This window comes from Saccoglossus kowalevskii, chromosome 11, assembly GCF_978046115.1.
Source record: "Saccoglossus kowalevskii chromosome 11, keSacKowa6.1, whole genome shotgun sequence".
Taxonomy (NCBI): domain Eukaryota; kingdom Metazoa; phylum Hemichordata; class Enteropneusta; family Harrimaniidae; genus Saccoglossus; species Saccoglossus kowalevskii.
Genome location: NC_140651.1, coordinates 5,010,296 through 5,071,243, shown reverse-complemented (window position 1 = coordinate 5,071,243; position 60,948 = coordinate 5,010,296). Strand labels below are relative to the sequence as shown.

Below are 60,948 nucleotides of genomic sequence, written 5' to 3'. Positions count from 1 at the left end.
ATAAATATTTTTTTAAATATAAAATTATAAAAGAAGATTGAAGAACTTTTATACTTTCACACCTGATGATTTCTATCCAGTGGCGGATCTAGGGGGTTCTTGGGGTCCGGACCCCCCCCCCATTGAAAAATGTATTCAATTTTGTTTTGTATAAACAAAAAATCATTAACTTAGTCTGGCGATTTTAAAGTTTGCCCCCCCCCCATAAAAAAAAATCCTGTATCCGCCCCTGCTATCCAATCTCTCATCTCATTGATACTGGAGCCTGCAGAGTTTGAAACAGTCACAGTGACAGTAACGGTCTGGGTGAAGGTATTCTTTATCATGTCATAGTATTGCTTAGTTTACATGCAAAACGTATCATTTGATTCCGCAAAGATAGCGTCCTTGTTCGTTTTCATTGGGCGTGTTAGTCAGTAACGGTCTGGCTAAAGGTATTCTTTATAATTTCTTAGCAATCAATGATTTTTTTTCTTTTAAAATTTGTTTGGTATTTTATCATTTAATTTCGTAAAGATAGCGTTCTTGTTCGTTTTCATTGGGCGTGTTAGTCAGTAACGGTCTGGGTGAAGGTATTCTTTATCATTTCATAGTATTGCTTAGTTTACATGCAAAACGTATCATTCGATTTCGCAAAGATAGCGTTCTTGTTCGTTTTCATTGGGCGTGGTAGTCAGTAACGGTCTGGGTGAAGGTATTCTTTATCATTTCATAGTATTGCTTAGTTTACATGCAAAACGTATCACTTGATTCCGCAAAGATAGCGTCCTTGTTCGTTTTCATTGGGCGTGTTAGTCAGTAACGGTCTGGCTAAAGGTATTCTTTATAATTTCTTAGCAATCAATGATTTTTTTTCTTTTAAAATTTGTTTGGTATTTTGAATTTTGCAGGTTCACTCGATTGATCAACATTAATCAAATATGCTGACCCAAATAGTGTTCTGCTGTTACAGTAATAGAACGTGACTTGAAGTAAAGAATATGTTAGTTTAAATGTATGACAGTTCATGTCAAAAGACGAAAACGGAAATTAAAATAGTAACCGATTTTATATGTCCCCACTGCGCATATGTCAAAAACACACAAGTGCCATTTCGCCTATTCATAATATTTGACAATGTTCATTGGTTTATTATGTAAAATTCAAGACAAATGAAAGTACCCTATCATTTAAAAATATAATGTTTTCACTTTTCAGCATATGTCACCTGCCTACAATTTGAGATATGACCTACATGTAATATCTGCAATAAGAGCCTTTGGTAAAAACGACATAATACTGACAAGAAAATGACTGCAGTTATCCAATACAATAAAGCCATTATTTTTTCTAAAATTATGATGGTAATTTCCAACTTTTTTCAGTCAAATTTCCCAGGAGTACAATTTATTGCAAAATGAGGAAATTCTGGGTGTTTGTATTTATGAGTAAGCTTCAAGTGTTTCGCTTGGACCTGAAAACCTTATGCTCAGCGGAATGTGACTGCTGTTATGTGTTATTTGTATTTATTCTATGCTGACCGTTGAACTTTGAACTTTGACAACAGAAGTCGACAGCATAAATAGCTTTGACAACATTGATAACGCATAATTCCATTTTTAACAATATAAAAAATGTTAAAAGTAATTTAAGACGACCATGATACGATATATACATGTTTCACTTTATTTCACCTTGCGAACTCATCATGTATGAGTAGATAATGGTTATCCATATGAACCAGTGATAAACATATTACAAAACTACAAAATTACCGCCATTGCTGCAATTATAGTAAATATTTAGTTAACAAATTGTTTGATGATTGCGAACTTGTAATGTCAAATTTGGCGCGCATCCTATCAGAGTACAACATGACTGTGAACATAATCACGAATTTTAGTAAAGATAAATGCGTGTAAGTATTCCAGGACCATGTCCCAGCACCGACTTTGCATTCAGCAGCGCCTTGTGCTTTGCGCCCTCTATCAGTGTCATTTGATGTGTAATGTCAAATTTGGCGCGGTTTTAGTGCGCATGTCACTTTGTTCTCTGAAAGATCTCATTTTGTCTGGCGTGTGTTGTTGCGTTTTTGGTTAGGAAAACGTCATTTCGAACAGAAAATGGCTGACAAAGATGGAGGTAATGAATTATCTTACTATTTCAAACTTTCCCCAACTAATGATCTTAGTTTCATCGCTGTATGCTACTTTGATGTTTATATTTTTCAGTTAAACTTTGTCACTCTTCGTTTGTGAGTTTTATTTACGCCATTTTGATTTTGCCGGGGTTCCCTTTGTGGCTAATATCGCAATATCTGAGTTTTTTGTTGAGTGTGTGTTTTGATATTTGTCGGATAATTTATATTTCAGTTCTAGATTATATCAAAGTTATTGGTTCTCTTCTGTACGCTAACTTGAATTGTCTAAATTTTTGTTTTACCTCGCTTATGGACATGTGTGAGGCCACATAGATTAATATTTTAGTTTCGTCTCGATTGTTATCACACGTTTTAAACCATAATCGTCCTGGATAGAGTTAGAGAATGTTTGAAACCCGATATTTTGCTATGAGATTTTTACCAGATCTCTCCTTCATTGCTGCTCTATTTTCTTTGTGTGTCGCTGGGGCGGGTAGTTTGTAGCGTTATAGGTATCACACCACCATGAATAGCCCTGTGAGCAGTAATGTGAAATATTGATAACATTGAATTGAATGTTTTTGGAGCTATATTGCTAACATAGCTAGACTAATCATGTTCAAATTTTACACATGTGTCATATAAATCATTCCTTTCAGAATGTGATTCAAGATTGCTGGTGGTCAATTACTTGCTAATGCCATGGGCAGAATATAGGAAGGAATCGCATAACTGTCACACAAGCGTTATTCAGCCATTCTGCTGACAGTCGCTAAAACTGGACAGGGACTTAACAATGGCTTCTTTATCTGGTGTTGCATCCTTCCATGCCATGTCAAAAAAAAAAAAAATCCAATAATTTCAGAAACAGATTTATTTATTTTTCAGATGAAAACAGTATTTGTTGATACTTAGACATTTTAGTATTTGGCCAAAATGTTAAATAAATAAGAACAGAATGTTGCATGTCATTTGGAAATTTAATAAATGTACAAACAAACATGAATTTTTATTTGAATTGAGATTATGTTAAAATAAAACAACAAAACAAATACAAAACTTGGTTATTGCAAGAAGAAATGGTTCTGTAGTATCCTGTACACAATATATTACATCGAAAGAAGCATAATGGGGTAAAAAACATGATTTCAGTTTTATTGATCGTTTCAGAATGGTTTGTTTAAATTTTAAAAAAATGTCTTCCTGGTAGAGTATGTTTGTGACCCAAAGCACAATTCATTTGCTCTAATGTTGTGCATGTTTTGTACACTTGACGATGCACCTTGAATACAACTACAGTATTATTAATCTACTTGTGTTTCATCCATCAGAAACGTTTGATGATGCTGTGGAAGAGAGAGTTATAAATGAAGAGTACAAAATTTGGAAGAAAAACACTCCATTTCTTTATGATTTGGTGATGACACATGCATTAGAATGGCCAAGTCTCACAGCACAATGGTTACCAGATGTATCAAGGTAAATTTAGTTTTTCAAGAACATGAAAAATGTTTTTTTGTTAATGTAACAATACAATATTGATATTGCAAGAATGATTTGTTGGTAACTTTGTTAGTCAAGTCAGTCAATAGTATTATATGCTAAATGAAATTCAGTAAGTGCATTTTACCGAGGCCATAGAGGTCTATGCCACACCTGACTGCCATAATGCTCTTCTATGCTTTCTTCACAATAGTATGAGCCATGCATCAACAGATTTGATTGAAACTGTGCAAGATGCACCGTTATCCTTCACTTCTGCTTTACATCGTTCTCTCTGTCATGGATTTTAAATTCACTGTTTTATTCTTTAATTATTAGGCCTGAAGGAAAAGACTACTCCGTACACAGGCTTGTTTTGGGTACTCACACGTAAGTATTTCTAAGATACTGCTTGCTGCTCAAAATGCTGAATTTCATAGAACTTTGCCCCATTGTCATCCATCGTCATCGTAATAGTCAAAATCTATTCAACTCCAACTGACTGTCATTATCTGGGAAAGTTGTATAAAGAAGTCTGTTGAGAGCATCTATGATTTGGCCAGTATAGCTATAGAAATGTCACACATGTGTGTTGCTTAAACAATTTGAGCATTCTCGCAAGCGTGTACAACTGTTAAATGTTTCTATATACCAATGTCTATTGTAATTTTTAGGTCAGATGAACAGAATCATTTGCTGATTGCCAGCGTTCAGTTGCCCAATGCAGATACACAATTTAATGCATCACAATATGATAGTGAAAAAGGAGGTAAGAAATGATTTACTGATTTTCTTCACTTATTTTCATCTTGTCGTGGAGCTTTGAAGGAAACAATTTTTTTAACTAAAACACTTGGATGGCCTAAGTAAGCAATGAATGTCAATCCAGGCATTATAGTATTTGTTCTTTTGTATCATCTTCAAATAATGATCAATAGTTTTGATCTGTATTATTTACCATGTTTGGACATCTGCTGATGGTAAAAATAGTTGTAACCATGATGGGTAATACCACACAACTTTCCTTCTTTAATTAATTGCCAACGTGTTGTATCCACCTGGCAAACAAAGAGAATTAAATGTTGATAGGTTAATATTTCCCGATACTTGTTGCAAAATTAAAAACCAATTTATCATTGATGATAGGATTAGTGGGAACCTAGAATCTCTTGGGCAAATAGCAGGGTTCTCCCCAGGGCTTTTTAGCGCCGAGGTCCGCGGCGCTATACCTGTGAATCTCGGCGCTTCACTTGGGACCTCGGCGCTATGTGTTCCCACCTCGGCGCTTGATTTCATATTTGACATGCCAATATCAGATGTGAAAAAGCTTTGTTCGCCACGCCGGTCGGCCCCGACCGTCACTCAAAATTAGTGACCACCACGGAAATGCTTCCGACGAGGACTATTGTCTGATTGTTGGTATAATTAAGTACCGACCGACACGCATCCTGCCAGTCGTGGATTATAATTTATAAACAATAGACCTAGTCGCACGATACGTAGCGGCTAGTCAAATTTGTGGAATTAGCACCTCTTTGTTTGTAAGTAAATACTTTCTGCGATAGACACAGTCTTTAGATTTAAAGCTAAAATTATTTCAAAATCAATTCCACCTCGATATAACATGGTCAAATCGGAGTTCACGATCAGTTCACGCTACTCGAGAAAAAAACAACGTGTTTATTGCGTGATTTGGTAAAATACATTTGAACTGTTATCATTGGGAATCATGTAAAAACTATTCTTTCAAGACCTAATTTACCTTTTAAAAATTGCAAATCACCTCTTTTGAAAGCCGTCATGCAGTTTTCAATTGAAATCGATGCCAACAACATCGTGCTACGACATCGCTTTACTTCCGCAATGTAATTTTTATGCTCACTACCATTCGGAAAACTTCGGGTTCTACCGGCATTACCATGCGGCATTTTGATTGGTTAATGGAATTCTTGACCCATCGGGTCAAAGGACACATGCTAATGTTTCATAAACATCATGGCGGGTCTGTTTTTTTTTACCGAAGCGATCAAGTGATCAAAAATAATCGCTCCCGATAAAAATAAGTCTGATTTTACTTACATTTCATATAAAAAAAAAAAGAAGTAAAATTTGTTGAGGAATTATTGCTATAACTGGTGTATAACATGGCCAAGTAAGTTATGTCACGTCGTAACTTTGATGATCGTTTTGAAGCTTTATTTGTTCGCTCATTACTGTAATTGTAAACGTTTTAGAAGTTGATGGTACGAATAATAAATTACAACAATACGTCAATTAATTACGTGATCGATTTTTTGAAGGAGAATGTTTTTGGAGTGAATAAAATTATGAGATTCGTGAACATAAATCTGGCTTAACGTTTTGAATGCGTTTCCTTCAACGTTTTACAAAACAATTAAATTGCAACAATAATGTATTTGTGTTTGTTTTTAGTCTGCAGCATTTGTATTTCGAGAATGTTTCAAACTCATCTAAATTGTGAAACATAATGTGTTGATTCCATTAAAAAAAATATTTGCCTTGTGACTGAGCTCACTAATATTCATAATTGTAAATAAGTTCTGTTAATCAATGAAGGAAATATATGTAAATGATATGCAAATTATTATGCAAATTAGCCCCGGCGCTATGCATTTTTTCTGGGGAGAACCCTGAATAGTATATATTCTCTTCATTATTAACTTGTCTCCAAGTATTTGGTATTTAAAGCTCTTACAATTTTGCCTTGCAGAGTTTGGTGGTTTTGGGTCAGTGAGTGGCAAAATAGAGATAGAAATAAAAATTAACCATGAAGGTGAAGTTAATAGAGCTCGATATATGCCACAGAATCCTTGCGTTATAGCTACTAAAACGCCTACATGTGATGTTTTAGTTTTTGATTACACAAAGCATCCATCCAAACCGGGTAAGTTAAATTATATAATTTTTATATCAGCTGACTATCATACTGCCTTTGTGTATATAGTGCTTTACTCTTTAAAATTTCATATTACAAGATGTCTGCAAATATTCGTATAAAAATCATGATTTAGGGATCTTTAACTGACAAAAAAAAAAACATCGTCTGGCACTGTTTTAACACAATTTTGCACTGAACCTTAAAAGATGTTGTACGTACAAATGTCATCTGCATTTACTCTTCTGCCGTCAAGTCTCTCTCGGCCAATACTTTTGAACAATGTTCCAACAAGCATGGATTTTCTCTCAATATTTCAGAATATTAACTTAAAATTTGAATTATTCAGATCCGAGTGGTGAATGCCATCCAGATCTGCGACTTCGTGGACATCAAAAAGAAGGCTATGGGTTGTCTTGGAACCCTAATTTAAACGGACACCTACTGAGTGCTTCTGATGACCATGTAAGTACGCCTCTGAATGCCGCTACAGATTCATATGGTAATTCAGGACCCGCGGTAATTAAAATTCTTTTGTGATTTTGTCAGGGTCATTTGACAGTTTAATATTTATCGAGATTCATTACTTGCCAAGTTTTTTTTACCTGTGATTTTATCGTTAATATGTATGATTTCATAGTATCATGCTCACTCCAGTCGTGTGTATTCAAAATTATGAAATGTTGTCGACCAGAGTGAGAAGCACAATATCGAACCAAGATGGCGTAATTCATAACTCAATTGACACTCCAATCAATTTGTGAATAATAACTTGATATATTATATGTAAATATTAACGTATTAACATTGCAGCAAAACCATCAGGTTTTGAGTAGACAGTCATTTGTTGTCATTCCTTTCTAGACGATTTGTTTGTGGGATATAAATACTGTTCCAAAGGAGAACCGAGTTATTGATGCTAAGACTATATTTACTGGGCATACTGCTGTTGTGGAAGATGTTTCATGGCATCTCCTTCATGAAAGTCTTTTTGGATCAGTTGCTGATGATCAAAAATTAATGATGTGAGTAGTAAGAAAAAACCAAAGATACATTTGAATGAAGTTTAATATATCGCTACTTTAGGGGGATTCACAGACCAAATTGTTGGTTCAAATTTGTACATAATAAAATAACTGAATATACCTCGCTCATCCAACTTGGCGTCCATGCTTGAATAAGTGCCCACCCCCCACTTTTCGAACCTTTTTAGTTTTGGAACCACGTTCGGCTAAGTACCTATCCTCTACAAAATATCTTTGATTATTTGACATATCAGCTGGCGTGAATGTGTTGTTAATGCATAGACCATGGTCATAGTGCGTAAACTACAATGACCTGTCAACTGTGACACAGGCTTGTTTTGGATACTCGTACGCAAGTATTCCTAGGATACTGCTTGCTGCTCAAATGAAAACAGTAAATCATTTAACCTTTTAAAAATTGCTACCATGATGCTTTCAGGAATTCCCTGAAAATAACACAGAATTCTGTGGTCTAATTGTGCAAAGAAACATCATGGCAGAAATTGCTTTGCATCGTGAGTTTGTGTATGATCAAGCATGCAAGATGAAGATTTTGACTGTTCCCCCGGACCACGGATCATAATTAATATGGCACTTGGTCAACTAAAATTCTCATTTGCATACTTTTTCAAGAGATTCTTGGCTAATCGCTTTTCTCCCTAAAATACATAATATTTTTGAGCCGAGTCCCATGGACACTAAGTCAGACGACTACAGTATATGAACATATAATGCTATACTTTGATATAAGATTGATACACCATTGAGTTGAAACTTATTCTCGGTTGTATGATGATTGCGTTGAGTTTATAACTACTTTCTCAATTTTACCAAATGTTTTAATTCCTGGCCTCTAATAACAATATTTCAAAGTGTTACTTTGATTTAAATAATCCAGAAAATACTTCAGTAGTCCTGGATTTTTCTGAGGATCACTATGTATAACTAGATCTGATCTGAGCTGCAATCAATGCACAAAAGGTATATTGACAAGACTTGCAGGATTATTTCATTGTAAAGTAACTACACTTGTATCAATATAGCAGGTGATTTAGTCAAAGTGTATGAAAACATGGGTGATTAGCCATATACTTGTACCAAAATAGCGTACACACTGAACCCAGCATATAAGAGTTCATTTGATGACGTCTATACTACTACACAAAAAGATATCTCAGTACATGGTCCTTGTCTGTACATATTTTGATGTGTGTCATAGCGTTAGCCCAGGGGGGAGATTATCAGGTTAATGTATTTAGTAGGCTGCCTGCTTAGCACATTTTCATGGTATAATGTTGTAGTTCACTGCTTCCACAAATTACTTTGAACTTGCAAGAAATAATTATGGTAGATGTCATATTTTCATGTTAAAACTCTTCTTCCACACCTGAAAATGGTGAAAGCATAGGCTGCCAACGCCTATTGATAAATTGTTTGTAAACATCGCATACTACTTTCAAGGATAGTTGAAATTTCAATAACTTTTGTCAATAACTTTGCTATTTTGCGTAATCAGATACAACCTCCAACAATAGAATAGACTTACCGCACTCATTTGTGGAGAAAGGAGGACCAGATACACAACTATAGACGATAACTCTCGCATAGTTGAAAATTCATTCGTATTTCTTTTGCAGCTGGGACACGAGGTCTAATAATCCAAACAAACCAAGTCACACTGTGGATGCTCATACTGCAGAGGTGAGAACATACTATGAATACATAATTTAGAGTTTCTGGTAAACATTGTTTTTTGGAAGCTCTAATCAGTGTTTCAGCCAGAGCGCGGGCTTGCGTCATTTGACGCAAAAAAATAAACATTGTCCCTCAAAAATAATGGTTTGGGGTCACAGGGACGCACTGATACCATTATCCGGAAGCCTGGTTGTGAAGCGTTAGTTTTTTTTTATATATATATATAAACATCAGGTTGCACGTGGGAATGTTTTGATTCTGACTTCATTATTGTTTATATTGCCGCACGAGTAAGTGATTTGTATGACAGTTTCGCATTATGCCTTGTCTATTTTGTCTGCTACTATGGCAATGTGGCGACAATCAATTAGGTCTAAAATAAATTGTTGCTATTTTTTCTTTGAGGCCGCGTGCCGAACTGATTGATACAAAGTTTCGTTTCCATGGTGCCTCTGTGGCAGTTCAACATAGTTGGAAGTCGAAACACGTGAACACAGGGGAATTTACATTAACCGTCACTACGTCCATCGTGTCAATCGTCGTAAGAATGTCAAGCCAAAAACGAATCACAAGTTTTTTTGGAGGACATGGTACGGCAGCTACTACGAGTACGGCAGACACTGGTGAAGATGTCAACATCACCGAAACACAAGCTGAATCAAACCAGAGCATACAACACGATGATACGAACGAACCGGTCCACAAGAAACAGAAAGTCCGAAACTTCAGTAATGGGTGGCTGCAAAAACCGCAATATTCAGTGGTTGATCCATCACAATGAGAAAGGAATGATTTGTAAATGGTGTCAAGACACAGGGAAATCGAATTTGTTTGGACACGCGTAGCGGAGGATGCTTCAATTTTCGAACGTCCACTCTGGAGAGACATTTGCAGTGCTCTGATCACAAAAAAGCCATTCAAGAAATTGTTTTACGCCGTAATTTTCAAAAAGACACGTCGCGTGTTCTGAGCGACAAAGAAGAATCAATTATATCGGCAATGCGTAGTGTATATTGGCTTGCAAAGGAAGACATATCCACTCGAAAATATTCATCATTATTACAATTATTACAACTTCAAGGAATAAACAAGCTGGGAAAATTGAAATCTGGTGAATATGCGACATACACTACCCAACAAACTGCAGACGAAATGCAGGATGCCATGGCCACTGTAATTCCTAAAAATATTGAAGATCAGTTGCATGGTAGTGAGTTTGTCAGCGTGTTGACGGACAAAAGTACGGACATATCAGTAACCAAAAAACTGGTTGTATATGTGAGACTTATGGATTCGGACTTTTTGCCAAGAACTCGTTATTTGGGAAATGTTTCAGTAAAGAATGGAACTGCATTGGTAATCACTGAAACGCTGAAACAGATGTTACTAGATCAGAAAAAAATAGAAGCAAGACAACTACTTGGTTTCGGCAGTGATGGGGCGAGTGTCATGCGTGGACGGCTTAACGGAGTTGCAGCGAGACTGCGACGTGAAGTAAATCCTTTTTTGTTGAGCGCTCATTGTGTGGCGCACCGACTCGCTCTCTGTACAAGTCAGGCAGCCAACTCAGTAAACTATATGAAGAAATACCAACAAGTGTTGACGGACATTTACTATTATTTTAAACGTTCATCCGTACGTGTCGAAGCTGTGAAGGATATACAAAAGGTGTTAGATGACCCACAATTGAAATATAAAGAAGTCCACGAAGTGAGGTGGTTTTCGTTCTATAGTGCATTAGAAACAATTTATAGAACGTATGGCTCTCTCGTTACTTACTTCGAATCAGTATCACGACAAAACCCGATAGCAAAGGGAATAATGAACAAAATAACAGACTTTCAGTTCGTTGCAACAATGCACTTGTTGATGGATGTGATGTCCGTTATGACACAATTGAGTTTGGTTTTTCAAAAGGCTGACATCGACATCGCAATGGTTCAAGTGTCCGTTAACAGTGCCATTGCGAAAATTAAATCGAAGGTGGACAATTTGTAAACCAGTTGAATGCACTACGTGACAAATGATCGAAGTTCAAGTATTTCGACCATTCGATCAACGCATCACCCCCAAGCTGTGAAGCAATTCGAAAAGACGACAAAGAGCTTTACCGATAATATTTTGGAGAATTTAAATGAAAGATTTCCGACGAAGACTAGTGATGTTATAATCTCATTCGCTATTCTAGCTATGCGACCGCTAAGTTTCTTATCAAGTGACGACCTCGGTGAATACGGAAACAATGAAATGGACACGTTAATTAATCACTTTGGTACAGATTGCGAGTCAGATGATGGTACGGTGTTTACGGCTATAATTGACGGCCATGAGACCAAGCATGAATGGTCAGTTGTAAAGCCATTAGTAGTGCAACAGAAATATCCACGTGATAAGATGTCAACCTTATGGAAGATAATATACGAATATCATAAAGAACAATTTACAAATCTACTTAAATTGGCGAGTTTAGCACTTATACTTCCAGTTCAAACAGCAGATTGCGAACGTGGGTTCTCGATTCAGAATCGTATAAAAACCAAAACGCGTAATAGACTGCAACCTCATAGAGTGGATACGCTGTCTCTGATCTCTGGCGAGGGACCCAGTATTGAAGATTTTCAATTCAATGAAGCCCTTGCTTTATGGAAATCAAGTAAACCAAGGAGAGCATTTCATACGAAATGAATGTTATTATCTATACCCGTATATCTCATTAATGAATATTGATTGGCTTTGCTGATGTGTATTATGTACATTGTCAATCATGGAAATAAAAATTAAAGGTAAACATACTTTTTTGAGTGAAATGCAATTTATTATGAAAATTTAACAATGGGTGTCCCTAAAAAAAAAAATCGCGTGTCCCCACTTTTTGGCTGACATGGGTCACTGTGTCCCACGTTTCGAAATCCTGGCTGAAACACTGCTCTAATGCATGCCCAACAATTTACTCAATTACCATACATTTGTCCATGTAATCTTTCTGCATGTAATCTAATCACATATTTTTACTGCTAAATGTTGTGTCTAACAATCATTTATCTTTTTTTTTTCAGGTGAATTGTTTATCGTTTAATCCGTACAGTGAATTTATTCTTGCAACTGGTTCAGCTGATAAGGTAATACTAGTCACTGCTTGTTTTATCAGCAACGATCACATGAAACTGAGATGATTTGCTTGAATATGATTTCCGAAATATTGACATTTGTTATATAACAATTTCTTCTCTTCTAGCTAATGTTCATGTGAATGTCCTTAATTTGCCTCATCTATAGTTGGCAGGCAAATCAATAATTTCTATCAGAATTAAAACACGACTTTACAGCTGTGATTAAGTTGTGTGCTCTGATTACTTTAGCCATTGAAACGTTTTATAAGCTTTTGATACTAGTCACAAGTTGTCTCAGAATGAATGCAATATTTTGTAATAACGGTTTCATTTCTAGATTTTAATGACTTTGTGTTTATATTTTTTAGACTGTAGCATTATGGGACTTGCGGAATTTGAAATTAAAATTACATTCCTTTGAATCTCATAAAGACGAAATATTTCAAGTACAGTGGTCACCACATAACGAGACAATATTAGCTTCCAGTGGTACAGATAGAAGGCTACACGTGTGGGATCTCAGGTATGATTGCTCTAATGCACAATTCTGACTTGGATATTGATTTCACCAACTTAAATGATATTCACATTGGTGGTCTTTATTTGGAGGTTGGATTATTATTTTCATGAATTGCCAACTCGTACAATTCACATATTTGTCCAGAAAATGAGATGGTACTGTTACAATAAAAAACACAAAATTGAGTTGGCTTAAAATCAAATAAGTTTAATTTGAGAATATTAAAAAAATATTAATGAACAAAATGTTATTTTAGTTATTAAACAATGGCAAATCTACAAAAATATTGCTGAAAATCACACAAGACGGGTGGTCTTTAAAGAATCTTCAGCATAAGTGTTGTATGTAATAGTTTTATCCATTGCAAGACTTGGTGTACAATGTTTTCTGACCTAACTCAGAAATATAGTACATCTGTAAGATAGGCCTGTTTACTAATAAACCATTAAAATATTAAACTGTTGAGCTTTATGGAGAACAATAGATAAGAAAAATAAAATGCATCTTTTTCTGCATACATGAAATAGCAAAAACTGCCGTATTACCAAGTAATATCTGATAATACAAATCATGTTTTATAGTAAAATTGGGGAAGAACAGTCAGCTGAGGATGCCGAAGATGGACCCCCTGAATTGCTGTTTATTCATGGTGGTCACACTGCCAAGATTTCAGACTTTTCATGGAATCCAAATGAACCCTGGGTAATATGCTCTGTATCAGAAGATAACATAATGCAAGTATGGCAGATGGTGAGTGTATTTTGTGGTCGTCAAGGTAACCCTTTCACAAAACAAACCTGGTTAATGGAAAATTGATCATTTGGTAAACTATTAAAAAAATGAATACAAATGTTAAAAATGTTGCTCCAACATTTGTTGGGGCGGGACAGGGTCTTTCCAACAGTTAATAAAGTAGGACATGGTATTAGACTTTTATGCTATTGCAATTTTATTTCAAAAATTGTTGGCAAGGACAATTATCAAGAAAAGTAATTACTTTCAACTGTGAGTTGTATAGAAATGTCCCACAATTCAATGCATGCTTTTAAAGATGCCTAAATAAAAAGATCAAAATGAGTGATTTAATGCGCCTTGTTTCAGTCATGCACACCCATGTTTATTCACACATACATTCTCTATGCAGTATAGTTGAATATTCATGTTGATAGCTTTACCCTAAATCTATTTATTTAATCCTTCGTTATAACAATTCATACATGACATATTATCCGTATTTTTGTTCACAGGCTGAAAATATCTATAATGACGAAGAACCTGACACTCCTGCATCTGAATTAGAGCCGTCGACATCCTAAACACTACGTGTAAATAACTTGGCTCAATACAAATCTACTGACGCATCCTATGGAAGCTTAGGTGTACATAACTGACAAAACAATGTTGTCAACTTGCAGTTTTATCTAATTGATGCAGCAGGTATTCAACACGAGCAGGATATCATGGCGCTATATCAACTTCATAGATGGCGGGGGGGGGGGGGGGGGTGATCCAATTTTTATCAGATGATTATTGTCACTATATGTTGTACATGCTTCCTTAAACTTTGTATCGTTAATTAGCAGTGTGCAAATTTTAACTTCACAAAGTTGTTTGCTTTCTATACTTTTTCACATAAAAACAAAAAATTATACCGGAGTATCTTATTGTCAGGATTAATCAAATCTTAGATACTTATTTGAATTATTTACTAGTCTGATCTGAAGTGAAAGGAAACTATCCAACTTATTAAATTCAATTTCCAATAAAACCCTGAAACTGCGAAGCATGCTGAAATAAACAATTGTTTGAGGATGTACCATGGAATGATTGTGATAGAACCAGTCGTGTATTTGTATATATAAAAGTGCAGTGAACCCTTCCATGTCCCGATACATTATTTTGAGCATAAGCATGCCTACAATGAATTGAATCTTTTACAGTACATTATATTTGTAGAGAACTTAAAATTTAGTTTATTACTATAAAAAAACAATTTTTGAGAAAATGTCCTTATTTGAGTAATAGAAATATAGTAATTTTCATTATTAAAGTCACTGATATAAAAGTTGTTGTAGTTTTTTTGCATTGAATTTATTCTCAGTAAAGAGTATTCAGATTGCATGCACCGAAAATAGTCCACTGGTGAACAGACAAAATATGTGACTATATAGGGGGGTTGGCCATCTCTAAACAAAAACTACAGATTCCTGCAAAACAAGAGAAGAAAAAAATCCTAACTTGCACTGCGAAAGTTTTTTTGGTAGTAGTGTTAACAAATAGCCTTAAAGTTGGACTGTATGTGCAAAAACTTGCACTAATCTTACGAATATTCAAGCTCTAATGCCAACAATCTCAAAATGAAATGTGCCAATGACATGCATGGTGTTCCAGACAGCTCAATGAACAGTGTACATGTCTGTTGAGAGCTCAATTTGAACCCAATATTTTCCTTCTGGGCACATTAAACCATGGTTAACCAAACAACGTTGTCTGTTTAGCTCTGCGAGTATGCAGGTTATGCGATTAGAACCGTTTTGATCAAACCATTATAAATGGGGTGTACGGCTAAATGCACATACTAACGTCATCCAACTAGATGCAACAGTTGGACTTCATATTTACATTTTGTTGGATAACTGTCAGACAGCTATAATACAATTATTTTGAATAACATGTCAGTTGAATCTAAACTGGCTTCAAGCACCCAGCTAGAACTGATGGTTAATAATCTTTTATTTATCTAACAACTCTGAATGTGGTAGTTAACATTTGTAGTCTAATTAAATCTTGTTTGCAGCAAATGAGATTGCTATGCTGATTAGATATTAAGTTGTGCCAGGTGATTAATTATCATAATGAATAACAAGTACCCGGTAATTGCATTACATGGTTTCTGCAAGTTTAAGAAAACGGAGTTTGAACATAAAAAGATAGAGCATGTTGGAGATATTGATCAATAACTATATATAAAAACAATGGCCACCAGTCTGTCATTTTAAATCCAATCTAAAATGCATTTAAATTTGTACGAAGTGTCCATACACAACTGGATCAAAGTGCTTGATTTTGATGAATTTTAGCATTAAAATTTATGTACTGGTCATAGCTCCAAAACGTCATTCATTGAAACAAAATGGAATTTAAATATATCGTTTGATGTACTGTAAAACATTGAAATAGCTGCATACCATTTTAGTGAATTTGACTCAATACATGAATCTAAATCTTAATTTAGCTAAAATGCGAACAATCTCATTGTGAGAATATACTTTATTCTAAATTTGAATTGGACGTCTTAGCCAAAAGGTAAAAAGACTTGTTTTACACTATGTACCAAGTTTAAATGATATCCATCCATACACTGCCACCTTGGATTATCAAATGTGTGTGCACATGTGTAACAGTATAAAGTTTTAACATGATCCGTCAAGGCATGTTCGAGATTGGTTCTGAAACAGCATTTGTTAAAACAGACCACCAGTCGCCCATTTTGAAACGAAGCTGAAAAACAAAATGATGTCCAATGTGCCAAGTCTGAAAAAAATCATCCATATAAACTGAGATCTGGTTATGGAGAACCTTGATTTTGGTGAATTTGTCAACATTAAAATGGATGTCCCATAGTTTCACCACTCATCGAGCGTAGATACTTAGTAAAAAGTAATTACAAAGGTAAAGAAATGTTACGCTACCATTATTATATATTACGGGTAATGTCGATTACCGCAATCGAATGTGCGACATGATGTAAAATGTAGATACGATATTTAAACAAGATCAGGAAATGTCAGATATTGCTCTGTAACCGCAGGTGTTAATCGATCTGAAAAACAAACTGGCGTGCATCAAAGTCCCATGATGTCTGATGTTCTACCAAGTTTGAACAAAATCCGTTAACACACAACTGAGATATGGTTCCGGAATTGCAGATATGCATATTTCTGGTGAATCTATAGCACAAAAATGGCATGAATGAATCTTGAATCCGGTTGCGAACAGAATGGACGTGCATATGTGTCCCAAGATGCATGATGTATACAAGATGTTTAAATGTGATCTATCGAGGCATGTCAGAGATACAGGGGAAAACTCGCGCACGCACTGAGGTCAAAACGAAAATCCCTGTTTTCGGATTTCGAACGGGAACTAATGATCTAAATGACAAGACCCAAAAGCCAATGACTGACATCGAAATTCCTGGTATGGAGTGTTTGTCTTTGAGTTCTGTGTGTAGACCTCACATCTTATAAACATGGTATTTTCAGTCGACCTAATAATAATAATACTAATAAGTTTATTGCATCCTTAGAAATACAATGTTACTATCAGTTAATAGCCATAAAGATTAGTTGTGATAAGTACTACTTCTCACCCGCACTGCTTCTAACAATGACTAAAAGTGTTGTCGACATTGTAGATTCCATAAAAGGGACGCAAGAACAAAAAAATAATCTTCGATCACAGTAGACAACTAATGTTACTGAGCCAAATCTACCACGTTGCTATGCCTGAGAGAAAAAAATGAACGATCTTTCCTACGGCACTAGGAATGCTTTGTTAAGTCTAACAACTGGAATACGATATGGGTTTCATTCTTCAACATATTTAATGTTTTCCTGTCTCCATAGGCTAAGTTAAGCCTGATTCTTTGGGAGTAGTGTACATTTATGATAGATATATTGTCAGATTTATATGAATAAATTCACCTCTATATTTTTTTACAAAAATGACCACGCCCACTTTGCGAAACCACGCCAAAATTGTAACTCGATGTTCAATTAACAGTTTACAGAACTTCGACTTACGAGCAGATTATATTTTTGTTTTTGTTGAACGTCACATTTAGTTAATCGAACTTTGGGTAACAGAACTTCGAGTTACGGGCAACGTAGATTTTTTGTTTTGTTTAACGTTGTATATTACCCGTAATTCCAAGTTTGGTTAGCTGATAATAAAAATTACTAAATTTGAGCGTTAAACAAAACAAAAAAAACATGCGCGGTAAAATAGAGGAAATTATTCTTCTGTCGCCCGCAGACAGTCGGGTTGGGAGATATGGTAAAAGGGTCGTTCGCCCTAATAAATATCTGATTAATTTGTAATGAGGGTAGATTGGCAATTAGGATAAATAACCATAATAAACTAAAACGGCTCAACTGCCTCTGTTCCTGGTGAATTGTTAACAGAAACATGGTCACCATTTGGTCATCTTGAATCGGATCGAGAAAAGAATGGACGTGAATATGTATGTACGACGCCAAGTAGTTTGTGTGCGTAAAGTTACAATGTGATCTACCAAAGCATACACACACAAGTGTTATAATATTTTTTAGAATTATCAATACGATGAACAATCCAGGACGTGTTTAAAAATCCCTCGTATATACTCCGAGGTATTTATTTATTTAGTTATTTATTTATCAAGTAGGTCATACATATTTTCTATTGCAGTAAAATACTGACGGACTTTGATTCAACTGGCTTCCAAGCATAATAACAGCAAGGAACCCGACAATTTCCAGTGTTCACTAAAAGTCGTACTTTAATTCCTGGGAATCATCAGAGTTGCAAACCGGTTAAAGTCGATCGACAATCTTTTAAGGCCATATAAAATATAAAAACGCTTTCTCACATCTACTGTCTACGGTTTTTATGGATTAGATTCCAACCTCTCACCGCTGCTCTACTGTGACTTCGCCATGGATGAACTGGTTTACTGGATAATATATATTGTGATAAAATTGTTAATTTATTTATAGTTATAACACCGAAGAGTTGTAGCATCAGTGATGTTATTGTTAGCATTGAACATTATTGTCGTCTGCCTCTTCATTGAATAAATAAATATGAAAATCGTAATTTTCAACAAAAATAATAGTCTCGCTACCTTAAATAACTCGTACTGCGTATTCTCATTTCTGAATCATTACATTGGAGTTCGTACATCATTTCCTCAACGTTAATGAGTTAATATCAGTCATCGGCGATCAGATTTCTTCGTCTATCTACATTCGAGTTGGAACAACTTAAGTGATGTTATGTGTGCCTTCTTTACACCACGTACCTTCCCTTGACACGTGAGAGAGTTCACTAGTACCACGTCCTCCACGTAAATTCTTCGCTGCCTTCTCTGCACAGACGACATTGTCCCCATGTCAAAATCTATTAAGACTTGTTTGCACAACAAAATTGTGATTGAATTTCAATACTGAAAAATAAAAAAAATACTGTTATTAAACAGATTGATAAATATATATAATTGTTAATTTAACAAAAATTTGAATATTACTGGCAATACTCATCACACTAAGTTTTCATCTTCAAGTACTGTATACAACTTACACAGGAACATACACTTTTATAATCTTATTCAGTATTTTTTAATTCTTATGTGTTAGTATTATTACTATTATCAGCAATATTTATCATAGTTATGATATTACTTATTTTTAATGTTACCTGTTAACAACCTATTTAACTTGTCTTCCTTTATACCATACAACAGACGTAAGACAAACCACCTTACATCTTGCAAAGTAAGTACAGCAGTTTCAAGTTCATAATCCTCTATTGTAACGTTATACCTTTACTAGGACCATAAAAGCTAGTTCACATAACTTTTTGAGTTAATATGATAAGATAGGCGTACAGCGCTAGTATGGCCACAGGCACAAGGACAAATTCAAAGGGTCACATATTTGTTATCTTAATATTCTTGACAAACGCACACGAGTCTATCTAGTTTATCCGGCCAGGTATTCGGTTATGCAAATTACAAATAGATAATATGCATAAATTAATTAGAAGATGTTATAATATAAACAAAACAACAAATCAGTTTTGCCCGTACTTCGGATAACTGTAAATTAAATTTGGGTGTGGTTTCGCAAAATGTTTTTTTTTTTGAAATATGGGCGTGGTCATTTTTATAACTCGATGTATTCGTAACTCGATGTCCATAACTCACACAGTTCAGCATTTCCCCATGGAGCAGTGGCCGGATTGAAATGAAACTTGACACAATTAACACTACTAGTATATTATAACAGCTTCAAATTAATCTATGCATATTGTCTAATTTGTATAATTAATTGGCTTTAACATGTTCTTTGCATAACTTAGACGTTTATACATTACATCATGGAAATTATTCAGCTAATTTTCATAATAATTACCTGTTTCCATGCATGATGTTTGTGTAGAAATGCAAGAAAAATGTGATTTATAATATAAATGCCTGTGCTGGAAAAATCATTCATCGAAGTGTTCTAGTATTAGTTTTGAATTAATCTGCTCAATTAATTTGCATAGTAAGCCATTAATTAACACACGGAAGCAAATTCAGTTTATGTCTGGTTAAATTATGCACAGAGGGAGTATGAATAAAGTAAAGCTATGAATTGCCGCTAATGACATACGTGATATGAATAAGTATAACCTTAGACTACAAACACGACTAATTTGTCAATATTTATGATTTTCAGTGACAAATTGTTTGTGTATGGTATGGTATGACGTATTTTAATTTCCAGATATTGTTTGTTTGTTTGTGTATGTGTTTGAAAATCGAGATCACATACAAAGTTGCATTGTTTTTTTTTTAAAGTATGTTGTTAATGCATGTACTAGTATATCTTTTTGTTAATCTTGGAGCGATAAAGGCATTTCCAATATCATTATAAATATTTATAAATTTCAACAACAGTTGAATCCAAGCAACTAATAAAATTTAAAAAAGTCCCAATGTTATTCAGTTGGCCAATATAACCATCTCGTTTCAGTTTGAATTGTAAAATTTATAAATACTTATGGCAAGAGTTCTTTAGGGCCCTCGCCCATAACTATAATCCCAATCATATTTATAAAGATGACGATGAACGTCTATGTTGCGCCGAGAGTATATTCCACATATAATGAAAATGGGTACTATCAACGTATCTAACCCATTCCCTTCATCTTTATAAATATTTATAAATTTTACAATTCATGAAATGAAATGAAATGAAAAGTTTTAATTGGCTGCTGGAATAACATTTTAACGTTTCGAATGACGTCATTGCACGCTACGTTCTTTGATAAGCTTGTTGATTTGATTCAATTATCACTGAAATTCATAAATATTGACAAAAATGAAGACATGCGCGTTTTGTCGATACAAGTTCTATATTTCATCATACATTTTGATAATGTTCTAATGTTATTTCATCAGCCACAACATGAACCTCTAATTTCAGTATTTATAAAAATGGAGAAAATGGATTTGTTCTGTCAATAGTATAACAGTAATAATAGGACAGTTTTGTACGAAATTCTGATTTTGTAATGATTGTTATTATTTACTTATTGTAAAGAACTTAAAGGGAACACATCAATGATTTGTCGGTGTGCTGGGTGGTCCTATGCACGAGCACAGATCACTTCCGGTTTAGGTCGTGTGCAGTGTTGTGTACAGATGGTTGCGCCGTGCTGATCAATCTTCCCGTCGTTTTCACTGACCTGACTGTAAATAATGGTCGATCATCGGACATTTAAATGTAACCATGGTGAGCATATTTTTGATGTTGTCTGAACTGTTTTGAAATCACGAATTGTCAGGTTGTGTACTGTGGATTGCGGAGTTTCTTTGAGTTGTTGTGTCTGCGGGGCTTCGGGATTTCAGTTGTGGTGCCTGGAAGTCGGCTCGCTCGCTCCGTGCTGTGCATGCATGCATGCACGTAAAGTTCACTACATAGCAGACATTGTTTGCAGAGCATCCAGGCCACACGTATCAGCTATGTCACACTAGTTCATTCGTTCTTTCTGTATATTGAGTCAAGCTGTGCGTCCGACTAAATAGCGAAATAAATATCCACCTCATAACGTAATTCCATATTCTGTCGATAAAAACAATAATAATAATAATAGCAGTGTTTTGGCTGCTTTTAAAAAAAAAAATCCCCTCGTCGTGCCTCGACATGCATATTGGGTGCGTCCTTGTACTTGTGCACCATTACGTACACACAGCGAAGCCGCATTATTTTCTTTTAAATATAGTGGCATTCGGTCTACACCAATGATTTAAATTATTTATGCTTTATAAATGCATTATTATATCATAATATCATTATCTTCATCATTATTATAACACCAGTGATACATTGATAATGAACATTTATATGATAAACAGATGTTCGTTACAAATTCTTTGTGATCATTCAGTCTTGTACTGAGCTAAGCTTGTTGACACAGCTCTCTATATTTTCTTTTTTCATTATGGTGATTATAATGTGTGCATTGCTTTGCACCATTGCAGGCAACTAGCAAGTCATAGCTTGCTCAAATGAATAATTATCTCTTCACTGCTATTGTACATACTAGTATGATGGTGTAAGCTTACGGTACTTTATATTTTTCTTTTTTAAATAGGTGTCACGCGAGACAATTAAATTGATGAATATAACTTATTATTAAAATGTGTTTTTATTTGTCGTCATGTTTTTGAAATTATAAAAAAACAGGGTGCATTCATTGACAAGTTTCTATTTTGGTTTATTCCGCTGTTAACTGAATGCGCTAAATTATAACCCAGTGAATATACAATGCAATTTTTTCTTCACAAACCAGTGAATTTAACGCCTACTGACCATACCTACAACATCAAATCGACATAAAGTAAACTTAACTCAGTGAATATTTTTCCATGTACAGTATCACATGTAATGCAGTGAATTACATTTAAATAAATTTAGCAAATGAATCTTTTCTCTCCAGAGGACACTGATTATTCACCATAATCAGTGAAATATATTTAGACTAAAGTAGAGAATAGTAGAGATTATAATGAATGTATGAATTTTTAATGTCATGTAGATGTCCATTTTAATTTCAAAATATCCCTATAAAGTCTCCAGTTGTTGAATTTTTAATTGTGCCTATATTTAGAACATGTCCACATTCCCCAATTGAATTGTAATTATAAAGAAATTAAACTGTTGTCTTTATTAAGCACATGTTGTTGTTTTTTAAACAAGGTTATTCTTTGATATTGGCTCTCTCTTTGTAATATGCAGTGCACAATCCAACATTGTAGTGTGGGTCATTTATTATGGTTATTAAGACATATCGTACAATGTATGAGTTAGGTGTTAATTCGTAAATGAATGTTTAAAGTTGATAGATACTTCACGTGAAGTGCTTTGAGATCTTTTACAAGTATTAATATTCTTTTATTTATTGACGTTACAAACGTCCAGTATTCATAGTTACAAGCTTGCTCAATAATATTTGTATTGACCCTTTCTAAAGTTGGGTTTTCTAGACATATGATGCACAGCTTAAATTGCCACGGTGCATTCTGACACTGAAAATGTTGAATTTTGTTTATTTTTGCTTCTTTTGTCAGTTGGCATTTTTTTGCTAATTCTATGGAAACCATATTTAATAATAGCAGAACACCATGGCTTACCCTAACTATTATGGGATATGGTAGTTATTTTCACTCCAGCTGCAGTGTATCCATGCTGTATTTTAACTCACTTTGGTTGTGAAGACTTGTTTGCAGGATACATAGTGTTCTGTGAGATTATTAATTGAGCTTATCATTACAAGTATATAAAAAATAACAGACAGATTAACAATATCAACAACAAAAAACAATGGTTTCCCATGATTCCAAAGTGTACAGCAATTCTGGAATTAAGGGCACTGATTTAAATACTGTAAAATGACTAATTTTCACTGGGTTTAAATTTCACTGATTTACCATTTCAGGCATATTCAGTGAGTTTTAAGTTCACGGTTTCGTCATTTAGATAATGTGTTCTATGGTAAATTTTACATATTCACTGGGTTTTAAAATAGCGCATTTTCCAGTCAGCGAAATAAGCTAAATTAAAACCCCGTGAATAATTACCCCCTTTACAGTAACCATGTTTTGTGCCCACCATCACGTTTATGTCATTTTTTATGTGTATTTAGTTTTTCATTTAAATGTAAATCCTGAAAGTTGACTTATTTCATTTTGTCATCTTTCACAAATTAATACCTGCGTAATAAGTTTTGTATCACAACCTGTATATGAGTTGTGTTATATCATATGTTAAGTAAAGCATTATAGAAAAAGTGCATCAAAATGTACTAAAGAATGTTCTACTATATTGTTGGTTAGAAATTGTGGCATTAAAAGTTTTATTCTGGAAAATGACTTGGATTTTTAAGTATTAAAACAAATGACAAAAGTACATTTGCATCCTGAATGTTATTTTACTTGGTTGGTTTGTTGGTTGATTGATTGATTGATTTAGAAAATGAAAAAAAGTAAAAATTTAAACATATCTCCAGGTTTAGGATGTTTGTGCAAACCCAAATAATCTTCTCTTTATTCTCTCTGACTGATCCATTTCCTTTTATATTTCAATAATGTCCTGTTAGAATTGTTTATATGAAATTATTCAACTTATTTATTAATTATGACAAATCAATGTACTTGCAGGTTACAGAGAGTGGAGTGATACCACCACAGTGCTTTCTTTTACTGCCATACTGGTCTAACACTGCCACTAATGGTTTATTTCTGTTTATTGTGTTTGCTAGGTGTGAATGTTTTAATGTGATGTTTATTGTTACTGTTATGATTATGATTAAAATTGCTTGGACACAAATAATTTATTATTAAATGTATTCCGTGTAGCAATCATGCTTGATATAAATTGAAGTATCTAATTTACAATGGTATTTTGGGAAAAATGTTTAAATTTGGTTTAAATGCCAGATAGACTAGTTTTAGTTTTCTCTTTATGTCATCAATTCATCAAATTCAAACATGAAATCCCTGACAGTGACTTCCTTATCTCTGTAAAGTGAGTGATTATTCATTGCAGTATGTGTAAAGACTTCTTTAATAGATTACGCAACTTTATCAGTAAAAATAACCTGGTAGCACTTGTATACTGTCATTATTTTGCTGGGATACCCTGCTACTTGTACTTACTCTCCAGATATTAAAATTATTAATCACTTAGAATTAAACATAATATTTGGAGAAACAGAAATATTCACTGGGTTTAATTTTGGTGAATTTGATGTTGATTTTGACAAGAACGGTTTTCAATTTTAGTTTGTAAAAGAAACAAAACATTCTTACGCTTGACTTTGCATAATCAGAGTTTTTAATTTTATAGCAGTTTTATGTATAAATGATATAAGTGAATATAAAACCTATTTAATAATTATGCAATATGCAATACTATCATGTCCTGTCGTAAAATAAGATGCCATATGCTCAGAACAGACACATCATTATATCAAACTGGTGATTACTGTTCTATCCTTTGCATTTACATTTTACTTTCACTGAGGAATACAGCACTGTACACAGAAGTTAATTGGTTGACAAATAAATTCTAAAAAAATAATTATTAATATTTAATAATAAATAATAAAAAACGCACAAAAATACATATTTGTTTCACCACAGGAATGCCGAAATTCAAAATGTTTAGAACAAAGTTAGCAAACTTCTTTGTGTGGAGTCCAGTCAAACTCTGGTGGCAGCCATGTTTGTTTTTAGTTTTTAGAGGACGCTTTCGCGCTTAATCATTCCATATTTGGAATTCGCATTTCCTAATATGGTAGGATGAAAATACCCCGTAAAATACGGCAAAATTACGGCACACTCTAGCTTATGGTGTTATGGTGACAGATGTATAATAAATTGTTTTAATATGCCTTTGAAAATGTAAGAAAATGCATTCAGAAATACAATAGAGAATGCCTGCATGATTCTGTTGCATTGGAATCACCTACCAGTTGACAAATATAGTCATGTAATTTATTAATTATTCAAGTGACCTTTGATACTGATATCATGTCTTACATGATTGGGTGTTTTTTTCAAAGGCTAAAGGTCTAGATATGTAAATTTATTGTGGGTAAAACACGAATTGTGTAGCAAATGTTCCGGAGTCTAAAGCAAAGCGGAAAAAACAGTTGGTGGCTACTGTGGTAAAGAGGGAAAGAGCTCTCTGAAACTAATTATTGCTTATTTGCATATTTTGTGATTCATACATGTATTTTTGTATAGCTGAATATCCAGTATATGCACTGTGTGGGGCCTTGTTCTTGTTGGACAATGATGACAAAAATAATTCAGGGCTGGTCCTAAATTTGCGGAGCTTGTGATTTTTCATAATGTCATTGCTATTCTGTGCATGTATCGGGCTCATATCACTAATTGAATTTCCATAGACGACAATGTTAACATATGACGAGATTGCTATATGAAAATGATGAAGAAAGTTGAAAACATGGCTCAAAAATGGGAAATCAACATGCCAGTAAACAACCATATGAAAAAAACTAACATGTTGGCCAGCTCAAACTCTTACAAATCTCAGGTAAACAAGACACACCTACTGTATATGGATTGCACCTAGAGAAATCACTGGAAAAACACCAAGATTAGAACATCCAAATACACACAGAATAAACCCACAGGTACACAGTCGCTAAGTAGTAAACAAAAGACCACATGTTGGTCGCACCTTTGACCCAGTTGATTACGCCCTCAAACAGGGAGCACCTGAGAATAAACAAATTTAAAAAATTTCATTGTTTCTTACTAGGCATTTAAATTGAGGGCTATGAGCAGCCATTGGTTGATTGGTGGCATGAGACCTTACCGGGTATATCTTAGAGAAACAAATATTAATTGCAACTTAGATGAGAGCAATTACATTTACACTGAATTAGGGAGCTTAGCTTACAGTTAATAATTGTTTTGTCATCTTGAATTTGGGGGTTACTTGTCAAAATTATGTGGTGAATCTTAGTCGCAAACACAGTAGTGCGGTGTCCAACAAACTCAAGCTGCCACAAGAGTCCTGGGACAACGGTTCTGTACAAGGAAATATCTAGCATATTTTCAATGTGTTGTGTTACCAGCAAGTGTTTTCAATCTGCTCATCAATAATAAATATTTTGTTCGTTCTCCATGTCAGAGGTCATCTGTCACAACCAGTACTAAGATAGCATGAGATCAAGTGATGACCACATTTTTGTGGTCTGGGTCATGTTATTACTCAGTAAATTATGTAATAAACACGAAAAACACCATATGTGGATGAAAAATTATTGGGCTTCCTGTTTATTACAAGTTGACCAAAATGTCAAAAATGCCCATGACGTAATGTTTACATAGTGCATAAACAGTCAAGTAATTGAAAATTGCACACAAATTAACTACAAAATGAAAGGGCTGGGTTGGGCGGGTTGCTGAATTATTGTCAGTCCACACACACTGACTAGATCTTTAATAGTTTTTTCATTCATTATATTATTTTTATTCATAATTATATTGATTACAGGAGGATAACACAGTTTATCGTCATCACTGGGTTGTTGATAAACAAAATGGTAATGAGAAAATGGTAAAAGAAGAACCATCTGAGGACTCCAAAGGAGTGATGATAGTTGAGACAGAAAACGGTGATACAGTAGTGGTCAAAAATCATGGTAACCATGCCAATGGTACAGATGGTAATATGAGAAGTTATAATGAAAATTATGACCAACAAGGTTTGAATTTATATTTAAATCATTCCAAATTTATTAGTTTCAAAATTTATTTTTATAAAATTAATTTATTCTTCAAAATAATTCAGGTATGTGTTGTTCTGAATAAAATGTTTGTGTATGCATGTCTTTCACAGTAGAATAATGAGATTCATTTACATGGCTTAGACATGACATTAAGATGTATGGAGATATAGTTTCCATGACATCTAGTTAGAAAACCTTTCCCTAGAGAACCACAATTTAAGGGCACACTTATAATTCAAGTCACATTAAGAGACAATATTTAGCATGAAAATTGTAAAGTACAACTGAATAAAAACAATATACAATATACTGTTTGGCATCTATGTGCAGAGCACATTTGGGAGGTAATGTCATCTGTCTGTCTGTATTTTGCATGCATGTATGTATGTGAAATTTTTTGTTCTATAATATAGCCAGTGGCTGGATTGGAATTGTACTTACATTATGAACTCCGGAGCTTATTAGTTTGGAAACAAATGTGTGCATATTTATTAAGTAATTTGCATACTAATTAACTTCTGGAATGTCCCTTGTACGCTTTTCAACATGCAGTTTGTTAGTCGTATTGAAACTAATGGTCCATTTTTGTGTAGATTACGGTAATACCCGGTAGTTCATACATTTCTGATGATCTGTGCTGTAATCTGTTTAATTCACAATTGTGATCATGTTTGTTTGTTATATAGTTAAGAGTAAATAAGACATTCTCTATAATCTACTAAACATGTGTAAGTAAATGGGGTATACCTCAATTTGATTAAAATCTGATGTTGTAAAAGTAGAAGCTTTGATTGCTTTTTAGTTTCTGCGCATCTGTCCATCTGTCCATCCGTCTGTGTGTACATGCATATGTATGTCCTTTTCTATCACAGACATTCCATGATGTACTGATTACAATCAAACTTCACATATAAATCATGTGACACATGTACACACTATCAATTTCAAAATGGCTGAATGGTGACCATTTTAAAGCTTTTCTGCCAATCAAGTAACTGGTTCTTGGTCATACATTGTACATGCTGGGATGTGGACACATTTTGTTTTTAAAATTCAAAATGGCTGACTGGTGGTCATTTTGTTTTAATGAAAGCTGTTCTAATGTCATATCTCAGATATTCCTTGACTGATTGCACATTCAAATGTATTTGTTGTTTTTGTGGATTCAAAATGGCAGTCTAAGATATTCATTAAATTTTACTTATAATTGTCTTCTTCTTTTGGTTACAATTTTATCAGTTGCTATGAAATCTCAACCAATTTTAATTTTGGTGTAACTAGCAAGTGCAATTTTCAAGATTTTTAGACGTAGAAATAAGAGGACAGAATGAAGATATTTATATTGCTGATAATGAGAACCAGATTTTAGTAATCTATGCTCTGTGAGATCTAGATTTGTTAATTAAATAAGTGTAGTAAACAGATATGTTGTTATGAGTATAAATAAAAAAAATGCAGTGTTTACCGTAGTTTTCAATTCTGACTCGTTTTTTTTTTCCAAATAGATTACTTCACTATTATTTAGGAGCTTTTGTACAATTAATTTTATTTTATTTTATAAGGTACATTGAGATTTATAAAGTATATGTAGTATTAATTGAGGTCACATTGGCTTGAATTTTTGTTGTCAAATTTTGCTTAGATATGTTCCTGTACTACTATTTCCTTAGGACATTTATACAATTTACATTATATTATTCTACATGTATGATGGACATTGAGATTGATACAGTACATGTAGTATTATTTAAGGAAAACGAATATACATAAATTCAGGGTTTGCGCTAATGTCTTAACAAGACGAGTCCCACTTAAACAAATTTAAGAAATTGAAATTTGACCCTGGATAACTTTATTAGAGATTGGACCTCAGTTTGCCTGAAAAACTGGGTCCCTCTTCAATTATTGGAGTCCGGGAAGCAAAATATGGTGTTAACGCAATCCCTGAAATTTTTTATGTAATTATGATGCTTGCCTATTTTAGTATCATTTCAAGACTTTGTCAGTTAGTTATCCATCCAATCATTTGACCCTCAGTCTGTCAGCCCAATATACTTTTACATTGACTTGACCAGATAAGAGTTAATCTTGGTTCTCAATTAACAAGGTTGTATTAGTTATGCTATGTTTTCCCAATGTATTATCAAATCTTGACTACACTATATAAGAAATTCTAGTTCACTGTTAGTTTTGTTTTCCATTCCCCTTCAAAATTTTTGTGGAATATATTTCACATTTTTGTTTTGAATTATTTTACATTAATTCCTTTGTTAATTTGGACATAATTTTCAAATACCAATATTTTGGCCAAATTGTGCATGAAAGTGGAATAGGTTAAATATCACCTGTGTTAATCAAAACTCAAAAAATTCAGAGAGAATTGCATTTTTTAGTCTAAAATTTGTTTTTTTAATTAGTTTGCCAATTATCCTTGATTGGCTATTATCATGCTCTAGATATTGCCGACTAATTTGTGTTCGAAGCTTTGCTTTTAGTCCCATTGCAACAATACAATACATACGATTCATCGCTAAAATTTTCCGTCAACGCGAAAGCGAGGCTTTGTATGCAATTGATCAGCAATGGCTGGAGCATAATAGAAACGAATTGGGGAAAGTGACGCAATAAATATAATATGATTAAATTATAGAACTGAGTAATGGAGACACCATTATAGCTTTAATAAATGTATTATTGTGTCTTTGTCTTGCAGACAATGAAGTCAGAATGATTCATGAAGAGGAGGACAATAGCATTGTTATTGATGATGACCTAACAGAGTCTTCTCATCCCACTGCAGAGTCGCAGAAAGGTGATGCTGGTAGTTTGGGATACAGATGTACTGTCTGTGGAAGAAAATTCTCAGTTTTTGAGGTGTACGTTGAACATGAGCGTAGCCATGCAAATGAGGGCGAGAGACCCTTTATATGTGATGTCTGTAATTTGTCTTTCAAGTCTACAGGGAGTTTGGTTGCACATAAAAGAATTCACACAGGTGAAAAACCATTTCAGTGCAATTATTGTTGGAAAACGTTTCGACAGAGCGCAACAAGGAATCGACATATTAAAGCCATGCATGCCGAAGAAAGACGGAAAAGTCAAAAAGAAACAATGGATAAGATATCGCAGATACTTTCCCAACAAGTTGTCCAGTATCCACATCCTGGACAGAATGATAGATTGTCTCATCAACCGGAAGTAATGACACCAGTCATGGAACACCACTCTGTTATCCATCCAACAATGTCAACATTTTCATCACAGCCTGTTTTTCCTGGAATGACACCGTTAAGGGTTGATGTGCCAAGAACAATCGCTACCTCTGCCCCTGCATACAGATCTCCCATCCCACAAGAACACCACCATGTCTCGTATCCATCGCAGCACCACATTACTACTGACACTCATATACATAATCGCGTCCTGGTTGCACCTAATTCACGAAATACTGAAAATGATCAGTGGCAACAGTCCATCTCATCAAAAGGTACTTCAAGTGAAAGTAGCACTCCTGTAAACCATCCTGAAACACCACGGCAATTTAATTTCTCACCACCAAGTGTTACACAACATTCAACACCAAAAAATGCTGTCCCAAATAAGAACCCAGAAGTGGGACAAAAATCCCCTTCCAGATTGTCACGGCCGATAACGTCTTCTAAATCAACTAGTCCACCAGAGATTAACCAAGGAAACCACACTGTAGCTGTCACAAAAGAGTCTGCAATCACTAGAGAAACAGAGATTGCACCAACATCCATAAAGGAGAGGCCTGTACCCAAAAATCATTCATGTGCTCACTGTGGGAAGCATTTTGTTGGGAAAGCAGCGTTAAAAATTCATAAATTAGTCAAGCACCTGGGTGAGAAACCATTTGCTTGTGAAATGTGTAATCAGCGATTTGTATCTGCAAGTGCTCTAATTACCCATAGACGAAGACATACTGGTGAAAAACCATACAAGTGTAATATTTGTGGACGTCTATTTCGACATAGCTCTACCATGAAAAGACATAAACTTCTAAGACATATGCCCCAGAATGCAAGACCATCATTTCAACCTGTACAGCAGAAACCCAAACCTCAAACTACCCAGCATATTACATTAAAGCAAACTGAAATCAAATTAATCTTGGAAAATCAAAATATCCAGGTTTTTAATTGTGGATTGTGTTCTGGTTTCTTTGCCGACCATGCTGATCTCGTCAGACATAGAATAAGTACACACCAGGTAACGGCAAAAGAGGCTCAGGGTGGACAAGCTATTTTGAGTTCATGGAGCCCAACAGGAGAGGACCAATCAGAAAATGAGAAACTTGATGAAGAAATGTGGCAGATGGCATCTAATCAGTACAATGTGTTCAGAAGGCCATTTGAATGCTCCGAATGCGGTAAGGCATTTAAAGTGATGGGACATTTGGTGATGCATAAACGAATTCACAGTGGTGAAAAACCATTCAAATGTCCAGACTGTGGTAAAGCATTCAGACAGAAAGGAACAATGTCCAGACATGCCAAGCTGCACAAAAATTTTGAAATGATGAACAATTCTCAATTGAATGAATCTGGAGATGTTGGTGATGATGTACCTCAAGCTGGACCATCCAGACTGGGTTTGTACCAGGAAATACAGCATGATGAATCAATTCCAGCAGAGTTTAGACAAATGCAAAACTACATTGATGAAGAGTTTGAAGATGAAGAAGAAGATGAAGAGGAAGAAGAAGAGGAAGATGAAGAAGACATAGAGGATGTTGAAGATGATGATGATGAGGAAGAAGAGGAGGAAAGCATGGTTGCTGTGTCACCCTTAGTGATGGATCGAACAGTGAAAACAAGTATTATGCAGCCATTGAGAAATAGAAAAGCAAAGCTGAATGTAAATACAAACATTCATAGCAGATGGTCATGCAACATTTGTGGCAAAGTGTTTGGAAACCACTGGAGACTAGAAAGGCATAAAATGAGTCACTCAAATGCGAGGCCATTCCCTTGTGAATATTGTAACAAGTCTTTTCAATTCCAGTCTCATCTGGTAGCACACAGACGAATACATACTGGTGAGAAGCCTTTTCAGTGTAACTTGTGTGGGAAAGCTTTTAGGCAGAGTGCCACAATGCATCGACATAGGAAGTTACACTTCATGAAATTTATGCCCACCTTAGGGCTGCAGTCAAAAAATGTGGAACATTTATTGACTTACCTAGAGGGTCGAATTCCAGGAATAGAGAGCTCTGTTCTAGGAGCAACAACAGCTGCTACGACAACCTCACAATCAAGCATGACATCATCTCAAATGAACTTATCACATGCAAGTGACTCCACTTCAGCAGTGAAGCAGAATACAGCTTCTCATCCTAGTACATCAGCTATGAATTCAGAAACAGGAGTATCTATTCATGTCGACACTGAGAGCAGTATGCATTCATCCAGACCTACAACACGAGAAGAGGATGAAATGGGTGATGGGAAGGAAGAGAATGAGGTATCCAAGTAACTGAATCAGGTCATGGTAAGTGATTTGCATTTGCCATCTGAAAATTCAATTCATGTGTAATATAAAATTTTGAATTGTGTAACACCACTTTCCCCTTGACAGGACACGCTCACTCTTTATTAGTCCCTGTTCGGACGCAGTCCGAAAACGGGGACTTATGTTTTGACCTCCGTGTGTTTGTGCGTGCGTCTGTGCGTGTGTCCATACCTGTATCTTAGAAATGCCTGGACCAATCACAATCAAACTTCACACATACATCATACACGATATTATACATATGCACGTCAATTTGTTGCATGATCTGATTCAAGATAGCCGATTGGCGGCCATTTTTGTGCTAAAAATCATTAAAATCAAGCATTTCTCATACATTAGACATTATAGGACCTTGATGTTTTTCAGATAAGATTCAAAATGGCCAACTGGCGCCATTTTGTTTTAATGAATGTGGTTCTCGTGCCATATCTCTGACTTGCTTTCACTGAATATGTTCAAATTTTAAATATTCATTATACATCATGTCATAGATAGACAGATATATTGGTTTGACGATCCTATTCAAAATGGCCAAATGGTGGCTATTTTTGTGCTAAAAAATCATCAAATATCAAGCATTTCTGGCATTTATGGGTGGATTTCATTCAAACTTGGTACATATATATTAGACATTACAGGTTCCTGATGCACATCATTTATTTTTCAGATCGAATTAAAAATGGCTGACTGGCGGCCATTTTGTTTTAATGATTGAACTTCTAGAGCCATATCTCTTAAATGCTTTGACTGATTATATTCAAATTTCATATATTCGTTATACATCATGTTATATATATATATATATATATATATACATGTATTCAAAATGGCTGATTTTGAATGCTGTTCCAGAGCAATATCTCTCAAGTACTTACTTGTTTGACGATCAGATACAAATCATATAATCAAGCCATATTACTATAAACAAAACTATTTATCTTAAATTTGATAACTAACGGGGACTGTGCCATGCATGGCTTGTTTTGAATAATGTTCTTCAATTTGCATTGTATACACAATCTATTATATTTTTTTTGCAGGTTTTGATGTGTTCTGAAATAAAGCAAGGAGTTGGTCAAATATGGATGACTCAATGGCATCAGAAATATATTATTATAGTATTGTGTTTACAATAGTATTTACATGTAATAACAAAGAATATAGGGTATATTTCTCCTCTGAATTTGTGTCACATGTACGTTTGTATGTTCCATCAGTATTGAGTTTATTAGTTTGACTATAATTGACTCTTTTTTTATTACTTCAAGATTCTATTGTGATAAAATATGCAATTATGTTATACTATTATGGAGTCATCAAAATTATTAAATCAACCTTTTTTTCTTTTCTTTTTTCTATAATGTCCTCGAATTAAATGGAATTTGTTATTGCATATGTCTTAATCAAATTTGTTGATAAAAATATGGAAACAATTATCTGTTTTTATTTGTGCAAGATGACACAATTTGACTTGCATTCAATGCTAAACCTTTGGTAATACTGGATTTTTTTAGATAGTAAACCGGTTACGACTTAGTCTATAATTCATGTAAATATATTAATGTATTTTTAATTACATTACACTTTATTAATTATTATATTTATATCAAATATTTCTCACTACTGTGTAATATGAAATTATTCTGTTACCTCATAATTTTTTTTTTATACTTATTGTGAATGTTTTTCAGTGAAAAACATGTATTTTCCCAAACTGCGAAATTTAGATTTTTGATTTGGCACACTGAACTGCTTTGTGATATTATAGATTGTAATGTTTTCAATAAAACAAACAACTAATTCATTGCCATTATCACATGCACAAGCCAAGTTATTTGGATTTCGTAGAAAATTCGGCTTTTGAACTCTCCTTGTTCTGCGTCATTGAAACTGGTGTCAACGTCATCAATTATACATTGACATAACTATGTTCACCGAGTTCTAGCTGTCCAAATTGAACAAAAATAATAGTTATTTTTGCATTCATATGTGAAGGCTGAAATTAAAACACAGAAACAAAATACCTTTAATCTAAACCCTGTACATAATGAGCTGTTCAGTGAGCTGTAACTAGACACTATGTTGCATTCCAGGAAGTGACGATACATGTCATCATGAATGCTATGCAGTCAGGGAAGATGTCGTCAATCTCTCATTTAATCTGTCATATTGTACAGTATAACCTGGAAGTGTAACTCAGTATGATAGTTCACAAGGTAAACTTGTCTATGTTCAAGATACAAAATTTGTACACTGCAATTTGTTCAAACTGGATCAGTCACCTTGCTGAAAAATACATTGTTGTCTAAGTTATCTAAGGAGATGATTGCAATTACAGTTTGAATATCCGTTAAATATCATGTTAAAATCGATATAACATTTTCTTTAGAGATCACAAGTTTTGCGATGCTCATTACAACCTGAAATTTTAGCACCAGTGTTTCACAAATGAATATGTTCTAATACTATCAAAACATGTCATATAAAAATTTCTTAATCATTTGGAGAAGCCGAAATGAAATGGAAACTTGGATTATGCATGTAATGATACTACTTCCTAATATTTTTCTTCATTCAGTTGTGAGAAAATCCTTAATTCATAGTGACAAAGCTTTTCATTTTCCTCAGCAGAACAAAGACAAATATTTTGAACCATCTTATTTGGCATTATGCCAAAATTAAAATGGGACACCGTAGTTTCATACAAGTATGATCTTGTGTTATACTATCTGGCATTTCCATAGAAACTGTATCTGTACCCACTTCTGCCATATAACAGAATGTACTGTTTTACTAAGTGTAGAAACATATATATATATTTCTTATATTTCTTTAATCTTATTAGACATTTGTGTTTTTGGTAAAGAACTAAAAAATCTGTTATAAGCTATAGTATGTTGCATTCTGGTTTGGTTTAGGTGAAGTAACATGCATCTATGTTCCCTTTCATCATACTGTGGAATACTTTATTTTCGCTGGAATTAATTTTCGCTGAAAAGGCTTTTTGGTTATTCTTTATGGAATTTATTTTCACTGATTTTTGTCGAGTTGAATGTGAAATATAGGAAAGAAAAGCATATTCACTGGATTTTATTTTCACGGAATCATCCCTTCAGCTAAAATAGCGAAAATAAATTCCAAGCGAAAGTATTTTACAGTATTTGACAGATACCACATTGATGCTGTTCATGTATAACATTCAGTAAAAGATGGAATTTTAACTATATCAATTAAGGTCACTTAGCAAATTATATGTAGGTGAAGGTCACACATACTGGTACTTTGGGGGATAAGCCCGCTAGTGCAATTACGTTGAAGCACAGTCAACATAGACGCACAATAAGCATTTTCTGGAGGTGTTTTCCGTACAAATAATATGCAACTATGAGTGTAATAGACAATGAAATAAACAAACCCAATTTATAAGGTTATATATCATCTCCTTATAGAGTTATGAGAAGGTCATTCAATTCAAGAGGTTGATTAAATTTACAAGTATACTTTTCGTTAGGTGTAAAGTAGAATAAAACAAGTTAATTTTAAAATTGCATTCTAGCATTGCACGCTGGTGTATATTGAAAGCGGTTACATCAACATAAAAGTTTTGATGAGGTGTAAGGATGTAGTAGGCTATTAGTGAAATCAACTTGGCTAATATTGATTTCTTTGGAAGATTTTGTGCAATATGCTAATTAGAATGACCATATAAGGTAGCACTGGATTTGGTAATAATATATGACTTTTTTACATTACTGAAATGCAATTGTGTAAATAAATAATTTTTCCTTTATGTATTAAGTTTTTTTGAAGTTTTATATTTTATTATCAATGTGTAATGTATTCATTTAACAAATATATGTGTGCAGTAATAAGTAGTTTAATTTCGTGAACAAATGATAGTTGTATTGCCATGGCAACAGAAGAATTTTCATTGCCTTTCCTAACATATATTTGTAATCAGGTTTTTGAATGTTTTACTAATCAAACCTCTTTTGGCTACATATGATTTTTTTAAACTGAAATTGAAACATGAAATTTCTAAACCGATGCAAGATACAGAGGCGCCCTCATTAGCAGGTAATGAAAAGCATCATCAAGCATCATTCATTAATCAAATCAAATTAAAATTTTTAATTACTGTTATATTACAAAATATAAATAAACATTTTACAAGTATTTATAGCAGAGCAAGATTAGATTTGTTCACATCGCAAAGCCTATGTCAAATGTTTTTGTTTATAATTAAGAGTTGTCAATTTTAAAAGGTTCTATTGGGGAAATACAAGGCTGATTGTTTGCAAAAATAGGTCGTAATCAAAAAATGTTCTCCAGCTAAGGTTACCCAGAGTCCACTGTCTTCATATGGTATCATGTACTGTAAAATACTTTATTTTAGCTGGAATTGATTTTTGGGTGTTTTGTATGGAGTTTATTTTCACTGATTTTTGACGACTTGAATGTAAACTATAGGAACAATTGTATATTCGCTGGATTTTATTTTCATTCCTTCAGCGAAAATAGCGAAAATTAATTCTAAGGAAAATAAAGTGTTCGACAGTATTTGATATATGTACTTTGCAGCCCAGAAAGTGTGGGGACTGTAAAATAATTTATTTTAGCGAGAAACAATTGTCCCTGAAACAACATGTTCATTGTTTATTTTCACTGAATGTAAGTATTTTCAACTAGATTTTATTTTTACTAATCCAACCCTTTAGTGAAAATAGATTCTAAGTGAAAATAAAGTACTCAACAGTAATTTATAAGCCCCCCCTCCTCCTAGTAGTTTTTAATGAACCAAAAATGGAAGGTCAGAGTCAAGGTCAGAGTCAAGGTCAGAGTCAAATTTTTACATGACACTGAAAACATTAGGCTTATAATCCCATGTTGTCATGGCAAAACTTGGTTCTACAAAATGCTTGAAAAGACCTTTGAACAGGCTTGATCATATATATAATAGATTTTTTTTTAAAAATTTTTGTAAGTTTCTTAAATTTATGTGAATTTTTACTAAATATTAAAAATGAGGCAATATTTCAGATATTTAATCATTAAATATTGTGAAAAATTTTAAAGGGAAGGAGTTACTTTGTTTTTCTTTTCATTCAATCCTCATTCAAAATTTCCACTTTATCTTTGATATTGTATTGATTTTATCAAATACATGAGTGCACAGAAATGGTTGATACTGATTATACCAGTTATATTTATTTATCTTAACCAATGAGCAAACTAATCAACCTGCACATATAACAAGCAATTAATACATAGCTACTGTATAAGGCATGAGGTGTGGGTGTTCACCCACTATGTATGTAGATAGAGTGTTTGAATGAAGATCAATAATGTTCCTGGATACACAAATTCCTGTTGTAATCCTTGATAAACGGATACCCTTTGTTTTCCTGGATACATAAACAGATAAACATTTTGTTTCTGGGTACACAGGTAAACATTGTGTTTCTGGATACACTGATAAACATTGTGTTTCTGGGTACACAGGTAAACGTGTTTCTGGATACACAGATAAACATTGTGTTTCTGGGTACACAGGTAAACGTGTTTCTGGATACACTGATAAACATTGTGTTTCTGGGTACACAGGTAAACGTGTTTCTGGATACACAGATAAACATTGTGTTTCTGGATACACTGATAAACATTGTGTTTCTGGATACACAGGTAAACATTGTGTTTCTGGATACACTGATAAACATTGTGTTTCTGGGTACACAGGTAAACGTGTTTCTGGATACACAGATAGACATTGTGTTTCTGGATACACAGATAAACATTTTGTTTCTGGATACACTGATAAACATTGTGTTTCTGGGTACACAGGTAAACGTGTTTCTGGATAGACAGATAAACATTGTGTTTCTGGATACACAGATAAACATTGTGTTTCTGGATACACTGATAAACATTGTGTTTCTGGATACACAGATAAACATTGTGTTTCTGGATACACAGATAAACATTGTGTTTCGGGGTACACAGGTAAACATTGTGTTTCTGGATAGACAGATAAACATTGTGTTTCTGGATACACAGATAAACATTGTGTTTCTGGATACACAGATAAACATTTTGTTTCTGGATAGACAGATAAACATTGTGTTTCTGGATAGACAGATAAACACTGTTTCTGGATACACACATAAACATTGTGTTTCTGGATAAACAGATAAACATTGTGTTTCTGGATACACAGATAAACATTGTGTTTCTGGATAAACAGATAAACATTGTGTTTCTGGATAGACAGATAAACATTGTGTTTCTGGGTACACAGGTAAACGTGTTTCTGGATACACAGATAAACATTGTGTTTCTGGATACACAGATAAACATTTTGTTTCTGGATACACTGATAAACATTGTGTTTCTGGGTACACAGGTAAACGTGTTTCTGGATAGACAGATAAACATTGTGTTTCTGGATACACAGATAAACATTGTGTTTCTGGATACACTGATAAACATTGTGTTTCTGGATACACAGATAAACATTGTGTTTCTGGATACACAGATAAACATTGTGTTTCTGGATACACAGATAAACATTGTGTTTCTGGGTACACAGGTAAACATTGTGTTTCTGGATAGACAGATAAACATTGTGTTTCTGGATAGACAGATAAACATTGTGTTTCTGGATACACAGATAAACATTTTGTTTCTGGATAGACAGATAAACATTGTGTTTCTGGATAGACAGATAAACACTGTGTTTCTGGATAGACAGATAAACATTGTGTTTCTGGATAAACAGATAAACATTGTGTTTCTGGATACACAGATAAACATTGTGTTTCTGGATAAACAGGTAAACATTGTGTTTCTGGATACACAGATAAACATTTTGTTTCTGGATACACTGATAAACATTGTGTTTCTGGGTACACAGGTAAACGTGTTTCTGGATAGACAGATAAACATTGTGTTTCTGGATAGACAGATAAACATTGTGTTTCTGGATACACTGATAAACATTGTGTTTCTGGATACACAGATAAACATTGTGTTTCTGGATACACAGATAAACATTGTGTTTCTGGATACACAGATAAACATTGTGTTTCGGGGTACACAGGTAAACATTGTGTTTCTGGATAGACAGATAAACATTGTGTTTCTGGATACACAGATAAACATTGTGTTTCTGGATACACAGATAAACATTTTGTTTCTGGATAGACAGATAAACATTGTGTTTCTGGATAGACAGATAAACACTGTTTCTGGATACACAGATAAACATTGTGTTTCTGGATAAACAGATAAACATTGTGTTTCTGGATACACAGATAAACATTGTGTTTCTGGATAAACAGGTAAACATTGTGTTTCTGGATACACAGATAAACATTGTGTTTCTGGATAGACAGATAAACATTTTGTTTCTGGATAGACAGATAAACATTGTGTTTCTGGATAGACAGATAAACATTGTGTTTCTGGATAGACAGATAAACATTGTGTTTCTGGGTACACAGGTAAACGTGTTTCTGGATACACAGATAAACATTGTGTTTCTGGATACACAGATAAACATTTTGTTTCTGGATACACTGATAAACATTGTGTTTCTGGGTACACAGGTAAACGTGTTTCTGGATAGACAGATAAACATTGTGTTTCTGGATACACAGATAAACATTGTGTTTCTGGATACACTGATAAACATTGTGTTTCTGGATACACAGATAAACATTGTGTTTCTGGATACACAGATAAACATTGTGTTTCTGGATACACAGATAAACATTGTGTTTCTGGATACACAGATAAACATTGTGTTTCTGGGTACACAGGTAAACATTGTGTTTCTGGATAGACAGATAAACATTGTGTTTCTGGATAGACAGATAAACATTGTGTTTCTGGATACACAGATAAACATTTTGTTTCTGGATAGACAGATAAACATTGTGTTTCTGGATAGACAGATAAACACTGTGTTTCTGGATACACAGATAAACATTGTGTTTCTGGATAAACAGATAAACATTGTGTTTCTGGATACACAGATAAACATTGTGTTTCTGGATAAACAGGTAAACATTGTGTTTCTGGATACACAGATAAACATTTTGTTTCTGGATAGACAGATAAACATTGTGTTTCTGGATAGACAGATAAACATTGTGTTTCTGGATAGACAGATAAACATTGTGTTTCTGGATAGACAGATAAACATTGTGTTTCTGGATAGACAGATAAACATTGTGTTTCTGGATAGACAGATAAACATTGTGTTTCTGGATACACAGATAAACATTTTGTTTCTGGATAGACAGATAAACATTGTGTTTCTGGATACACAGATAAACATTGTGTTTCTGGATAGACAGATAAACATTGTGTTTCTGGATACACAGATAAACATTGTGTTTCTGGATACACAGATAAACATTGTGTTTCTGGATACACAGATAAACATTGTGTTTCTGGATAGACAGATAAACATTGTGTTTCTGGATACACAGATAAACATTGTGTTTCTGGATACACAGATAAACATTGTGTTTCTGGATACACAGATAAACATTGTGTTTCTGGATACACTGATAAACATTGTGTTTCTGGATACACAGGTAAACGTGTTTCTGGATACACAGATAAACATTGTGTTTCTGGATACACTGATAAACATTGTGTTTCTGGATACACAGGTAAACGTGTTTCTGGATAGACAGATAAACATTGTGTTTCTGGATACACAGATAAACATTGTGTTTCTGGATACACTGATAAACATTGTGTTTCTGGGTACACAGATAAACATTGTGTTTCTGGATACACTGTTAAACATTGTGTTTCTGGGTACACAGGTAAACGTGTTTCTGGATAGACAGATAAACATTGTGTTTCTGGATACACAGATAAACATTGTGTTTCTGGATACACAGATAAACATTGTGTTTCTAGATACACTGATAAACATTGTGTTTCTGGGTACACAGGTAAACATTGTGTTTCTGGATACACAGATAAACATTGTGTTTCTGGATAGACAGATAAACATTGTGTTTCTGGATACACAGATAAACATTTTGTTTCTGGATAGACAGATAAACATTGTGTTTCTGGATAGACAGATAAACATTGTGTTTCTGGATACACAGATAAACATTTTGTTTCTGGATAGACAGATAAACATTGTGTTTCTGGATACACAGATAAACATTGTGTTTCTGGATAGACAGATAAACATTGTGTTTCTGGATACACAGATAAACATTGTGTTTCTGGATACACAGATAAACATTGTGTTTCTGGATACACTAATAAACATTGTGTTTCTGGATACACAGGTAAACGTGTTTCTGGATAGACAGATAAACATTGTGTTTCTGGATACACAGATAAACATTGTGTTTCTGGATACACTGATAAACATTGTGTTTCTGGGTACACAGATAAACATTGTGTTTCTGGATACACTGTTAAACATTGTGTTTCTGGGTACACAGGCAAACGTGTTTCTGGATAGACAGATAAACATTGTGTTTCTGGATACACAGATAAACATTGTGTTTCTGGATACACAGATAAACATTGTGTTTCTAGATACACTGATAAACATTGTGTTTCTGGGTACACAGATAAACATTGTGTTTCTGGATACACAGATAAACATTTTGTTTCTGGATAGACTGATAAACATTGTGTTTCTGGGTACACAGATAAACGTGTTTCTGGGTACACAGATAAACATTGTGTTTCTGGATACACAGATAAACATTGTGTTTCTGGGTACACAGGTAAACGTGTTTCTGGATAGACAGATAAACATTGTGTTTCTGGGTACACAGATAAACATTGTGTTTCTGGATAGACAGATAGACACTGTGTTTCTGGATATACAGGTAAACATTGTGTTTCTGGATACAAAGATAAACATTGTGTTGTTTCTGGTTTCAAAAATACTTTATGTTCCAGGGTGCATATATATAGCTTTTTTGTTTCTAGATACAGATATCTCTTTTGTTCTTGAATATAAATACAGAAATGTATAATGCACTTAATATCAACCTGTTTAGTCAAGTTTGATTTTGGTATGTATACAATTTGTTTTGTTAAAATTTCACTTAAAAATCTCTTTCTCTTGTGATTACAATTTATATCTGATCATCTTCAAATTATAAATTTCATCAATCACTATGAAATTTCAACCAACTTACAATTTTGGTGTGACTAGCAAGTGCAATTTTGAAGATATTGGGGCAATCGTGGCTGAAATATAACATGTGTTAGACAAAAAAAATGGACAGACTCTAGAAGTTTATACTGTTGATAATGAGAAGCAGGTGTTAGTAATCTATGCTCTCCCAGATATGTCATTTAGATAAGTATAGTAAGCTTATATGTGGTTTACATTATTTAGTATAAATAAAAAAGTGACAAGTACAGTGCAATTTTCGTGCCAAATCTGGCTAGTACTTTTCTTGCCAGATTTTGCTTAAATATGTTACTGTTCTATTGTTTTTAGGAACTTTTATACAATTCATGTTAATTATTCTATAAAGGACATTGAGGTTATTACAGTGCATAGAGGGTTATTTGAGGAACATTTTATTAAATATTTTTTTTATGTAAGTATGACTTCATTGTTGTTGTCCATTTTTGGACAGAATTTTTCCCACCTAATATTTAGCCACTATTTTTCATGTAAAAAGTTTAGATATATTATTGCATTATTTCAATACTTTTATACTTAATTTTGCCATGTAAAGAGGAGATTGGCAAATGCATCATTAGTTTGTATCCATCCATTCATGTGTTATTTTATCTGGATTCTTGATAGGCAAGGTAGTAATAGTTATGCTATGTTTTCTATCAGGTTTTGTCATGTATGATTTTTTAACATTTTTTATACTAACACTTGGTAATTTGGTTTTATTTGCACTTGAACATTTTTATATTTATCTAAAGTTAATAAAATGTTCTCTCCTGATCTTAGTGTATAGTTTTTGACTCCCTTGTGCAAAGCATGCACAGAAAGTGAGTCTTTGCAGTTAGTGTGTCTGTCTGTGTGTGGCTGTGTGTGTGTGTCTGTTTCACTGATATCTCAAGAACCATACATTGATTTTTGATAAACCTTGGTGCATAGATGCTCTGGGTCAATGCACAGATTTGATTAGGTTTTGATAAAAATCCATGCATATTAATTACCTAATTTGCATGATAATTAGCTGATTTTTAGCTGTTTCATGACTGTTCCACTGATACCTAAAGAACCACTCATTGGATTATGATGAAACTTGGCACATATATGCTCCAAACTGATGCGCAGATTTGATTAGTTTTGGATAAAACTCAGTGCAATATTAATTACCTAATTTGCATAATAATTTACGGCTTTTCCACTGATATCTCAAGTACTAATCATAACATTTCAATAAAACTTGGTACATAGATATCATAGGACACTGCACAGACCTGATAGTTTTTAGGGTAATATCAGTAGATATTAATTACCTAATTTGCATAATTAATTAAATTTCAGCTTTTGATATTTCAAGTAGTAATCATCACATTTCAATGACACTTGGTACATAGATGTCATAGGACACTGCACAGACCTGATAGTTTTTAGGGTAATATCAGTAGATATTAATTACCTAATTTGCATAATTAATTAAATTTTAGCTTTTTTAATGAAACTTTTAAAGAGAACTATGCAGAGACCAAGTTAGTTTTTGGTAAATATTTATGCTTATTAATCACCTACTAATTAACAAAATTAATTGACACTGATATCTCAATTACTGATCATCACATTTAAATAAAATTTGGTACATAAATGCTCTAGGACAATAGAGGGTTAAATTTTGGGTTAAAATTTGTTCATATTAATTCTCTAAATAGCATAATAATTCATAATTTCTTTGTTCTGTTTTGTTCATATTAGTTACCTGATTTACATAATTAGTTTTCAGCTTTTCCATCAATATCTCATGTACAAGTAATTTTTAATTTGTCTTCAATACTCGCAGCACACGGGAGTTCTTTCTAAGCTTTCTTTGATTATTCAATAATTTTGTGTGTGTACACAGTCTATATCTAACCCTGTAATAGAATAGCTTTGGTAAAGCAGAGTAAAGATTATAGAGTGAGTGGTATGTCATGCATGTCCACACAATGATGTATTAGGCACACAGGGATGGTAATTTGGTAATTTTTTACAAAATGAAGACCAAACTTTAAAATATTTTGCACAGGGTTTCTTGCATCTATAAACTATACACCGATTAAAACCTTTGTAATACAATATGGCTGCTCCTAGTGGCAGTTAAAGGGATTGGTTGTGTAAAATACTACCGCCGAAGACCTGGACATGAATCATGATTTTATATTCGTAAAAGTCATCACTTTCAATTCAAGTCAATTTCAGTACAATATAGCCGTTTTACAAATATTGACAGATTTTGTTTAAAAAGCAGACTAGCGGCCATTTTAATTAAAAAACACAAGTCAAAAATAGTTGACCATGTCATCTCCCATTACTCAGACAAGTTTGAGTCAATTGTATTAAAACTTGATATCAGATTCTGCCGTAAATTCGCCCTGGGCCGTTAAACGGCAGTTTGGGTTTAAAAAAATAAAATGGAACCAAGAAATCGCCCAGGGAGATTTTTGGGCAGTTTTTTTAAGGTGTTATTTCAATCTTTCCTGATGCCTAAAATTTTCACCGTAGTCATTGATGCCTATTCAAGAGTATTGATGTTTATTGCGACTAGCGTGAATGAGTAAGCTTTGTTTCAACAGTGAGCTGTTATTACTGTAATCGATGCTAAATTATTCTTCAAATGCTCAGTTTATCTTTTGAAAACAACTAATTTTTTTATTTAAAAACAAATCATGCCACTTTCCCATCAAAATCCAAGACAACAACATTGGCAATTCTCTTCCGTGCTGCATTCAATAACATTAACATATTTAAATGAGCTATGGTAATTTGAACACATTCATTCACATTCACCTATTTCTCAAAGAACACTGTCCCAGGTCAAAACATGGTAGATATTCTCCAGCATTGAGCGTTTAATATGCGACCGTAATTATTTGCTTATGATTAAACTAAGTTGAAATTTACTTGCATTTCATAACAATTCAACGAATTTATTTTTTGCATGTTATTATAATCACTACTAGGTAACAAGTAACCTGTAGAATGCTGTGTGAGTAATATTTAGGCTTTCAAGTCCCTTCAGGCTTGAAAGCCTATTGTTTTTGTTAAGTTTATTATTATTATTATTATTATTAGGCTTTCAAGTCCCTTCAGGCTTGAAAGCCTATTGTTTTTGTTATGTTTATTATTATTAGGCTTTCAAGTCCCTTCAGGCTTGAAAGCCTATTGTTTTTGTTATGTTTATTATTAGGGTTTCGAGCCCATTTGGTCGAAACCCTTTTGTAATTGTTCCGTTTATTATTATTATTAGGTTTTCAAGACACATGTCTTGGAAACCTTTTGTAATTGTTATGTTTATTAGGTTTTCAAGACACATGTCTTGGAAACCTTTTGTAATTGTTATGTTTTTTATTATTATTATTATTATTATTATTATTATTATTATTCCGCCAGATTTTTCGCTAAGTGCCATTCGAACACCGTTGCACATATCTGGAAAATTTTTTCAAATGTTTGTTAAGTATGATGAGATCTAGTGCATATCCTAAGATGACGCATATTGGTCACGTGGTACGGCGGCCATTTTGAATTTAAGGCGAAAAATGGCATGCTCATTTAAACACCTTTCTGAGGGTCTAGGAGTCTCAAACTTTCGCTTAAAAGAAGCATTGGCCATAAGGCTACGTATTTCATGAAAAAAAAGTTGAACGGTCATGTGACTTTTTTTTCTAGAATTTTCTGAAATATTGTTTTGCATCTCATTTGCATAATTTTGATCGTATCAAAATTCCACGCCATAATTTTGAAGAACATCATACATACTACAGATTAATCAAAGAATCATGAAAGTGCGACCAGTAGTTTTGGAGCAGTTGATTTATGAATATTTTTCACATTTTATATAAAATAGTCAGCAATGTTGCATTATGGGAAAGGGGGGAGGGCCCATATACGATACACATTGAATTGACATATATTGAGAACTATTGCACATACAAGAATGGAACTAACGCTATATTGAAGACATTGGACAAGAGAATTGACCAAAATATTGGATGACCATATATGGTCATGCAACTCATTAAATATGCATGTCTCTAATATCTCAGGCACTATTGCAAGTACAAACATGGAACTAACGTTGTATTGAAGACATTGGACAAGAAAATGTACCAAAACATTGGATGACCATATATGGTCATATAACTCATTAAATATACATGTCTTTCATATCTCAGGCACTATTGCAAGTACAAACATGGAACCAATGCTATATTGAAGACATTGAACAAAAGAATTGATCAACATAGTTGATGACCATATATGGTCATAGAACTCATTAAATATGCGTGTCTCTAATATCTCAGGCATTATTGCAAGTACAAACATGGAACCAACGCTATATTGAAGACATAGGACGAGAGAATTGACCAAAATATTCGATAACCATATATGGTCATAGAACTCATTAAATATGCATGTCTCTAATATCTCATGCACTATTGCAAGTACAAATATGGAACAAAAGCTATATTGTAGATATTGAACAAGAGAATTGACCAACACAATCGATGACTATATATGGTCATAGAACTCATTAAATATGCATATCCATAATATCTCGATCACTTTTAAAGATAGAGACATGTACCCAAACCTATACTGAAGGCATTGGACAAAAGAATTTGCCAACATATTCGATGACCATATATGGTTATAGAACTCAATAAATATGCATGTCTCTAATATCTTAGGCACTGTTACAAGTAGGAACATTGAACCAATGCTATATTGAAGACATTGGACAAGAGAATTAACAAACATACCCGATGACTATATATGGTCATGGAACTCATTAAATATGCATGGCTATAATATCTCGGACACTATCACATATACAAACATGAAACCAACGTTAATTTTCAGAGCTATTGCAAACAGCCATACATGGCCATGCATTGCATGTGACTTGGCCATGTGCCATGGTCTTGAAAACCGGTGATTGCTGCTATGCAGCTATATTTATTATTATTATTATTATTATTATTCCGCCAGATTTTTCGCTAAGCGCCATTCGAACACTGTTGCACATATCTTGAAAATGTTTGCACATGTTTGTAAAGTCTGATGAGATCTAGTGCATATCCTAAGATGACGCATATTGGGCACGTGGTACGGCGGCCATTTTGAATTTAAGGCGAAAAATGGCATGCTCATTTAAACACCTTTCTGAGGGTCTAGGAGTCTCAAACTTTTACTTAAAAGAAGCATTGACGCTAGAGCTACGTATTTCATGAAAAAAAAGTTGAACGGTCATGTGACTTTTTTTTCTAGAATTTTCTGAAATATTGTTTTGCATCTCATTTGCATAATTTTGATCGTATCAAAATTCCACGCCATAATTTTGAAGAACATCATACATACTACAGGTTAATCAAAGAATCATGGAAGTGCGACCAGTAGTTTTGTAGCAGTTGATTTATGAATATTTTTCACATTTTATATAAAATAGTCAGCAATGTTGCATTATGGGAAAGGGGGGAGGGCCCAAATACGATAAACATTGAATTGACATATATTGAGAACTATTGCATATACAAACATGGAACTAACGCTATATTGAAGACATTGGACAAGAGAATTGAAAAAAATATCGGATGACCATATATGGTCATGCAACTCATTAAATATGCACGTCTGTAATATCTCAGGCACTATTGCAAATACAAACATGGAACCAATGATATATTGAAGACATTGGACAAAAGAATTGACCAACATATTCGATGACCATATATGGTCATAGAACTCATTAAATATGCATATCCATAATATCTTGATCACTTTTAAAGATACAGACATGTAGCCAAACCTATATTGAAGACATTGGACAAGAGAGTTGACCAACACATTTGATGACCATATATGGTCATAGAACTCATTAAATATGCATGTCTCTAATATCTCAGGCACTATTGCAAACACAAACATGGAACCAATGTTATATTGAAGACATTGGACAAAAGGATTGACCAACACATTCAATGACCATATATGGTCATAGAACTCATTAAATATGCATATCCATAATATCTCGAGCACTTTTAAAGATAGAGACATGTACCCAAACCTATACTGAATTCATTGGACAAAAGAATTGACCAACATTTTAAATGACCATATATGGTCATAGAACTCATTAAATATGCAAGTCTCTAATATATTAGGCACTGTTACAAGTAGGAACATTGAACCAATGCTATATTGAAGACATTGGACAAGAGAATTGACAAACATACCCGATGACTATATATGGTCATGGAACTCATTAAATATGCATGGCTGTAATATTTCGGACACTATCACATATACAAACATGGGACCAACGTAAATTTTCAGGGCTATTGCAAACAGTCATACCTGGCCATGCATTGCATGTGACTTGGCCATGTGCCATGGTCTTGAAAACCGGTCATTGCTGCTATGCAGCTATATTTATTATTATTATTAGGGTTTCGAGCCCATTTGGTCGAAACCCTATTGAAATTGTTCCGTTTATTATTAGGGTTTCGAGCCCATTTGGTCGAAACCCTTTTGTAATTGTTCCGTTTATTATTATTATTATTATTATTATTATTATTATTCTTCCGCCTAAATTTTTGGTCACGCTTTATGTCAACACCGTTGGACCGATCAGTTCCATACTTGCCACAGTGGTAAAGCTGTATGAGATCTGGTGCATATCCTAAGTTCAGACACATAGGTCACATGACCAGGCCGCCATCTTGGATTAAAGGCGAAATTTTCAATGCCGAATTGCGCACCTTTCTGAGGGTCTGAGTGCTCCAATTTTTTTATGATAGTAGCAGAGCGACAAGGGCTACAAATTTCATCAAAAAAAACTTTAGCGGTCACGTGACTTTTTTTTTTAGAATTTTTTTAAATTTTGTTTTGCATCTCATTTGCATAATTTTCGACAAATCAACTAACCCTGAATAACTTTGAAAGATCATATGACATAGTATTTAATTCCAAAATATGGAAGTCCAGGCGAAAAGCCGTTTTTTATAAGAAGATTTTAGAATGTTTTTTCATATTTTTTTGTTCTTTTATATGGTCACGTGACCTCATTTTATAGACATAATTGCAATATCTCAAGCACTGTTACAGATAGGAACATGCAACCAGTGCAATATTGAAGTGATGGTACATGAAATTTTACTAACAAACAAGATGACCATATATGGTCATGTGATCTCATTAAATATGCATAAATGTAATATATCAAGCACTGTTACAGATAGGGACATGCAACCTGTGCAATATCGAAGCTATAAGACACGAGATGTGACTAACTAATGTGATGACCATATATGGTCATGTGACTTCATCAAATATGCATAAATGTAATAACTCAAGCACAGTTACAGACGGGAACATGCAACCAGTGCAATATTGAAATGATGGTACATGAAATTTTACTAACAAACAAGATGACCATATATGGTCATGTGACCTCATTGAATATGCATAAATGTAATATATCAAGCACTGCAAGAGTTAGGGACATGCAACCTGTGCAATATCGAAGGTATGGGTCAAGAGATGTGACTAACTAATGTGATGACCATATATGGTCATGTGACTTCATTAAATATGCATAATTGAATTATCTCAAGCACTGTTACAGATAGAAACATGCAACCTGTGCAATATCGAAGCTATTAGACAAGAGATGTGACTAACTAATGTGATGACCATATATGGTCATGTAACTTCATCAAATATGCATAAATGTAATAACTCAAGCACTGTTACAGATAGGAACATGCAACCAGTGCAATATTGAAGCTATTGCACAACAGAAGTGACTAACACATCCGATGACCATATATGGTCATGTGACCTCATCAAGTATGCATAAATGTTATATCTCAAGCACTGTTACAGATAGGAACATGCAACCAGTGCAATATTGAAGCTATTGCACAACAGAAGTGACTAACATATACGATGACCATATATGGTCATGTGACCTCATCAAATATGCATAAATGTTATATCTCAAGCACTGTTACAGATTGGAACATGCAACCAATGCAATATTGAAGTTATTGCACAACAGAGCTGAAAAAAACATCTGATGACCGTATATGGTTATGGGACATCATTAAATATGCAAGATTGTAATACCTTAAGCACTGTTACAGACAGGAACATGTAACATGTTTAGTATGAAGGCCATGCAATTTCCTTTAATATATTATTGTCAATAATACTGATTTTGGAACGCTGCTAATATGTTAGTGGGCTCGAAACCCGACATTGCTGCAACGCAGCTATATTTATTATTATTATTATTCTTCCGCCGTTTTTCGGTCACACTTTATGTCAACGCCGTTGGACTGATCAGCTCAGTACTTGCCACATTGGTAAAGCTGGATGAGATCTAGTGCATATCCTAAGTTCAGACACATAGGTCACATGACCAGGCCGCCATCTTGGATTAAAGGCGAAATTTTCAATGCCGAATTGCGCACCTTTCTGAGGGTCTGAGTGCTCCAATTTTTTTATGATAGTTGCAGTGCGACAAGGGCTACAAATTTCATCAAAAAAAACTTTAGCGGTCACGTGACTTTTTTTTTTAGAATTTTTTTAAATTTTGTTTTGCATCTCATTTGCATAATTTTCGACAAATCAACTAACCCTGAATAACTTTGAAAGATCGTATGACATAGTATTTAATTCCAAAATATGGAAGTCCAGGCGAAAAGCCGTTTTTTATAAGAAGATTTTAGAATGTTTTTTCATATTTTTTTGTTCTTTTATATGGTCACGTGACCTCATTTTATAGACATAATTGCAATATCTTAAGCACTGTTACAGATAGGAACATGCAACCAGTGCAATATTGAAGTGATGGTACATGAAATTCTACTAACAAACAAGATGACCATATATGGTCATGTGATCTCATTAAATATGCATAAATGTAATATATCAAGCACTGTTACAGATAGGGACATGCAACCTGTGCAATATCGAAGCTATAAGACACGAGATGTGACTAACTAATGTGATGACCATATATGGTCATGTGACTTCATCAAATATGCATAAATGTAATAACTCAAGCACAGTTACAGACGGGAACATGCAACCAGTGCAATATTGAAGGGATGGTACATGAAATTTTACTAACAAACAAGATGACCATATATGGTCATGTGACCTCATTGAATATGCACAAATGTAATATATCAAGCACTGCAAGAGTTAGGGACATGCAACTTGTGCAATATCGAAGGTATGGGTCAAGAGATGTGACTAACTAATGTGATGACCATATATGGTCATGTGACTTCATTAAATATGCATAATTGAATTATCTCAAGCACTGTTACAGACATGAACATGCAACCTGTGCAAAATCGAAGCTATGGGTCATGAGATGTGAGTAACTAATGAGATGACCGTATATGGTCATGTGACGTCATTAAATATGCATAATTGTAATATCTCAAGCAGAATCACAAATAGAGACATGCAACATATGCAATATCGAAGCTATGAGACAAGAGATGTGACTAACTAATGTGATGACCATATATGGTCATGTAACTTCATCAAATATGCATAAATGTAGTAACTCAAGCACTGTTACAGATAGGAACATGCAACCAGTGCAATATTGAAGCTATTGCACAACAGAAGTGACTAACACATCTGATGACCATATATGGTCATGTGACCTCATCAAATATGCATAAATGTTATATCTCAATCACTGTTACAGATAGGAACATGCAACCAGTGCAATATTGAAGCTATTGCACAACAGAAGTGACTAACATATCCGATGACCATATATGGTCATGTGACCTCATCAAATAAGCATAAATGTAATAACTCAAGCACTATTACAGACGGGAACATGCAACCTGTGCAATATCGAATCTATGGAACAATAGATGTGACTAACTAATGTGATGACCATATATGGTCATGTGACCTCATCAAATATGCATAAATGTTATATGTCAAGCACTGATACAGATAGGAACATGCAACCAGTGCAATATTAAAGTTATTGCACAACAGAAGTGACCGACACATCCGATGTCCATATATGGTCATGTGACATCATTAAATATGTATGATTGTAAAACATTAAGCACTGTTACAGACAGGAACATGTAACATGTTTAGTATGAAGGCCATGCAAATCCATTAATATATTCTTGTCGATGATGCTGGTTTTGGAACGCTGCTAATAAGTCAGTGGGCTCGAAACCCGACATTGCTGCAACGCAGCTATATTTATTATTATTATTATTATTATTATTATTATTCTTCCGCCTAAATTTTTGGTCACGCTTTATGTCAACGCCATTGGACCGATCAATTCAATACTTGCCACAATGGTAAAGCTATATGAGATCTGGTGCATATCCTAAGTTCAGACACATAGGTCACATGACCAGGCCGCCATCTTGGATTAAAGGCGAAATTTTCAATGCCGAATTGCGCACCTTTCTGAGGGTCTGAGTGCTCCAATTTTTTTATGATAGTAGCAGTGCAACAAGGGCTACAAATCTCATCAAAAAAAACTTTAGCGGTCACGTGACTTTTTTTTTAGAATTTTTTTAAATTTTGTTTTGCATCTCATTTGCATAATTTTCGACAAATCAACTAACCCTGAATAACTTTGAAAGATCATATGACATAGTATTTAATTCCAAAATATCGAGTCCAGGCGATAAGCCGTTTTTTATAAGAAGATTTTAGAATGTTTTTTCATATTTTTTTGTTCTTTTATATGGTCACGTGACCTCATTTTATAGACATAATTGCAATATCTCAAGCACTGTTACAGATAGGAACATGCAACCAGTGCAATTTTGAAGTGATGGTACATGAAATTCTACTAACAAACAAGATGACCATATATGGTCATGTGATCTCATTAAATATGCATGAATGTAATATATCAAGAACTGTTACAGATAGGGACATGCAACTTGTGCAATATCGAAGCTATAAGACACGAGATGTGACTAACTAATGTCATGACCATATATGGTCATGTGACTTCATCAAATATGCATAAATGTAATAACTCAAGCACAGTTACAGACGGGAACATGCAACCAGTGCAATATTGAAGTGATGGTACATGAAATTTTACTAACAAACAAGATGACCATATATGGTCATGTGACCTCATTGAATATGCATAAATGTAATATATCAAGCACTGCAAGAGTTAGGGACATGCAACCTGTGCAATATCGAAGCTGTGGGACATGAGATGTGAGTAACTAATGTGATGACCGTATATGGTCATGTGACGTCATTAAATATGCATAATTGTAATATCTCAAGCAGAATCACAGATAGAGACATGCAACCTATGCAATATCGAAGGTATGAGACAAGAGATGTGGCTAACTAATGCGATGACCATATATGGTCATGTAATTTCATCAAATATGCAGAAATGTAATAACTCAAGCACTGTTACAGATAGGAACATGCAACCAGTGCAATATTGAAGCTATTGCACAACAGAAGTGACTAACACATCCGATGACCATATATGGTCATGTGACCTCATCAAATATGCATAAATGTTATATCTCAAGCACTGTTACAGATAGGAACATGCAACCAGTGCAATATTGAAGCTATGAAACAAGAGATGTGACTAACTAATGTGATGACCATATATGGTCATGTGACCTCATCAAATATGCATAAATGTTATATTTGAAACACAGTAACAGAAAGAAACACACAACCTGTGCAATATCGAAGCTATGAGACAAGATATGTGACTAACACATCTGATGCCCATACACGGTCATGTGACATCATTAAATATGCATAAATGTAATAACTCAAGCACTGTTACAGACGGGAACATGCAACCTGTGCAATATCGAATCTATGGAACAAGAGATGTGACTAACTAATGTGATGACCACATATGGTCATGTGACCTCATCAAATATGCATAAATGTTACATCTCAAGCACTGTTACAGATAGGAAAATGCAACCAATGCAATATTGAAGTTATTGCACAACAGAGCTGACAAAAACTTCCGATGACCATATATGGTCATGGGACATCATTTAATATGCAAGATTGTAATACCTTAAGCACTGTTACAGACAGGAACATGCAACATGTTTAGTATGAAGGCCATGCAATTTCCTTTAATATATTATTGTCAATGATGCTGATTTTGGAACGCTGCTAATAAGTCAGTGGGCTCGAAACCCGACATTGCTGCAACGCAGCTATATTTAGGGTTTCGAGCCCATTTGGTCGAAACCCTATTGTAATTGTTCCATTTATTATTATTATTATGATTCCGCCTAAATTTTTGGTCACGCTTTATGTCAACGCTGTTGGACCGATCAGCTCCATACTTGCCACAATGGTAAAGCTGGATGAGATCTGGTGCATATCCTAAGTTCAGATACATAGGTCACATGACCAGGCCGCCATCTTGGGTTAAAGACGAAATTTTCAATGCCGAATTGCACACCTTTCTGAGGGTCTGAGTGCTCCAATTTTTTTATGGCAGTAGCAGTGGGACAAGGGCTACAAATTTCATCAAAAAAAACTTTAGCGGTCACGTGACTAATTTTTTTCTAGAATTTTTTTAATTTTGTTTTGCATCTCATTTGCATAATTTTCGACTAATCAACTAACCCTGAATAACTTTGAAAGATCATATGACATAGTATTAAATTCCAAAATATGAAGTACAGGCGATAAGCCGTTTTTTAGAAGAAGATTTTAGAATGTTTTTTCATATTTTTTTGTTCTTTTATATGGTCACGTGACCTCATTTTGTAGACATAATTGCAATATCTCAAGCACTGTTACAGGTAGGAGTATGCGACCAATGCAATACTTAATACATAGAACAGGAGATGTGACTAACATATCAGATGACCATATATGGTCACGTGACCTCATGAAATATGCATAAATGCAATATCTCAAGGATTCTAACAGGTAGGAACATACTTCCAGTGCACTATTGAAGTGATGGTACAAGACATTTTACTAACAAACAAGATGACCATATATGGTCATGTGACCTCACTAAATATGCATAAATATAATATATCAAGCACTGTTACAGATAGAAACATGCAACCTGTGCAATATCGAAGCTATGAGACAAGAGATGTGAGTAACTAATGTGATGACCGTATATGGTCATGTGACGTCATTAAATATGCATAATTGTAATATCTCAAGCAGAATCACAGATAGAGACATGCAACCTATGCAATATCGAAGCTATGATACAAGAGATGTGACTAACTAATGTGATGACCATATATGGTCATGTAACTTCATCAAATATGAATAAATGTAGTAATTCAAGCACTGTTACAGATAGGAACATGCAACCAGTGCAATATTGAAGCTATTGCACAACAGAAGTGACTAACACATCCGATGACCATATATGGTCATGTGACCTTATCAAATATGCATGAATATAATAACTCAAGTACTGTTACAAACGGGAGCATGCAACCAGTGCAATATTGAAGGAATTGCGCAAGAGAGGTGACCAACATATCCGATGACCATATATGGTCATGTGACATCATTAAATATGCAAGATTGTAATACCTTAAGCACTGTTACAGACAGGAACATGCAACATGTTTAGTATGAAGGCCATGCAATTTCCTTTAATATATTATTGTCGATGATGCTGATTTTGGAATGCTGCTATTAAGTCAGTGGGCTCGAAACCCGACATTGCTGCAACGCAGCTATATTTATTATTATTATTCTTCCGCCTAAATTTTTGGTCACGCTTTATGTCAACACCGTTGGACCGATCAGTTTCATACTTGCCACAATGGTAAAGCTGTATGAGATCTGGTGCATATCCTAAGTTCAGACACATAGGTCACATGACCAGGCCGCCATCTTGGATTAAAGGCGAAATTTTCAATGCCGAATTGCGCACCTTTCTGAGGGTCTGAGTGCTCCAATTTTTTTATGATAGTAGCAGTGCGACAAGGGCTACAAATTTCATCAAAAAAAACTTTAGCGGTCACGTGACTTTTTTTTTTAGAATTTTTTTAAATTTTGTTTTGCATCTCATTTGCATAATTTTCGACAAATCAACTAACCCTGAATAACTTTGAAAGATCATATGACATAGTATTTAATTCCAAAATATCGAGTCCAGGCGATAAGCCGTTTTTTTTAAGAAGATTTTAGAATGTTTTTTCATATTTTTTGGTTCTTTTATATGGTCACGTGACCTCATTTTATAGACGTAATTGCAATATCTCAAGCACTGTTACAGATAGGAACTGCATGTGCAACCAGTGCAATTTTGAAGTGATGGTACATGAAATTCTACTAACAAACAAGATGACCATATATGGTCATGTGATCTCATTAAATATGCATGAATGTAATATATCAAGCACTGTTACAGATAGGGACATGCAACCTGTGCAATATCGAAGCTATAAGACACGATATGTGACTAACTAATGTCATGACCATATATGGTCATGTGACTTCATCAAATATGCATAAGTGTAATAACTCAAGCACTGTTACAGACGGGAACATGCAACCTGTGCAATATCGAAGCTATGGGACAAGAGATGTGACTAACTAATGTGATGACCATATATGGTCATGTGACCTCATCAAATATGCATAAATGTTATATTTGAAACACAGTAACAGATAGAAACACACAACCTGTGCAATATCGAAGCTATGAGACAAGATATGTGACTAACACATCTGATGCCCATACACGGTCATGTGACATCATTAAATATGCATAAATGTAATAACTCAAGCACAGTTACAGACGGGAACATGCAACCTGTGCAATATCTAATCTATGGAACAAGAGATGTGACTAACTAATGTGATGACCACATATGGTCATGTGACCTCATCAAATATGCATAAATGTTATATCTCAAGCACTGTTACAGATAGGAAAATGCAACCAATGCAATATTGAAGTTATTGCACAACAGAGCTGACAAAAACATCCGATGACCATATATGGTCATGGGACATCATTAAATATGCAAGATTGTAATACCTTAAGCACTGTTACAGACAGGAACATGCAACATGTTTAGTATGAAGGCCATGCAATTTCCTATAATATATTATTGTCAATGATGCTGATTTTGGAACGCTGCTAATAAGTCAGTGGGCTCGAAACCCGACATTGCTGCAACGCAGCTATATTTAGGCTTTCAAGTCCCTTCAGGCTTGAAAGCCTATTGTTTTTGTTATGTTTATTATTATTATTATTATTATTATTATTATTATTATTATTATTATTATTATTATTCTTCCGCCAACTTCAAACGACTTCTTCTCTGAAACGGCTGGACCGTTTTGCCTGAAAATTTGTATATACCTTCTACATGTCATGCCATTAAAAGTGACTGAAACAGATTTTCGATTAGTCACGTGGTTCGCCCGCCATCTTGAAACTCATTAAATATGCATGTCTCTTGTATCTCAAAAACTATTGCATGTACAAACATGGAACTAACGGTATATTGAAGGCAACGGACAAGAGAATTGGCCAAAATATTCGTTGACCATATATGGTCATAGAACTCATTAAATATGCATGTCTCTTATATCTCAAGCACTATTGCATGTACAAACGTGAAACTGACGCTATATTGAAGGAAATGGTCACGAGAATGAGCCAACATATTCGTTGACCATATAAGGTCATATACCTCATTAAATATGCATACCTATAATATCTCAGGCACTATTGCACATACAGACATGGAACCATTGCTATATTGAAGGCTTTGGACAAGAGAAATTGTCAACGTGTTTCATGACCATATATGGTCATATAACTCATTAAATATGCATGTCTCCAATATCTCAAGCACTATTGCATGTACAAACATGGAACTAACAGTATACCGAAGGCAATGGACAAGAAAATTGACCAACATATTCGTTGACCATATATGGTCATAGAACTCATTAAATATGCATGTCTCCAGTGTCTCAAGCACCATTGCAAGTATAAACATGGTACCAATGATATATTGAAGGCAATGGACAAGAAAATTGGCCAACATATCCGTTGACCATATATGGTCATAGAACTCATTAAATATGCATGTCTCGAATATCTCAAGCGCTATTCCATGTACAAACATGGAACAAACACTATATTGAAGGAAATAGAAAAGAGAATTGGCAAACATATCCGTTGACCATATATGGTCATAGATCTCATTAATTATGCATGTCTCTAATATTTCAAGCAGTATTGCATGTACAGACAGGGTACCAACGCTATATTGAAGGCAATGGAAAGAGAATTGGCCAACATATCCGTTGACCATATATGGTCATAGAACTCATTCAATATGCATATATACAATATCTTGAGCACTATTGAAGTTAGAGACATAGAAATAGCGCTATAATGAAGGCATTGGGCCAGAACGTCATGTAACCTACACGTATATACATTGCACAAATCAAATCTTCAAACTTTTTTTTCCAAATTTAATAGTGTTATGGTCCCTTTTCTTGAAAGCCGTTAATAGCTGCTCTGCAGCTATATTTATTATTATTATTCTTCCGCCAACTTCAAACGACTTCTTCTCTGAAACGGCTGGACCATTTTGCCTGAAAATTTGTATATACCTTCTACATGTCATGCCATTAAAAGTGACTGAAACAAATTTTCGATTAGTCACGTGGTTCGGCCGCCATCTTGGAACTCATTAAATATGCATGTCTCTTGTATCTCAAAAACTATTGCATGTACAAACATGGAACTAACGGTATATTGAAGGCAACGCACAAGAGAATAAATTGACTAAAATATTCCTTGACCATATATGGTCATAGAACTCATTAAATATGCATATCTATAATATCTCAGGCACTATTGCACATACAGACATGGAACCAATGCTATATTGAAGGCTTTGGACAAGAGAAATTGTCAACATCTTCAATAACCATATATGGTCATATAACTCATTAAATATGCATGTCTCCAATATCTCAAGCATCATTGCAAGTATAAACATGTTACCAATGCTATATTGAAGGCACTGGGAAAGAAAATTGGCCAAAATATTTGTTGACCATATATGGTTATAGAACTCATTAAATATGCATGTCTCTTATATCTCAAGCACTATTGCATGTACAAACGTGAAACTAACGCTATATTGAAGGTAATGGTCAAGAGAATGAGCCAACATATTCGTTGACCATATAAGGTCATATACCTCATTAAATATGCATATCTGTAATATCTCAAGCACTATTGCACATACAGACATGGAACCATGTCTGTACATGGAACCATTGCTATATTGAAGGCTTTGGACAAAAGAAATTGTCAACATCTTCAATGACCATATATGGTCATATAACTCATTAAATATGCATGTCTCCAATATCTCAAGCACCATTGCAAGTATAAACATGGTACCAATGATATATTGAAGGCAATGGACAAGCAAATTGGCCAACATATCTGTTGACCATATATGGTCATAGAACTCATTTAATATGCATGTCTCTAATATCTCAAGCGCTATTCCATGTACAAACATGGAACAAACACTATATTGAAGGCAATAGAAAAGAGAATTGGCCAACATATCCGTTGACCATATATGGTCATAGAACTCATTAAATATGCATGTCTCTAATATTTCAAGCAGTATTGCATGTACAGACAGGGTACCAACGCTATAATGAAGGCAATGGAAAAAAGAATTGGCCAACATATCCGTTGACCATATATGGTCATAGA

General features: G+C 34.2%; 2 protein-coding genes across 3 annotated transcripts; both read left to right on the top strand.

Annotated features, from left to right (window-relative positions):
* Positions 1–1,993: 1,993 nt before the first annotated feature.
* Positions 1,994–14,729, top strand: LOC100376117 (histone-binding protein RBBP7). Of its 2 annotated transcripts, none has more exons than XM_085505646.1 (12): positions 1,994–2,121; positions 3,451–3,598; positions 3,941–3,991; positions 4,276–4,370; positions 6,333–6,506; positions 6,847–7,016; positions 7,362–7,522; positions 9,160–9,223; positions 12,274–12,336; positions 12,696–12,850; positions 13,429–13,597; positions 14,095–14,729. In XM_085505646.1, exons 1-12 carry the CDS (start codon positions 2,103–2,105, stop codon positions 14,161–14,163), a joined length of 1,338 nt encoding a protein of 445 aa, XP_085361772.1. In that variant the 5' UTR covers positions 1,994–2,102; the 3' UTR covers positions 14,164–14,729. The 2 variants fall into 2 exon arrangements, with proteins under 2 accessions (XP_085361772.1, XP_002735775.1); XM_002735729.4 differs by having other exon boundaries at positions 2,016–2,121; positions 6,847–6,962.
* A 6,525-nt stretch (positions 14,730–21,254) lies between these two features.
* LOC102805052 (uncharacterized) lies at positions 21,255–34,347 on the top strand. The gene is made up of 4 exons (XM_085505583.1): positions 21,255–21,390; positions 27,190–27,400; positions 30,138–32,935; positions 33,997–34,347. Exons 1-3 carry the CDS (start codon positions 21,388–21,390, stop codon positions 32,918–32,920), a joined length of 2,997 nt encoding a protein of 998 aa, XP_085361709.1. The 5' UTR covers positions 21,255–21,387; the 3' UTR covers positions 32,921–32,935; positions 33,997–34,347.
* The last annotated feature ends 26,601 nt before the right edge of the window (positions 34,348–60,948 follow it).

Bases quoted from the DNA above. Each gene is read 5' to 3' on its own strand.
- LOC100376117 (XM_085505646.1), top strand. The intron at 4,371-6,332 runs GTAAGAAATGAT...TTTGCCTTGCAG, and splicing joins ATATGATAGTGAAAAAGGAG to AGTTTGGTGGTTTTGGGTCA. The intron at 6,507-6,846 runs GTAAGTTAAATT...TGAATTATTCAG, and splicing joins AAAGCATCCATCCAAACCGG to ATCCGAGTGGTGAATGCCAT.
- LOC102805052 (XM_085505583.1), top strand. The intron at 27,401-30,137 runs GTTTGAATTTAT...TTTGTCTTGCAG, and splicing joins TGAAAATTATGACCAACAAG to ACAATGAAGTCAGAATGATT.